The 71,798-nt window shown below is 33.9% G+C and overlaps 5 protein-coding genes across 7 annotated transcripts; 3 read left to right on the plus strand and 2 right to left on the minus strand.

Moving 5' to 3' along the window:
- Positions 1 to 8,219: 8,219 nt before the first annotated feature.
- On the minus strand, positions 8,220 to 10,267 carry LOC112019872 (uncharacterized). Its single transcript, XM_024052448.1, has 3 exons — positions 9,669 to 10,267; positions 8,665 to 8,702; positions 8,220 to 8,302 (listed from the first exon to the last, which is right to left on the minus strand). Exons 1-3 carry the CDS (start codon positions 10,265 to 10,267, stop codon positions 8,220 to 8,222), a joined length of 720 nt encoding a protein of 239 aa, XP_023908216.1.
- A 5,508-nt stretch (positions 10,268 to 15,775) lies between these two features.
- On the plus strand, positions 15,776 to 44,182 carry LOC112016335 (uncharacterized). Of its 2 annotated transcripts, XM_065759941.1 has the most exons (25): positions 15,776 to 16,279; positions 21,974 to 22,144; positions 23,782 to 23,856; positions 24,187 to 24,265; positions 26,889 to 26,953; positions 27,093 to 27,182; positions 27,699 to 27,788; positions 27,906 to 27,992; positions 28,259 to 28,342; positions 30,049 to 30,168; positions 30,676 to 30,704; positions 30,839 to 30,971; positions 31,157 to 31,732; positions 33,998 to 34,545; positions 34,664 to 34,727; positions 34,855 to 34,957; positions 35,149 to 35,321; positions 36,863 to 36,988; positions 37,826 to 37,896; positions 40,748 to 40,810; positions 42,266 to 42,338; positions 43,047 to 43,166; positions 43,284 to 43,361; positions 43,536 to 43,586; positions 43,711 to 44,182. In XM_065759941.1, exons 1-25 carry the CDS (start codon positions 16,055 to 16,057, stop codon positions 43,810 to 43,812), a joined length of 3,396 nt encoding a protein of 1,131 aa, XP_065616013.1. In that variant the 5' UTR covers positions 15,776 to 16,054; the 3' UTR covers positions 43,813 to 44,182. The 2 variants fall into 2 exon arrangements, with proteins under 2 accessions (XP_065616013.1, XP_065616014.1); XM_065759942.1 differs by lacking the exons at positions 15,776 to 16,279; positions 21,974 to 22,144; positions 23,782 to 23,856 and having other exon boundaries at positions 26,894 to 26,953.
- Positions 44,183 to 45,080: 898 nt separating this feature from the next.
- On the minus strand, positions 45,081 to 50,753 carry LOC112016336 (serine carboxypeptidase-like 51). Its single transcript, XM_024048881.2, has 13 exons — positions 50,393 to 50,753; positions 50,170 to 50,264; positions 49,913 to 50,020; positions 49,578 to 49,818; positions 49,335 to 49,378; positions 49,151 to 49,218; positions 48,951 to 49,056; positions 48,651 to 48,847; positions 48,497 to 48,566; positions 47,762 to 47,812; positions 47,438 to 47,490; positions 47,104 to 47,239; positions 45,081 to 45,619 (listed from the first exon to the last, which is right to left on the minus strand). Exons 1-13 carry the CDS (start codon positions 50,517 to 50,519, stop codon positions 45,545 to 45,547), a joined length of 1,371 nt encoding a protein of 456 aa, XP_023904649.2. The 5' UTR covers positions 50,520 to 50,753; the 3' UTR covers positions 45,081 to 45,544.
- Positions 50,754 to 67,554: 16,801 nt separating this feature from the next.
- On the plus strand, positions 67,555 to 68,765 carry LOC136061746 (protein RGF1 INDUCIBLE TRANSCRIPTION FACTOR 1). 2 transcript variants are annotated; one of them, XM_065759949.1, is made up of 3 exons: positions 67,555 to 67,986; positions 68,093 to 68,272; positions 68,365 to 68,765. In XM_065759949.1, exons 1-3 carry the CDS (start codon positions 67,984 to 67,986, stop codon positions 68,596 to 68,598), a joined length of 417 nt encoding a protein of 138 aa, XP_065616021.1. In that variant the 5' UTR covers positions 67,555 to 67,983; the 3' UTR covers positions 68,599 to 68,765. The 2 variants fall into 2 exon arrangements, with proteins under 2 accessions (XP_065616021.1, XP_065616020.1); XM_065759948.1 differs by having other exon boundaries at positions 67,555 to 67,898.
- Positions 68,766 to 69,170: 405 nt separating this feature from the next.
- Positions 69,171 to 70,996, plus strand: LOC112016303 (protein RGF1 INDUCIBLE TRANSCRIPTION FACTOR 1). Its single transcript, XM_024048832.2, has 4 exons — positions 69,171 to 69,264; positions 69,371 to 69,550; positions 69,643 to 69,861; positions 70,523 to 70,996. The coding sequence occupies exons 1-4, from the start codon at positions 69,262 to 69,264 to the stop codon at positions 70,736 to 70,738; spliced, it is 618 nt and encodes a 205-aa protein (XP_023904600.1). The 5' UTR covers positions 69,171 to 69,261; the 3' UTR covers positions 70,739 to 70,996.
- Positions 70,997 to 71,798: the final 802 nt, after the last annotated feature.

Here is a 71,798-nt window from a genome sequence, read left to right on the forward strand (position 1 = left end):
TTAATTTAAGAATCTCCTTAAATATTCATCAAAAACAAATTTCCTTAAATAAGTATAAAATAAAATAAAATAAAACTTAGGATACCTTTGAGCTTTGGTTTCAATTTATATTCGGTAATTTATTTACATAATGTTAATATATTTTCTCCTAAAAAAAATAATGTTTATTAAAATATATAATTCTTTGTAACTTTTATATTAAATGTGTAATAAAAAATTATAAATTTATTTCCAAAAATACTAAAAGTAGTTATTTGTAAAAAAAATTAACAGTTAGACAATAAATGTAGTGTTCGTTTGGCATGATTAATTTTGCCAATTTATTTTACTATTTAGCTTATTTTTGCTACTATTTATGGGTCCCACTGCACTTTTTGATACTATTCATGGGTCTCACTATACTATTTCAGTTAACTTTTACCTTTATCCACAGTACTTTCAGCAAAAAGTTTTCAGTTTAAGCAAAATAAGCGGATTCCAAATAGTCCTGTAGAATCTTCAATCAAACTTGTTACAATAGATTTTCTTTCTTAATTTGTAATATATATATATATATATATTAATAGGTAAAATTCAGAGAAAGTTTAATCAAAATTTGAAATTAGAATCCAATTGTGCGCCATGTGTCTAAATTTATGTGAGGACCACACCATAATTACCCACTTAAATTTGTGCCATGTGTCCACTTAAGTTTTAAAATCTTTGTTCCAACTAAATTAATGAGTGCAAAATACTAAAAATCTAATATTAATAAACTATAAATTTTATTTTTTAAAAATCACATATACTCAATAAAAATCACCACATAACAAAGATCACCACACATTTTATCTTATTCAAAATTAGAAAGAAAATGATCATAAGTAATATTTAATTTAGGTAAGAATTTTAATACGTGAATAATTACGTTCACATTTAAAAAAAAATTAATTTAACTAATTAATTTATATTTTATGATAAGAATTATGTTTAATTGTAAATGTATCTATACGTATGCATGTGCAAGAGCATCCGCATCAATGGTTGCAAAATTTATGTCCATTTTGCAAAAAAAAAAAAATATATATATATATATTTTACACACCCACTTTTACAAAACACTCATATTAGTTTGTCTATTCTACACATTTATTCAATCAAATATTCATTCTTGAACCATCTCACTCAATACCTCTCTCTCTCTCACAGACCCAACACTACCCAAAATAACCAACACCTAGCCACCATCAATGATCAATCCACACCTACCATCAACCCACCTAGCCACCATCAATGAGATCAACCACCATTATCAAGCCAGCCTCCATCATCAACCCACCCATCAAAATCCCAAAACCACTAATCAAAATTATCAAAACCCACTTATCAAAATCATCAAAAACCATTGATCAAAACCCATTGATCAAAATCCCAAAACCATCAAACAAAGAAAAAAGAGAGTAGCGGTGATTAATGAAAGCATCGACGAGTGAGACGATTGGCAGTGGCATGGCTATGGCGAGAGAGCAGCGGAGATCAATGGCACGACTAGAGTGAAGTGAGAGTGAGAGGTACCAGAGAGAAAACAAATAGAGTGAGGTGAGAGTGAGAAGGACCAGAGAGAAAAAGAGAGAGTGAGGTGAAGGAGAGAGAAAAAAAATAGTAAAATATTAAATGCAAAGCTACAATAATTGTGCATATATGCACGGTTATTGTAGCACTTTTGCATATATACAAACTTATGCAAGCACTGATATGGGTGTTTTTTTGGTTAAAATGTGTAAAAGTAACCCATTTTTCTATTTTGCAAGCACTGGTGCAGTTGCTCTTACATGCTATTCTTTTTTGTAACCCCATGTATATGTATAGATATACTTAAAAGATATAGAGTAAAATGCACAATATAATTCTTACATATATAATTTAAATATTACTGATAGTTTTTTTTTTTAACTCTTTAAAAAGTTTGTAAGAATATTATTAAGTAGAAAATGTAAATTGTCCATTTAAAAAAAAAAGTTTATGTTCATTAATTATAGACTTTACGATTTTTGTATGCAATAACTCACTTGAATGGATATTTATGATGTGGTTTCACATTTTACTCCAAAATTAATAAATAAAACTCTCTCTAAAAATAAATAATTTGGGACACATGGCACAAAATTGGACTTCAATTGTAGAATCTAATCGGAAGTTTTGTCTATATATATATATATACACACTAGTATGTAGCCCCGTGCTACCGCACGGGAATGGATATATTATTAATCATGAGTTTATTCATGTTTAAAAGACTCAATTAAGTCTAAATTCATATTATTAATTAGAAAATTTCATTAACAAAACTTAGCAGTATATATATTTTACACAAAAAAGATGAACCTTGGTGACAATATTTATCCAAAAGATCTATTCACACTTTTGAATCTTCAATCTCTATTGGTGATTGAAATTTTCGTAGCTTAAAAAATTTAAAAAATTAAAAAAAAAAAAAAAAACCTTAGAGTTGTACTCATTTTGTAGTTTTACGATGGGTTATTTTGAAACATGATAGACATTTGTGTGAAGAAAAAACCTCTGAAGTTCCATGGCTGATAAAAGAAATGCTCTCTAATATCTTTTTATAGAGAGATGGGTTTGTGCGTGTTTTTATACATCCTTCATAGTTGTATTATCACGAAGCAGGTCCAATGAATTTAGATTGGTACTACCGATTCCCAAAGCATGAGTGTTTAATGTGTTATTAATTTCATTTCATTGGCTTCTACACATGACAACAAAATTAAAATAATTAGATTGTACACGTGTATAGGAAAATTAGACTCCAATTTCAGATTCTAATTAAACAATTGGAATGATAATATATAATAGTAACAACAATAGAAAAATTCAAATAAAATTTCGGATTAAATTGTAACAATCTGAATAAAAAATTACAGTAGAAAGACAGGAAAGTAACTTAACACCAACATTTAAAAATCAAATTGGACACATAGCACAAAATTAAACTACAATTAGAAATTAATTTGATTCGATTTGAATTCTAAAATTGAACTTCAACTTAGTATAATATATATGATTATATTTTTGTCACTTTTAACAAATTAACAAAATCTTAATCCAGACACACTAAAATCTATTAAAAAATAAGAACTAATCATTGAGCTTGAAATCTTCTTGGAGGCGCCAATGAAGCGCTAATGTATGAGTGTGAAGCTAAGAAGAGTGGGATTGAACATTGTATTTGAACCCAGCCTTGCTCTAAGAAATCCGTAAGGAGAAGGAGAGGACAGTGTGTGGATCTAGTTGGTAGAGGTTGAGAGAGGAGGAGACATGGGATGACGATATGGAATTAGGAGGAGATGATGTTTTACTTTATAGTTTTTCTTGTTGNTATTTTGAAACATGATAGACATTTGTGTGAAGAAAAAACCTCTGAAGTTCCATGGCTGATAAAAGAAATGCTCTCTAATATCTTTTTATAGAGAGATGGGTTTGTGCGTGTTTTTATACATCCTTCATAGTTGTATTATCACGAAGCAGGTCCAATGAATTTAGATTGGTACTACCGATTCCCAAAGCATGAGTGTTTAATGTGTTATTAATTTCATTTCATTGGCTTCTACACATGACAACAAAATTAAAATAATTAGATTGTACACGTGTATAGGAAAATTAGACTCCAATTTCAGATTCTAATTAAACAATTGGAATGATAATATATAATAGTAACAACAATAGAAAAATTCAAATAAAATTTCGGATTAAATTGTAACAATCTGAATAAAAAATTACAGTAGAAAGACAGGAAAGTAACTTAACACCAACATTTAAAAATCAAATTGGACACATAGCACAAAATTAAACTACAATTAGAAATTAATTTGATTCGATTTGAATTCTAAAATTGAACTTCAACTTAGTATAATATATATGATTATATTTTTGTCACTTTTAACAAATTAACAAAATCTTAATCCAGACACACTAAAATCTATTAAAAAATAAGAACTAATCATTGAGCTTGAAATCTTCTTGGAGGCGCCAATGAAGCGCTAATGTATGAGTGTGAAGCTAAGAAGAGTGGGATTGAACATTGTATTTGAACCCAGCCTTGCTCTAAGAAATCCGTAAGGAGAAGGAGAGGACAGTGTGTGGATCTAGTTGGTAGAGGTTGAGAGAGGAGGAGACATGGGATGACGATATGGAATTAGGAGGAGATGATGTTTTACTTTTATAGTTTTTCTTGTAGGACTCCTTGGTTCTGGTTGTAGGATTAGAAGATCTCCAGACTCTATTGAGATCACCTATAAAGTGTGCAGGTGAGATGTTCTTGCTTAGGCCAATGAGTATTATTATTGTGATTTTCTTGGCTTCCGTGTTAAATGTTAATGCATCATTTATTTGGGCACAAAAATTAGAAAATATAGATAAGATACATGTCACAAAATTGGAGTCCAATTTATAATCTCCATAAAAGTGTGCAGGTAAGATGTTCTTGCTTAGGCCAATGAGCATTATAATGTGGTTTTCTTGGCTTCCGTGTTAAATATTAATGCATCATTTATTTGAGCACAAAAATTAGAAAATTTAAATAAGATACATGACATAAAATTGAAGTCAAATTTATAATCTAATTAAATTTTTTTTTTTTTTGAGTTTTGGTTAGGACAAGTGGCGCAAAATTGAGAATCCAATTGAAATGTAATTGGATTTCTCTCTGCTCTATTTAAGTTTTATATATATATATATAGAGATTTAGATGAATATTTATGATGTGGTCTCATATTTGTCTCAAAAATTAAGAATTAGAATTCTCTCTAAAAATAAATAATTTAGAACATGACACAAAATTGGATTTCAATTGTAGAATTTAATTAGATTTTCTTTAAATTTTGCCTATTAATATATACACACACGAGCGCGCGCGCGCGCGCGCGCGCACACACACACACACACACATATATATATATATATATTTCACTAATTATTTATATTTTTATAATATAAATTATGTTCAATTTTAAATGGATCCATGTGTTCGCATGGGTTACATGTTAGTAAAAAAATATAATAAAATAAAAAGTTATGTTGCATACTTGTTGCATGCATTTGGTAAAAAAATTAGATAGTTATTACAATATAGGTAGAATCTTCAAACAACTTTGTTAAAGTAAGTATTCTTTCTTAATTTGTATTGGAAAAAAAAAGTTACATTGCATACTTGTTGACAGTTTTTTTTTTTTTTTTTTGATGCAAAGCTTTGAAACATATTCATCAAACAAAATGAAAGTGGCATACAGCAGAGAAGACAGAAACTACAAGCAAGAAAACTACCCTATACAGTCAGCTTGAATCAACTCAAACAACGCAGGAGGAGGAACCCCCACCCACACCTGATTAGTTTCACTACCTTTAGCTATATGGGCTAACTCATGGGCAACTCTGTTGTACTCCCTTTTCGCATGTTTGATCCTCCAACTAGAGAAAGAACTCAGCAAAGCAGTAATTCCTTGGTACAAATGGCCAAGAAAACCATCCACAAACTTGTCATTAATATCACTAACAATGGATGCAGCATCTGACTCAATAATAACTTGAGATATCTTCATGTCACGAGCTAGTAAGATTCCACATTCCACAGCAAGAGCTTCCACTTCAGCAACTGAAAAATGGCCTTGGAAATACTTGCAGCAAGCAGTAATGACAGTACCACAAGAATCCCGGATGACAACCCTGGCACTAGAGTTTCTCCCATCCATCGCAGTCACCCCATCAACATTCACCTTAAACACTCCAGGCGGCGGAGGAGACCACCCACCATTTTCAACACCCTGGCTTTTATCCACTTCCACCCTTGCCGCCTTGTACTCATGAAGATATCTAATAGCAAATCTCCAAATATGGCTCGATAGTCTACATGTTAACTCAAAAACAACTAAATTCCTATTAAACCAAATTGACCAAGCAACAATAAAAAACACTTCTAGATCACAGGCTATTCTCTTATCAAGGATTTGTAAAGCAATATCCGGCACATCATACAGCTCCTGTCCATCCTCAACAAAACAGACATCCCAACAGTCCCACACCCTCTTCGCCATTTCATAGCGAATTATAGAGTGAGAAATTGCTTCCAACTCACTTCCACAATAAAGGCAAAAACCATTCTCTCCAATACCTTTTTTCTTCAAATTCACCATAGTTGGAAGGGCGTCTATACAAGCTCTCCAGGCAAAAATTTTGATCTTTGATGGAATGTTGAGATTCCAAATTTTCTTCCACAACCTCTCCCAAGGATCCCCAAAGGAGCTTTCTCCCTCATCTGAACATTCCACCAAATTAAGAGCAATATAGTAAGCACTTTTGACAGTAAAAACACCCTTCCTATTTCCAACCCAAATGAGTTTGTCCTCCAGAAGATTATAACTTATTGGGATGTTGAGAATCGAATCAGCTTCAAAGGGCAGGAAAATGGACTTAACAAGATCAGCCCTCCAACTTCTAAGATTATGATCAATAAGAGCCGAGACCATGGGGTAATCATCAAAATCACAAGGTGAAGATACCACCTTGTATGTTGTGGGTGTAGGTATTTATCATTCCATATATGGATCAACCTTCCATTACCCACTCTCCATCACGTACCTCTTCTAACAACCTCAAGTCCCTACTTTATGCTCCTCCAAGCATAGGATGGTCTGGAACCTAAGCTAGCATTAAGAACATCTCCATGGGCATAGTATTTAGCTCTATAAACTCGGGCTACCAACGAGTTTGGATTCATGAGAAGCCTCCAACCTTGCTTTGCTAACATGGCAAGGTTGAAGGCTTGAAGGTTTCTAAAGCTCATCCCACCTCGAAGCTTTGATTTGCACAAGCACTTCTAACTCACCCAAGCAATTCTTGGCTCTTGACCATGCTGCCCCCACCAAAATCTCTTCATCATATCCTCTATATCATCACACAATTCTTTTGGTAATTGAAAACAACTTATAGCATACGTAGGGATAGCTTGGGCCACCGCCTTAATTAAGGTCTCTCTACCCCCTATAGACAAAAGTTTCTCTTTCCATCCGGCTAACTTCCTTCCCACCTTTTCTTTAATTTTCGCAAAAACTTCGTTCTTTGATTTACCAATAATAGATGGGAGGCCCAGATACTTACCATGCCAAGAGTCTTGCATAGGCCCAAGAATCTCCAAAATCTCATTTTTCTTTTCCTCCATCGTGTTGGCACTAAAGAAAACTGAGGACTTATCAGCATTAATTTTCTGACCAGAGGCAGCCTCATACAGACAGAGAATTTCAATTAATTGTTGACATTCATGGCTATTAGCTTTACAAAAGAGTAAGCTCTCGTCCGCAAAGAAGAGATGTGTAATTTTAGGGCAGCCTCTACAGATGGATAAGCCACTCAACATCTGATTTCTAACAGCTTTGCTAATAAGGGAGGAAAAGCTATCATCTGGGCCAGGAGACTTGGACGGATGCATCTGCTTCAGGGCTGCCTCAACCTTATCTCCTGTGAATTGCTTGATCAAACTTTGGTTCATTTCAGCTGAAAGTTTAGGATCAATTGCTTTAACAACCTCCAAAATCTTATCAGGATTGGAAGTCATATATAACTTCTCAAAATAAGAAACAGCCACCTTCGCAATCTCCAAGGCAGACTCTCTCCAAATCCCCCTTTCATCCATAATTTTAGAGATTGTTTTTTTTTTCTTTTTCTGGCCTTTTTGTGAAAATATCTTGTATTACGATTCCCAAGACCCATCCATTGAACCTTAGACCTTTGTTGCCACATCATCTCTTCACATTCCAACAAGTCATTAATCTCTTTCCTGATCTTATTAATTTCACCACCATTTCTTCCATCATGATCCCTTAACACTAATTCATTAAGGACTCTCCTCTTATTTTGAATTGGCCTAAGGACCCGGCCAAAGACCTCCCTATTCCACCTCGATAAATTGTCAGCACACTGCTTAAGTCCTGCCACCATGCCATTCGAACTATAAAGATTTACACTATCATTCCACGCTGTCCTGATGATATCCCTGCATTCATCTCTTCTCGTCCATATTGCTTCAAACTGAAACCTTCTTTTCTAAGGACTTTGCAAAACAATGGAATTAGTGATCAAAAACGCACAATGGTCACGCACCAATTCCACAAGATGATGAACTTTCACATCCTTATAGTGATCAGCCCAATCCTGCGTAACTAGAGCCCGATCTAGCCGAAGATACATCCTATGCCGACCTTCTTGCATATTGCACCAAGTGAACTCCAGACCACAAAACCCAAGATCCATAAACCTACAGCAATCAATTGTTTCCCTAAAATCATCCATTTGCCTCTGAGATCTTCGGGCTCCTCCCATTTTCTCCGAAGTCGACACAGTTTCATTAAAATCCTCAACACATAACCAAGGAAGTTGAAACTTTCTGCTAAGAACTTTTAAGAGATCCCAAGACTCCTTCCTTTTATGGACCTCAGGATTTCCATAAAAACCAGTTATTCACCATTGAAACCCCCTGTCTTCAGTAACTATGGCATCAATATGTCTATTTGAGAAGCTTTGAACATCAACATTAATTTCCTTTCTCCACAGCAGAGCCAAATCTCCACTTCTTCCATGGCTTGGAATAACTAAACCATTAGTAAAACCAATACTCACCTTCTTCTTTACCATACTCCGCTTTCTCAGCTTTGTTTCTGAAAGAAACACAAAATCGGGATCCCATTGTTGCACAATATTGTGCAACACACGAACTAACCGAGGTTCCCAAGCTCTCGGCAATTCCATCCTAAGGCCCTCATTTTTCTCACCGGTGCTGCCTAGCAGTCACCGTCGTTTCATTAATAGAATTGGAGCCATTGTTGCAACTTTCCCCTCCATGGGCCTTTTTCTGACTTCTACCTTCAGCTACTAATAAATCCTCAATACATCCCACTCTTTTATTTCCTATATCCGGACCTTTAAGCCTTATATCCACTTCCTGGGCCTTACCCTTTTCTCTAGCAATTTTTTTTCACTTGCCTCTACTAATGGATTCTATTTCAGCTTCTAAACTAGGGCTCAAACCATTTAGAATAGGTTCTTTAGTGACCTCCTTGTTAACTTTGACTGGGCTGGACACTTCGGGCTCAATATTACAAGGCCCACCCTTTTTAAAAATATCATTTGACATGGCCTCCTCACCCAACTTAAGTTGCTCTCCAACTAAACTCAAACAAATTTCATTCTCTTCTAACTGAGTCTCCTGACCAACCTATAACCCACGTGCTGCCCCATCAACCTTGTCCCATTTGTTCAGACAGTCACCCACACTCAAGATCGGATTCAAATTTGTCAGGTTCTCGAAGTCCACAACTTTCCTCTTCATAAACCCACTGTTACTATTCTAGCCACAAACCTCAAAATCCTTAGACAAAGCTGAAGGACTAGTATTTGCCACCGAACACCCTGGCCGAAAGCTAGTCCGATCACCTTCCACCCCTGCCGAGTTTCCACCATTCACACCCTTTCCTTTCTCATTACCATTTATGACGACTCCTCCAGCTCTTAACCAATCTCCATACTACCTTTCTATCATTCCTTCCATGGGACTCACATGGCAGTGCTTATCATCATGCCCAAGAATACCACAAATATAACAAAAGGTAGGGAGACGTTCATACCTGAAAATGATTGAGCAATTTTTTCCCTCCATATTGGTGATGTTGCCTCCTCTTCTAAAAGGCTTGTCAATGGGTATCTCCACCCAGATCCTCATAAACTTCGCTTGCTCTGCTTGTAACGACCTTTTATCCACTTCAAGAACCTTACCAAGTCTACTTCCTATGTCTTTCCCAGCATCTTCAGACATGTACTCAAATGGTAATCCCCAGCCTTGAACCCAAAACGGAGCATGAGTAAACGAGATGTTTGGTGCCGTTAAACCCTTCCTCCATCGACACAAAAGAAGAAGGTTATTATCAAAATTCCATGGGCCACTTCTCTCAACCCATTCCAATTGACACACTGAACCAAATTTCAATTGGAATACATTATTCCCCACCTCCACAATCCTCAAATCCGAACCCATTTTCCATGCTATCTTCAGAGTATTCTTGAAGGCTCTTTGATTTTGTTGATGGTCTGTGAGGCGGTGCCTAAAGAGACTTAATGAACATTCTTCAAGAAGCTCTGCTCTAGCAACACTTGTTATGACTATATCATCTGCCTCCTCTTTTGTCAACTGTAGCTTTTGAAAGTTATTCAAAACCTCTTGCTCCATAGACTTGCGATGCACAGGTCACAACCCAAACCAGTTTGGATGAGTGGACCAAGAAAAGACCCCTTGCGAAAGAACCAAGGGAGAGACTGACTCTATCTAGAGAGAGAAAACGCTCCTACCAAGGGAGAGAGATTAATTTAAAATGAGTTTGGTGATGAACAATATCAAACTAAGTGTGGCAAGGTGATATTCATTGCTAACTTCTTTTCGGGTAGTTTATTGGGCCTAATGTGGGGTGTTTTTTACTTGCTTATGAAAATTTTTGGCTAAACATAGCCTTTATTCAGGTTGGTGCGAGGGTTTTTAGTCTTGAAAATTATAATATTTTGTCTTTCTTTTTGTGACCATGTGATTGCCTCTTCTCATTCTACATATTTTAGAAACATGCTATGCTATTAGGCCAAAACCCTAAAGATAAGATGCCCACATCATGAATGAAACGGATTATACTTGAGTATTTTGTTGTAAATATAATTTTGTTGTCATTTAACATTTTGACACTTTTCACTGTTTCAAACTTCATAATATTGTTATAAACTTAAAAAGTTAAATAACTAGAAGAATATAGGCATACAAATCTGTAGGAATTTTATTATACTTTTAACAATGAATTAACAAAGGTTTTTAAGTAAATTACAATTTACAATGTATTACACTATGTGTGGCGAGTGACCTGTGAAATAGATAAATAAAGCTGGTTTTAATCGTGTTACTGTTCGCTCACACAATTAATTTATAAAGGTGGAATGCAAAGTCAACTTTTAAGTGTGAGTTTTGCAAATGATTCAGCGTTGTGTTTGCGCTTTTGTTTTTGGTCGGGTCCCACGGCACTATTTACGACCCAACCAAAAACATAAAAATGCGCATACCCATACATTTCTAGATCTCATGGCACTATTCACACATTTAAAAATTATTTTGTTCTAGTGTTTTTAGCAATAAGTTTTCAATTTTTAGCAAATAAGTTGTATTCACACAGATCCTAAGTACCCATTATGTGACAAAGGATGAAAGTTGGATCAAAACTATATGTGTAGTGATTAATGTTCAATTGGAAATAGCCTTGAAATGGCTAAGTGTCTGTCCTTGGGTTTGGTCTGAGGATGAGGTTATAGTTGGATAATTTCTTTCTCTTTTCTCCTAAAAACTAGACCCCCTCTGATCTAGGTGCTTCTTGACTTTATATAGCTTAACAAAGATGCATCTAGATCTTACATTTGGAGGGTTATGATCAAACTTTCCTAATACTTGTCCCATTAAGACCTTGTTATAAGGTTTTTACACTAGGGTATAAGGTGTGGAGACACTATTCATGGTCATTTCCCCATTAATGTGGCCAGCTAAGTAGTTGTAGTGCATTTAATGCGGAAGGGATGGCTACTTTATCCTTCATTTTTCTTCTCTTCCTTGTTCAATGTCAAGTTACCTTTATCTCCCTTCGAGATGCGTTGTGCTCCCTTCAATTCTGACCCTTAACCTTTCAAGGTTGGGCAGATGTCCTCCGCACCCCCACCAGTCATAGTTGTTCAGCTTATGTACGAGTTAAGTATATAATTTTCGAGGACAACCCACCAATGTTTCCTGAGGTTTTCCTCCTCGTGGGCTTCATCAGTTATTTGGATCCTTGTCCCCCCACACCATGCATGGCAATTACATTTTTATTCAATTAGTTTATTTATTTATTTATATTAATGCTGATAATATTTGTGGGATTAATTTTGCTTCCAATCTCGTTCTCCTAAATCGAAATTATGATTATGCTTAACTAAAAGTGATATTATTTAAATCACAACAATCATTGTTATGATGTTGTGTCCCTAAATTTATTTATTTATTTATTATGCTTCTAGCCAACTCAAATGGTAAAATGAGAGAAAACAATTGGAGTAACGGTAAGACACAACATTTGTTTACAACAAATTTAGGTGGCAACTTGTTAGAGGTAAATAAAAAAGTGATATGATTGGTGTATTTATATAAAAACCAGTAACATATTGCATGTAGCACCTTTTGACAATTTGCCACTCATGGATCCACATTTTTTTCTTACTCGCAATAGAATATTTCAGCAATTATGAAATTTACTTAGTTTTAAAAATTGAACCGGATCAACTAGTTCCACCAATTCAATTAAGAACCGGACCCTAATATGGTCCAATAAAACAACTAAAACTAGGAATTAGGAGCTTTTTTGGTTTTTTGATTGTATATATATTTATGAGAGAAGATTATACTTTAATATAATCTAAGGCTTTGCTTGGAAGGAGGGAATGGAATGGAATAGAAAGGAATAAAAAAAATAATTTTAAAATATTCTTCCCTTCTCTTGTTTGGAAGTTTTAATGGAGGGAATGGAAAATTCATTCCCTTGTTTGGGAGTTTAAGTGAAAGAGAACGGAATGGGTAGGAGGAAACACTCATTCCTTTCTATTCCCTTAAAACTTCAAATTTTCATTTCCCCCGAAATTGGGAGAAATGGGAGGGAATGAAATTAGATTTAATAATTTTTTTACTAAAACTTCCAAAATACCCCTATATATTCAACCTTTTATTTTAAAATAGGGGTCTAATAGTAATATTATCATAAAATAATTCCATTCCATTATTTCCATGTTGTTCCCAAATAGGATTACTTACATTCCATTCATTTTCATTCATTTCCATTCCTTTATTTTAAAACATCCAATCAAGTTTACTTAATTCTATTCCATTCATTCCCCTTACTTAAATACATTCTATTCCATTCCATTCATTTCCATTCCCTTATGAACTCCTAAGCGGAGCCTAAATGTATGTCGAGGGGGAAATTGATGCCTCTATCTAAGATGTTGGGAAGCCAAACCGAAACTCGACTATGGGCTCTTGAGATGGTACCCAAAGGCTTTCGGTGTGATGACAAAGCCTATCCAAGCAAGAAACAAAGGTTGCACATGACAAAACAGCAACAAAAGCCCAATGAAAAACACGTTACAATACTTAATTAGTACATTAATGGTTTTGGTCTGATAGTTCAAATCAGTCTTCTAGTATTACGGTATTATCTCCAGTGGTAAGGTAATTTCAGGTTAGTAAGTGTGTTTACATGGTAAAAATCACATTTTTCCCTTATTATTATTAAGTCAATATAATGGAAAACTTTCATAGTTTCCAAAACATTATGACTTTCATCATAATAATACTAAAAAAGGATTAAAAGCTTCATAGTTACAAATAAAAGATGAAAAATAAGATGGAATGAAGGGAGAGAGAGCACGTCCAGCCGTGTGCATAGGTTGGTTAAGTTTGTCCCCTTTCATCATGCACTTAAATGACTTTCCCCATGTAATGCTCTCTTAGTTTTTAGTCAAGCATGAGTGATATTATCTTTCATAAGAATTGCTTTAAATATTAGAAATGTATATCTGTAATGAGAATGATTTTTAATATGAAGTCTTTGTGCCTTTTAAGAGAAATGCCTTAATACTGATGTTTATATGCCTTCCATGAGAAAGGGCTTTTGTAATGTGTTCTTGGAAGAGTATTTGATATGTTTTTAAGATGTGTGGAGATGGTAAGAAACATATATGTGTATATATATATATATATGTATGTATATTGTGAGATATGGTATTTGTAATATGTATAGGAATTATATGTAGATACCTTGTTGGACATGTATTTTGAAGATTTATGGGAAGTATGTATGGGTATTTTGTGAGGAATGTGTTTCGGGCAGTAAAAATGATGAAGTTTTAGAATAATGGAGTGTGGGAAAGATGAGTAATGGATAATGGTATGTTGTAATATGTGTGTTGTGTTGTTATCTATGAAGAGGGACTTTGTAAGAGAGATAGGGAAGTAGGAAAGTGTGTATATGGCAGCAAAAATGAGTGAAGTTTCAGAACTAGGGGGTGAGAGAGAGGGATGGATGGTGTGTTTAGTGTGTAGCTTGGTCCTCTTTATATAAAGCCAAGCATGTAACTAGATTAGAATTAGTTGAAGGGAAAATTAGCAAATAAGGAAAAATCTTTGACAAAGTAAGTGGTTTTTTGTTTTTTAACCAAAAGAAGAAAGTTTGAGACTTTAATGTTGGTGACACAGCTGAATGATGTCATGAGGATGACATCCTTTGCTTGGAGGAAAAATATTTAGCATTAAATTCATGGTTTGGCCAAAAAAAGGTAAGATTAGCTTTATCCTATTTTTGGTACCACAACTTAAGCCACTGCAGGAAGTTCTGGAGCTGTTACAGCTTCTGTAGAAGTTGTTTCTGCAGAAACTGTTTCTGCAGAAGCTTCCGCTGGAGTTGTTTGCAGTTTTTGCTGGAGCTGTTTACAGCTTCCGTTGGAGCTGTTGTTGGTATTTTTGGCTAAGTTTCTTCTTTTGAAAAATTATATGGTTAGACCATATATAATTTTGGTAAGTAATAGACTAGTTGGTTGATTTTTGATGAAGTTTTAGAGATGAATTTATGGTCTTTTTGTATTTTAACCAAATCTTAGAGAGTAAAGAGAGCATTTAGTGCTAGATATGAGATACTAATATATATTTAGCCATGTGCTTGGATTTGATTTATATGAAAATTATAATATAATTAATATGGAATGATATAATTATATTTTAAAACTTATATTATATGATGGACATTAATTTTTATGTAATGTGCATGAGGAGTTTTATCATTTTAAGTGTTATGTGATATGGGAGACTTACCAAATGTTACCTATTGCACACTGACCCGTCAGAGTTCAGGGAATTGGGGAAGACATGCTAAGCAACATGCTTTCCCTTATCAACTTTGAACCACTGGAGTTTTACTAAACATACTTCTTGGCCTTCAAAACCACGACTCCCTAAATTCCCCTGATGAGACTCATGAGCTTGGACCATGAGTCAAAAATGAGACGATGTGCTATGAGCTTGAACCATAGGCTTTGACGCATTTTTGTGTAAATATGGGCTCTTTTGGGGTTTAAGAGGGGTTTTCTCAAAATCCATGATAACGTTGACGTGGTATGAGTCCCCAATGAAATGAAGCCATGTGTTTGTAAAAAAATTTGTCCTCAACAATATATATGTGTATGAAACTTCACCTTAGAGACTTGAACTCCAACTCTTACATTTACACTCTACAAGCACTTATACGATTATACTTTTTTTTTTTGAGAAGGTATACAGTTATACTTAAAGGTGATATCATATTCGATTTTTAAAACCATGGAAATTTATTGATAAAGAAATTGAGTCAGTAATTTTCATATGATTATAGGGCCTGTTTTTTAAATTTGTTTAAATAACAGTTTTTAATATTTAAACAACATTACACATATTTTTTCTTATACATATTTTCAAAAAATACAAACAAAGTTATTAGAAACTTTTTACCAAACGCCCAATATATCCGTAGCCACATACATATGATCAACTCAGCATTCTACAACTCCACAACGACATGTAGCGGTGAGGTCACACACTGAAAGCACCAAAGTCTACAAAGCAGTAACTATAAGTCTATTTATTTACTATTCATATTCTACGCACGAAAATTCCACCAAAACACAACGCGTGCGCAATTTACATAACACCTCTCATTATTATTCATCAAACAGCACATCACAGCACACCTGCCTAAAGCCAAATCTCACTCCCAAAATCTCTCTCTCTCGCTCCAAAAACCACTTCAATAAATTAGATCTCAAACCAAAAAAAAAAAAAAGAAGCGGTTTCTGTTATCCTTTCATGAAATGGGCTTTGAACTTGAAGAAGGGTTCGATCTTGATCTCGATCTTCTTTGGGATTTGAATTGAAATGCAGCCGAATCTGTTCCCGTTCGGTACTGTTTTGGGAAATCCGTACTTGTTCAATGGCGATTTGAGCGAAGGGCTCGATAGCTCTAGGATTTTCTTCTTGGTCCCGTTTTTGTTGTTCCAAGGAGGCGGAATGGATTTGTCCAAGGTCGGCGAGAAGATTCTCAGTTCCGTTAGGTCCGCCAGATCGCTTGGACTTCTTCCTTCTACTTCTGATCGCCCCGAGGTAAAATGTCCCTTCACTCAATGTAGCTTTTCTTTTTGTGAAGTTCGAATTCCAGATTTCAATGCTATTGTTTTGAATCGAACTTGCTAAAATTCTGTTTGGTTGCTGAGAAAATGCGGCAAAGTAATGCTTTCTCTATGTGTGTCACTTAGGCGAAGTAGTAGCCTCTTTTAATTGTTGGCTTTTGCTTCAGTAGTTAGTATTAGGCGTCAAAGTTTTCGCATTAGTTCCGTTGTGATAGCACAGGAAAGAGGGTTCTAAGCGCATTAGCAAGAAACGGAACGCGTATGATAGTTTACAGTAGCTGATAATTGGATAGGCCGATGCTAGAATCTCAATGCTACTCCCTTGTTTTGAGTTATTCAAGAAGACAATGTCACCTGAGGTTGTTTGGTCTTGATATCTAGAATGTAGTCTAAGGACTAAATTGCGAGTCACTATGTTACTAGATATATTGATCCAATCAAAAGAAGCATGTACAGAGTCCGCTAGTCAATGATTAATTCAGTGATGTAAAAGCATGTGATGGAATCTTCTACTCGTTCGCCCATACTGTAATCATCGAAGAGCCACCGTTCATGTTCAGATTCTTCATTCCAGGGTACACTGCTTTTGTGAGGTTGTAGGGAACACAAACAACTCAGCGATACTAGCATTGCCTTAATTTCTTTTTTTCCATCATAACATTGGCCTAACCTGTTGGCTTACAGTAAAAAAAGACCCCTGAATTAATTTCCTAATCCAATTTTGGTTGAGCCTCCCTCAAAAAATAGTTTATATTGCCTAAAGGGAGGCTAATAAATGGAATTAATCTTTTTTCTATTGTTAGAGTAGGAAGAAGTTACTCTTATAGTCTATTAGAAATTTAGAAGGATTGGTTGCACCCTGTTTATGTTTTGGGAGATCAATTACAATTTTTAATTTTGTACAATTGTTCTAGTAACCATTATTATTATTTTTTGATAAGTAACTTGAAACTTATATAAATAGAACCACCCAAGTACACTGGAAATGTACAACAAGGGCAGAGCATCAAGAGCCCAAATTACAAACATAAAATAAGACCGGAAGAGAAATACAGGAAAAAGCAGGTAAAACTAGACTCCATTCAAGGAGAGTATGAAAGAAAAGAGACTTGATCTCGGAAATTGACTGTTCACAATCCTCAAAGCATTTAGCATTCCTTTCCCGCCAGAGACACCAATATAAGCAATGAGGCACAAGCCTCCACAGAGCTACATTTTGGTGTCGATCAAACTTACTTGGCCAAGATGCAAACAACTCAATAATCCTCTGTAGCATAACCCAATTAATACCAAACAAACCAAAGACCATGGACCACATCTCATATGCTATGGGATAATGAAGAAGTAAATAATTTGGTAATGGTCTATTCCAGCATATTGTTTTGGGATTTTCCAGTATATGTATAGTATATATGTGTATATATGTATGTATTCAAATACAAAATAGATTATCTATCTCCATTACATATGGTTTTATACCTTATCAATTTAAAATCAAATAAGAAAAATTATTAACATCATCACATAGAAAATCCCAAAACACCAAATGGAGGAAAACAAAATATTTTTTTGATAATTCAATAGTTGGGGGTGGGGAGAATTGAACCCTGGATGTCTTTGTTCAAAACATCAGGAGGTGCTAGTTGAGCTACATGGCTCTTAGCTCAAATGAAAAAAAAATAGAAATGCTCAAAAATATATATCATTCATCATCAATATAAAAATAAGGATCCAATTCATAGAAGAAGAGAAGAAGAACGTTGTGTTTCAGGAACTTTTTTTGTGTAGCCTGTTCAAAAGAGACCTATGTGGCAGAGTATTTGCACTGGAATAGGAGCGCTATTCATTGGGATATTACATTTATTAGTGCTGTTCATGATTGGGAGATGGAGATTCTAATGTCTTTTGTTGATCTTATTTATTCTATCAAGATCAAAATGAAGGGAGAAGGTTGAATGTGCTAGATACCAACAATGAGCAGTGTGTTTGAGGTAAAATCTTTTTAAAAGGTTCTTTCCTGTGGAAATTTTCAACAATTTCCATGGAAAAGTATTTGGAGGTTTAAGGTTCCTACAAAAGTAGCATTTTTTTACTTGGATAACCACTAGAGGGAAAATCCTTACCATGGATAGTATTTGAAAGAAGAATATTTGTTTAGTGGTGTTGTATGTGCAAGTGGAACGAGGAGTCCATAGATCACTTGCTCCTTCATTGTGGTTTTGCATACAATTTATTTTTTTGACAAGTAACTGAATTTAATTATTGATAAAAAATGAAATACCTGTGTATGGTTTTGCATAAAATCTATGGTTGTTGGTTTTTTCTTTGTTTGGAATTCAATGGGTTATGCTAAAGAGAGTTTTGGATTTATTAGCTTGTTGGAAAGGAGTTTTTGGTTGATATTGGAGTGTAGATATTTGGAACTGCACATTTGGGGATAGAACAATTGCCTTTGGAATTAAAACCTTTTTTTTTATTCTCTATGTATGAGTAGATCGTTACCCAGAAGAGAAAATATTAGAAAGAAAGAGAAAGGGAAAAAAAGTGGTGGTGAGTTTAGTGGTGGTGTGTGAACTCGTACTGGCCAGAATTTAAATACAATTTGAACTGACTGGAACAAAACATTTCGACTTTTCCAGCCGGAATGGAGTGAAATTGACAAAATTGAGACCGATGTTGAAGAGTAGTAAGAAAAGGTCACTAGGATATCCCTTTCTCCTCCTCTTGGGGTCAAAACTGATAAAAAGATCTCAAGAACATGGCACTTACTTTAATAAGCAATGCATTTCATGACCAAGAACGCACTACTCTTAGTCAATAAAAGGGTTTCCTTTACTGATGAGTCTGCTTTATTCACATGTTGCATCCAGCAAAGGTTTATGGTGCTGAAAATTGTCAAATTTGTATGATTTTTATTGCAGAGTCAAAAGTTCAAGGCTAACTCCTATCATAGGGTTTCCTCATAATAGCATTTGATGTGATGCAATTCCCTCAAAGGTGGCCTTTTCTTGTCCCCCTCTATAGGATAGTTCTATTAGGAAAGATGCAAATAATGTATATCTCATTAGTAAGGGGTTCAGATATGAGATTGTTATTCTAGGGGAGGTTGTATGTGCTTTATGCTATTTTTGGAAGTTTTCCAAAAGAGGAAAGGAGAGGATAAAGGCGAAGAAGTAGAGGAGAGGACTAAATATAAGTTTGCTTTCTACATATTAAAAATGTTCTCGCCAATGAGCTATAGCTCAGTTAGTGTTTCCTCCTCCCATAATAATGGTATGGAGGGTGATGTCATGGGTTCAAGACTTATTGGGTTTGTGTAACTTCCCAATCAAACAAAAAAAATAAAACAAAAATGTTCTTGTTCTTTGTTTGAATGTTAAGAAAAAGGGATGGAGAGGAAGTAGATATTTCTACTTTTTTTGGTTTCAAAATGGAAAAAAGATGAAAGGATAAGGTCTCGTAAATTGTCAATAGGGAGAGATGAATAATAAGACTTTGGTTGTAGATTATAATAAATTATTAAAGGTTAAAAGGGAAGTGCTATCATTGAATTTACTATTGTCTCCCTTCATATTCCCTTAAGTTAGGGGAATTGCTAAAAAGGAGTCTTGAGGGGGTATAATGCCTCTCTAGATCCTCTTCCCCTCCCTTTAAAATTACATCTAAACCGGATGTGAGGCCGTACCCCTTCCTGTCTCCTCTTCCTCCATACAAAGATACTTAAGCTTGAAGTCTAGTGAGGCTCACATGAGGTGCCTTAATATATATATATATATATATATTTTGATAGGTAAGTAGTGCAATTTTGTTAATCAAATAAATAAAACTTTGAGTTTGCGATGACGAACACAAAGGAACAGAAGAAAATACAAAAAATTATAAAGTAGGTCTAAGTGGGCTAGGGACTCAAAAACAAATGAACAATTAGAAAAACCCCAACACCGTGCCCAATCAAAAGAGTGTGTTGAAACACATATTTTAATTGGTCCAATGAAATTATGTTGTCCTAAAAAAGGCAACAATTCCACTCCTTCCACACAATCCACATCAAACAACCCGGTACCATATTCCATATTACAGAGCCATGCTTCCCAAACCAATTCCTCCAACAAAATAAGGAAGTCAACAGTCTCCGGCATAACCCAATGACGTAGGACAAGGGGGAACAAGGTAATCTGATTTAGAACTGTTGGGGCAGATCTGGTATTACCTCTGTTTTGAGGGCTTAACTTTAGGTTTTGGTGGGGAATAGGCTAGAAAATAAGAGGGATAATAGGATTTCCAAAGGTGACAAGGATTAGTAGGGTTTGGGGATGAAACAAAGGAAAACAATCAAGGTTTGGGTGGCTGTTCCTGTGCTGTGAACACTAATCCGTGAACAGTAAATGTGAATAGTAAAATTAAAGAAAATAGATAAATTCTAGGAACCACACCTAGAGTTCCTAAGCATCACACCTAGGGTTCCTTGGCATCACACCTCGTAGAAGGTTGCATCACACAAACCGTAAAAGAAAGCTTCATAGCTCTTAAATTCTGAAAACATTCATTAATAATCAACTCAATAGAAAGTACTACAACTCTTTAAATAGAAGACTAATACCTAATCCTAGTTGAACTAGGATTTCTTAAAACCCTAATAAGACATGGACTTGGACTCCTTGGGCTTTACTACTAAATAACCAAACTTAAAATAAAGCCCAAAAGAAGATCTAATGGACTGTTAGCATAGCCCATTCCTATAATATTATGAAATTAGAAAATTGCCCTTGATACATAAAATCAAATAAAATATAATAAATATGTCTTCTCATTGCCTCCTGCATCACCCAATGAATCCGAAAGTACTATTAATGAGGTGCGGCTTAAGCAAAAAAGAGTGACTCTTTGATGAAGCTTAAATTACAAAGAAGGGGCATGCTTGTTCTGAGTTTTGTATTTAATTGATATTTTATAAGCTTTTACTATTTGTAATTATTATTTTGATGGAAATTGTTGCAGTGGACCCTATTGAACTGGTATGCCTTACATGTCAACTTTATTTTATTTCATTTGTCATGGTTTTGACTTTTTATTGACAACTGTTGCAGGTTGGTGGCTTTAAGTGATTTTTTTTTTTTTTTTTCAATACATGTACTTCTGATCTTCTAGTTATATTTATGACTTTTGACAATTTTTTGTGCATTTTGATTTTGAAAATTTTTGACACAGTCATGCGCTTTAGTTGTTGAATCTGAAGATAGAATGCTAGATTTCGACATATTGAAGCTAGGTCGTTTTTGTGGGGGACTATTTTGGGAACCATGCTTCCTATGCTTTCTAATCTTGTTGTTCGCTTAAATGAATAATAACGTGAAGAAAATAAATTGTGCTCGATGCCTCTGAGCTAACTTGCATGGTATGACGTGGATGGTTCTCAAGTATTTTCAACTGTAGTTTCTGGGTGTAACTTTATTGATGGTTGTAGAAATTGAACGATCCCTTTGGTGAATCAAATGAAATGTGCATGCACATCACCAGAAAAATTTGACACAGTTTGAAAGTGCATTATCACTAACATCTTTATTTTCAGCTGCATTTGTGCTTTTTCATGAATTTTTATTCTAAAATATTGAAAATGAGTCATTAAGTGTGGGAGTTCAATTCACATGCTGTCTATCACCTTATGCAGGTTCCTCCTCGAGCTGCAGCAGCAGCAGCTGTTGCTCATGCTCTTGCAGGGCTGCCTCCACATCAGAGGTTTAATTTGTCATCAAGTTCTGAAGAGCTGAGATCAATATATGGAATTGGAATCAGATCTCAAGGTCAAGTTGTAGAGTTAGAGGAAGACTTCTATGAAGAGGTGCTACTTGCTCATATCACTATAGTCCCAATTTGGGAGTGCTTGTGTTTGTACAGTGTTTTGATTTTACAATATTTTAGGCATTTTATCTGGCGTTGACGTTTCACTGACATTGTTCAAGTTGTGGAAAGGTTTCCAATGCCTATATACATGGATCCTATCTTTTTATAATTAAAATATTTAATGATAGTCATTAAGAGGTGCCAATGAGCTCTTGCTCAAATGACATTTCCTCCCCTTGTTAAGAGTAAGATGAGTGTAATTACCAATTGAAAAAATCATTAATAGGAAACTGTGAATAATCTGCTTGTAAAAGTTTATGAGTTTACAAGAGTGCCATCAATATTTACATTTTGGAGGCATGAGATTCTGCCCTCCTGAATTCTATATTGCTTGGAAATTCAATGTCTTAATGCTCCGTAGTTAAGTTTATCAGGATTAGATATGTAAAAGTGGCCTGCAAAGCTGTTTAAAGCTTTTTTTTTTTTTTTTTTTTCCTTTTTTCTTTTTTCAGAGGTAGCCCAAAAATGCTTTAGGATATTGATTGTGTGTATATGTGTGTGTTTTAATCTTTGGTCTTCTCTTTTATGAAAGAAAGATATATTGATAATTCAGCATATCTGGTGTTAGGTGTTCTCATTATTTGGCGACACTTGCTAAATCTAAAAGTTGCCTCAGAATGTGATAGGACTGATGGTTGATCTTTCCTTTTGAGAAATTGAAGAAGCTCTTACATAGTTTTACGTTAAAGGAATACATATTTCTTGCATTTGCCAAAATACTGGTATCTCAATTAAAAATGTACAAATGGTGAATTTGAATAGCTCTCCATTGGCTTTGCTATTGGGAGGGTATCTTCCCTCTTTGCTAGCATATATAGGATGTTGCTGGCCAGGTTGTCTGGTACACATGATATAAGCAGTTGAAAGAAATTTCTATGTTGTGAACTCAAGTACAATATTAATGAATTCAATAACTTGCTTTGCAAGTATTGTTGCCTAGGCTATTAGGTGAGGTGCTTCCTTGGTGTCTTATGGCACATGTTCTGGCTCTCCAGTATTAAGCATTTCGAATAATTCTTTTATGCACCGTGTTAGGTGACACTAAATATTCAACAAGTTTATTCCAATATGATGAATGATCATTGTTACTCAGCAGCCTCCTCTAAAGACCAGCCTGTAATTTGTTGATGGGTTTTCAAGCAATAAGTTTATTCTTTGTATTGCCTAGAATACTTTTGTTATAGTTAACACTTAAGCTTATGTATGGGTTTAATTTTACCAGAGAGCGTAATTAGGTTGGCTGGAAATTTATTTGGGTAACTTGGCAGCCTCCTTTATAATCCTTGTATAGAGACTTTTTTTATTTATTAAAAATTTCTTGTTCTTTATCACCGTTTCTGTGTCTGCCAACCCTGGAAATCATTTATTAAATTTGTGCAACAAAATCATGAAATGGTTTTCAATCTGCATGCTAGTTTTTAGAAACCTTTTCTACTTCTCTGCAGTTTAGTGAATATCAGATATTATAATAGCTTCTTTGCTGACTATGAGCAATCTTGCTGTTGTTAATGCCAATGAGAGGACTAAAATTTTGAGATGTTTTCCTCAAGAGTTGTTATAAATGCCTATCTGCAGGACTTCGATCCAGTTAGGCATATTTTAGAACATATTCCATCCGATGAAAATGACCTGACATTTTTTGAGAAACAGGTATTATTCTAGTTCTTTATATTTTTCTTCAGTGAATATATTTTATATTCTGTATCTTGTTCTTCATGTAGATGTGTTCAAAATTAATTGTAAAGATTCCATTACTTCATTTGTGGGCTCCTGGATCATGTGCAAGTGATAGTTTTATGGTTTAAAGCCTGTTAACTGATTACTTCAAAGATGGGGTAAAGGAAGGAACTTATTGTGCTCTATAAGTAACTGTATTGATTAGGTGTTTGCAATTTGTCATTTAACAGTACTGTTTTATATCTAAAAGGTTCTTTGAGTTTCTTAACTGCAAGTCAATGAGAGTTCTCTTCTCTTTCATAGGCAGCTCTTAGATTAGCACAACTGGATAAAGTAGCAGAACGTTTATCCCACCATGTTATGGAGCATCATGAAGTAATGGGTAAGTTTTTCATTTAGATTGTTGCCAACCTATTTTGTAATTGAATTGAAATTATATTTCTGTATTTATATCCTTGTTTAATTATACATATCCTATCAATGACTGTAGTGTTAAATCTTACATTCTACATACCATATAATTTACTTCTGTTTCAATTGTGATATGTGTTCCAAATTATGTAAGTGTGACGCTGATGTATATCTGATATGGCACTATGATATTGGCTATGGCTTATTTGTTAGATTTGTAATTTGTATAAAGTTGGTTTCTTTGTTACTAATTCATTTATTTTTGATAAGTTATATGTATATTTCATTTTATAAGGTTTCCTTTACAAACTATGACATGGTCTATATAACTTGAGATACTTAAAATAGGAATTGCATTCTTTAATGTGGGGATGATATCTTTTGGAATGCTATGTGATTATTTCACTTATGCTATGGGGATAATATTTTACCATGTTTGTTTTGCAGTAAAATAATTGGTCAAATGTAAAATATTTTCATTCAAAGGAAAAATCGAAGGCAAAAAGTGTAAAATGTTTTACACTTGAAAAATTGGTAAAACATTTTACACTTTCTTCTCCCCTCTCACTCTTGACAATTTCTTAGTTTCTTTTCTCCCCCTCTCATGTTCTCAGTTCCTCTCTCCCATAACCCAGGTGAGTGCTCTCTCCCACAATCCAATTAGTCACTCACCCATTGCTTATCACTCTCCCTCTCTTGGTTCTTCTCTCCTTCTCCATCTCTCAACTTTTGTCACTCACAAGGCCACAACCCTCTCATCTACCTCACCCATCCCCCATCTGGCACAACCCATCTTGCACCAATGCCCAACCCACACCGACGCCACCTACCAACACCAACCATCATCATCGGCACTACCAACCTTCATCATGTCTCTTCCTTGCACAAACTCATCTTCCCATCTCTCTTGCACCATCCCTTGGGTTCAATTGATGAGTGGTAGCAGTCTTGGGTTTTTGGTGGCTACCCTCATCTCACCTCTGCTGGGTTGTTATATTTTAAAATTAGGTTCTTTGTTTGTGGGTTTTTTTTGGGTTTTCCAATCTGGGTTCGTGGAGGTTTTTTTTGGCTCTTTGATTTGGATTTTTGGTTGTTGTTGGTTTTTTTTTGGGTGGTTTGGTGGTTGGTGGCAATTTTGGTGACTGTTTTTGAATGGTTGGTGGCATTTTGGTGGCGTTTTGGTGGCTGTGTCTCCTTCCGATGTGGAGTTTTGGGTTGTGGTGGTTTGTATAACTGTGCTTGCATTTGGTGGGTTTGAGAACTATGAAAATATATTCATTTTACAGTGAAATAAACATTGAAAAAAATGGTTTCATTGTATTTTCAAGTTGACAATCAAGCACGGTAAAATGAAAATGTTTTACTGAAAACATTTTACATGTAAAATATTTTACATCTACAAATATTTTACTTTGAAACAAACAGAGCGTTAACGTTGTCAATCTTGAAATCTATGAGCACCTCAGATTAAACACATCTCCCTTATGTTTCATTTTCATCTTCTCACTAACATCAGTTTATGCCTGCAGTTTTCTGTATATTTGGATTGATAAAAATTTATTTTCCTAGCCCTGGCATCCTGCTCAGGTTGAATTCTCCATTCTGTTGATTGGTTACTGCTTGAGAGCTCTAAAATTACCATAAAGCCACCAACAGTGTCACTGCAGTCTCAACAGCCCCCCTCCCTTCCACCCCCCTTCCAAAAATAAAAAGAAAGAAAAGAAGAAAGAACCCAACAATACAAATCTCAAGAGTTGTTTGACTAACCACTGAAGAATAAAAGTACTCTCTGCAGCTTTAAGAAGTAGGATTTCTGGGTTTGGTGTGGGTGAATTGTTAGAAAGGATGATTACCATGCATGGAGAGTGGCTCCTTTGTGCTTGATCTTTCTTCTTTCATACTTTTCTCTGGTGGAGTTTAGCTTTAAATCTTGTTCTTATTTTTTATGTCTTTCTATCTCTGATCTGTTGGATCATTGTTACTTGGAATCTTGATTATATTGTTCCCAAAGTGGACATATTCTTTTGAGGGGTGGAATGATCTGTGCTGGATAGTAAAGTTACACTTTTATATATTTTATTTTTGATCTGATGATTCTCACCCTATATTCCTTCATTTCTAGATTTTATAATTCTGTGTTTTTCATTTCCACTGTCAATTGTGGCTTTCCTTTTCATGCTTTTTGAGTACTTGTGTTGTGCCCATTGGTATCAAGGAATTTCTCCACCCCATTGACATCAAATGGCATTTCCACCTTCTATAAGAATGGTTGGAGGGTAAGGTCATGGGTTCAAAACTCATTGGGTGTATGTGTTAATTACCAATCAAAAAAAGAAAAGAAAAAAAAAACTTGGAATAATAAAGATATACTTCCTATTTCATACAGCTTAGGCATGGATGCTGTAAATTGCTTGAATCACCATAAAGTTCTATTTCTTTCTTAGTAGTGTGTGTATTCTAAATCTATTGTATCATAATCAAACCTGGTTCTAGTTGCAATTTCTAGGTAAGTCATAGTTTACTGGGAAGTTTAAATTGCAAATTGTGTCAGACCATTAGTTGTAAATGAGATATTGATACTTACTTTTGGCCAGTGAAGGGGATGAATCTAGTCAGGGAATTGGAGAAAGACTTAAAGATTGCAAATGTCATCTGCATGGTAAGCATTTATATGGCTTGTTCTCTGCATGTAATGAATATTACCTTATGTGTGTGCTCTCTGTGATTATTTGAATATATTATTATTACATCCTTGATGGATATGGCTTTTATTATAGTTGTTCTTATGGTATTTACAGAATGGAAGAAGGCACCTGAACTCATCAGTGAATGAGGTTTCAAGGGATCTCATTGTAAATTCTAATTCCAAAAAGAAACAAGCTCTTCTGGTATTCCTCTCTCTCTACACCTTGGCAACACTGATCTTAATATTTGACTTTATCTTTCTGGTTTTGTTTTGGAAGATTACTGTGAACCTGTCATATTATTTAGGAACATTGTAGTGACTTGTTTCATAACATCTTTCATCTTTCTTTCCATAATCATATTTTCTCAGGCTCAGTATCCCTTCCACTTGCTTTTAAAATGGAGGGGGTTCATTTGAAGGTGAAGATTTAGCATTTCATGAATCTAAACGTGAATATAGTGCCATGTCATTTAAAATCAGTTATCATTCCTTATTGGTGACATCGGTTTTAAAATGGCATGGTATCATGTACACCTTTAGATATATGAAAGACTGAATCTTCACATTGAAATGGACCCTTTTCATTTCAAAGCAAATGGAGAGGATCCTTTTCCATTTTCTTAGGGAATATATTGGAAAACTTTTTGACAGAATGGGCTGCATATTCTTTATGCAGCTAACTTGTTAAATATACATATATGATTGCTTCTAATTGCAGGACGTGCTTCCAATTTTAAATGAGCTTTGTCATGCACTAAACATGCAAGCAGCACTTGAATCACTTGTTGAGGAAGGAGATTATTGCAAGGTGGGTTTATACATATGTTTGGTATATGGTGTACAGTTCTGCAGTTTCTTTTTCTAGTTTGACTTTATATTCTTGTTACTTACATGTTCTTATTTGCTTAATGGTCTTCATTGTAAGGCATTCCAAGTTCTATCTGAGTATTTGCAGCTCTTAGATAGTTTTTCAGAGCTGTCGGCAATACAAGAGATGAGCCATGGCGTAGAGGTATATGCTAAAATTACGATTAGGAAGCAGTTATATTAACCATATTGAGTACTATTGTTGTTTCTATTTTTTTTAATTACATTCTAAAAATTTGATCAAATTTTGTTTTCAATTAACCTCTGATGAAGTTTTTTCTGGTGCCTGATTATTTCACCATGCAAGAAATATGTTTTTGGTTTTATGCTTACTCATTGCTTATATGGGTGACTGGTGGAAGCTACAATTTTGATTTTGATTTTTTATTTGTTTTTTTCATAATGATACAGGTTTGGCTTGAAAAAACGCTTCAAAAGTTGGATTCCCTTTTACTAGGAGTTTGCCAGGAGTTCAAACAGGAGGGCTATATAACTGTGAGTGTCTTAATCTTTTGAAATGTTTGAACCATTATTTTCCTGCAAACAATGTATGCATGAAGTTGTTAACAAGTGGGAAAAAAATCAATTTCACTACTGACAACTTCCCTCCATAGTACATGCATTTATTTCTCTCCAAATTCTCTACATTAAATATAAAGGTTACCTTCTAAATTTTAATATCACTTGAGAAGGTGTCTTCAAGTTATTATTTGGATCAGGATAGAAGTTTTAGAGGGTTTGATACCTATTTGAAGTAAGATTTTTAGACATTCAGTGCTAAATCCACGCTAAATTAGGTCTCTTGATAAGTTCTTGAAGGATTCTTGAATAGGGTTTGATGCTTAAAGATTTTGAAATGGTTAGGTAATAAAAAGAATTTTAACTGAATCTTGAAGAAATTTGACGATTGTGTGTTGTTGAACCAAAGAAAGATAAATTGGAGGGAATCATACCTTGTTTCCCTAAGCAACACACTTGGGAAGGCAAAGGCAATCTCACCCTTGAAGCTTAACAAGGTGCTGAAATTTAATTGATTTTCATTGGTAAGGCAAAGGCAATCTCACCCTTGAAGCTTAACAAGCTGCTGAAATTTAATTAATTTTCATCTCTCTCTCTCTCTCTCTCTCTCTCTCTCTCCCCTATATATATATATATATATTATTGGTAAGTTGCACATGTACCTAATGGGAGAGGTGCCAAATGAGCAAGAGCTCATTGGCGATTACATGAAAGTCTTTTTACAGGCCTTTACAATCATCTTCCTAGAAAGATTGCTCAAGACTACTCTTAAATGATAGATGAATAATTAAAGAGCTACTAAAAATTGGGAAAAAAAGGACTCAAAACATAAATAAGACTCATGATCCTCTGGTAGTGCCTGTTATAATTCATTCCTGAAAATTTTGAAAATTTCAAACTTAATTAAAACTAAACCATCAACTTTTGGACCGAAATATACATAATAATAAGACTTAATAATAATTCTCATAAAAAAAAAAAGACTTAATAATAATTAAAGTAAGCCATTGTACTTTAAAAAAAAAAAAAAAACCCTAAGGTAAGCTATGAAAGGTGCCAAGAAGGCCCTACATTAAAACTAGAGCACAATTCTTGAGTCTTTTGGATTTTGATCTTGTTTCTCCATAAACTCTTTGCAAGCTGTATCACTGAAAGCCGTTAATTGTGAATTTCCAAGAGAGCCTCTTAGTTACACTGACATTGAACTTTAGTTCCATTCATGCTTTGGGATCTCCTTTGATGTGAAACCTTGGGTGGATTCTGTTTTAAAAACAATTGATACAGCAAGGAAATGCTGTGTCTGGCTATTTCTTTTGATATATGGAACAGTTGATAGAGGCAGAACCCAAAATAATCCCAAAAATAAGATAAGATTTCTGTAAACCTGGCCTATTCTCTAGACTTTTCATTCAGATTTTTGTAGAGTTTAGTTTCTCATCCATGCTCTTTCATCCTCTACCCTGATTTATAATCAGAACCTTAGCAATTCCTTATCTAAGACAGTTGTCAAAACTACATCTTTCATCTGATGTTGGGGTTGCCTGCATCATGTATAATGCACTTGGTGATCAGCATTATCATTCTCATTGTATTCAAGGAACAGTGGAAGGACTAGATAATATTATGTTTAAGCTCTGTGCAAATTTAATGCTAGGTTGACAGGTTATTACATCTTTTTGCAGGTAGTCGATGCTTATGCATTAATTGGGGATGTCTCTGGTCTTGCTGAAAAGATACAAAGCTTCTTTATGCAGGAGGTTCTTTCAGAAACACAGACTGTGTTGAAGAATATAGTGCAAGAGGTACGCTGACATAATTAAGAAATAGCAGTGCATGGGCTTTGTTGCTCCAAATAACCTAGAAAGAAAAGGAATGTTAGATACCTTTGCATCATTGTTAATTTATGCCTCCATGATTCCCAGTTTCTCTTCTTCCACCCTTTTCCTTTCCCCTCTTCTATTGGTACATGTTACACTCAGAAATTCAGGATGATATCTGGGTAACTAGTTACAAACACTTATATCTTGATGCTCTCTGTTGATAATCCTTTTAGACACAAAATCTTTACATAAACATATGGGAAGAACTGCAGCTTAAGGTTTTGTTACTCCTGTTTTTGTTATATGGATACACGTATGAATTAACTGAAAGAATCGTTCTCTTTGAATAAGCTCTTTGAGGCTTATGAATTTGGATATACCAAAATATCCAAACAAAACCTTAACTTTGTGCCTTTTTCTTTTTTTACTCTGGCATTTTCCCCTCACCTTAAAAAAAAAAAAATCTTGATGATTTTTTATTTTTTGCAGGATCAGGAAGTACTATTGCAAAATACTAGGTATGTTTGTACTTATTTAGAGCCCTTTTATTTAACTTCATCTTGCACTTTTTGTATGCTTCCTAATTTTTGCAGCAAAAAAGGAAATAAAAGAAAGAAAGTATGCGTCCTAATTTATTTCATATGAATTCCAGACTTACCTACAGTGATCTATGCCTTCGGATACCTGAATCTATGTTTAGGCAGTGTTTGTTAACAACACTAGCTGTCCTATTTGGGTTGATGTGTTCTTATTATGAAATTATGGGCTTTCAGCTGGACAATAAGGTAAACTCCATTTCCTATAACTTATTCAATCTATAAGTGTGTGTATGCCATTGTAATTTATGGCAGAAATTTTTGACATATGTTGTTCTACTTAGATCCTCCTTTATAAAGAAAAAGAAAAACTTTTATTGGGCTTATTGCCTTTGATTTTGTTTATGGGTGAAACTTTTACATCTTTATTTCAGGATTCAGCAGACCAAACTTCAAGTGTGAAACAGAAGGAAAAAGATATCCTTTGGAGTTCTGGAGAGGTTCAACAAACTGATTCAGATACTAAAAATTCTTCCAACTGCCAAGGAGTCAACGGCTCTCTCTCTGAATCTGTAGACAGAAAGCCTGGTTCATCTGTGGTGGAATCTACAACCAATGGCTGTTTGGTTGAGACTAATAGAACTACTCAATTGTCTAGTTTGGATTCCCAAGATATAGTTGATGAGACTAGAAGGGATGACAGTACAGCATCTAGTAGTGGATCCCCACAGTATCAACTGCGGAAAGATGCTACAGAATTTGTTTCACAAATGCTTCAAAGGGGTCGGAAGAATCTTTGGCAACTCACAACTAGTCGTGTATCTGTCTTGCTTTCTTCTACTGCTGTTTGTTCAACAAGCATCCACCAATTTTTGAAAAATTATGAAGATCTGAATGTCTTCATCTTGGCTGGGGAAGCCTTCTGTGGTGTTGAAGCAGTTGAGTTCAGGCAGAAGTTAAAGGGCGTTTGTGAAAATTATTTTGCAGCATTTCATCGGCAAAATATTTATGTAAGTTTGTTCTACCAGCTCTTGTTCTCTACGTTGTTTAGTATCATTCTGCTAGATGTATTGTTCGGTACTGCATGCCATGCACCTTAAATGTTAAGCCTTGTGAATTATATACATAGAATGCACACAGCACTCCCAAAAAAAAAAAAAAAAAGCACACTGTTCATTTGATCCCTTAAGTTTGACTCTTTTGAAATTGCATTATTAATCATCAAAGTCAATTTCACTTAATAGTTAAAGCATTAAATTAATATTCTTTTAGAATTTTGGGATTTCAAGAATGACATGAGAGATGTTCTCCACGTGACTGCCTTTTTGAAGAATGCACCTCTTAATGGTTTTGAAACAGTTTTTTGAAACCAGATATTTGGACATTGGTCACATCCCAGTATCTTATGGTGAACAATGATTTTGAATCTGTCTGAATAATGAAGCAATTTTGTACGTATAGAACTAATATGCATGCATTTCACACAGTACATTTGATCCCTGTAGTTGAAACAATTCTTTATTAATCATCAAAGTCAATTAACTTAGTGCCTGTCTGCTTACCTTATGAGTTGGGCAGGTTGGGGATCAGGAAGTTGGTGTCTTTTAATCAAGCATTATTAGGTAAATGGTTATGGAGGTTTGGCAGTGAAGTTACTCGTCTGTGGTAGAGGGTTATTGCCACTAAATATGGAGAGGGCAAAGGGGGGTGGGGTACTATAGTATGCAGGAGGGTACATGGTTGTGGTCTATGGTGAAGTATTAATGAAAGGTGGGAGATTTTTTCCAAGCATATGGCTTTCGTGGTGGGTGATGGTACTTGAACTCATTTTGGCATGATAGGTGGGTTGGAGATAGTCCACTCATTATCCTCTATCCTGAGTTATACGAGTGTTCTGATAATAAGGAAGCTTGTATTTCTGAGCTTTTTGGGGTCATCAAACAGATGGGACTTTTGGAACTTGAGATTTTATAAGGATTTTCATGATTAGGAGTTAGAGGATGTTTTCTCTTTTCTTAATTTTATCCAATCTCTAACTCCAAAAATTCGAGATGTTCCTGCATCCTTATTTCCTTGGAAGGGCATTTGGAAAGCAAAGTTGGAAAGTAAAGATTCCTAAAAGGTTGGCTTTCTTTATGTGGATAGCAGCTCATTCGTGGTTGCAATGAGGAAGCTGTGAATCATCTCCTTCTTCTTTGTTTTACAACTCATGCTTTGTGGGTGCATATGCTTTAAATTTTTGGGATTCATTGGGACATGCCAGGTTTAGTAGCTAGTTTATTATTTTGTTGGTGGCAATGAATTGGGAAACATAATTCAGATATTTGGAATTTGGTCCCAGGATGTTTGATGTGGACCATTTGGATGGAACGGAGTCGTTGCTCTTTTGAAAATATTGAGAAAGTGTTGGTTTAGTTGCAAGATTTGTGCCAGAGGACTCTTTTTGATTGGTCTAGGTGTTGGGGCCTCTTGGATTGTTCCTCTATCATGGAGTTTACTTCTTCCCTTAGAATAGATTCTTGATTTCTATGTTTCTTTGCTTTTTGTTGTCTTTTGTTGTTCACCATCGTGAACACCCTGTATTTTTCGCCCTTTTTCTTTTTAATAATAGTACTCTTATTACCTATAAAAACTTAGTGCCCATTTGAAATGCACTTTTAAGCTAGCTTATTGCTTATTTTTTATACTATTTGCAGGTTCTACGTGATTCACCTACTTATTTTATTTAGTTTTTATCTTTTATCTACAATACTTTTAGCAAAAAGCTAGATAAGTTGTTCTCAAAAGTATATTAGTGTCTGTTTGTAATTAACTTATTAAGTTTTTTGCTGAAAACTTTTTTTACTGAAAGTGTGCTAAAGTACATTTGTACTTTGAAAAAATGAGAAAAAGTTAGAAAAAGTGAGATTTCAAAAAAATGAACATAAAAGTTAAAAAGCAAAAAGCTGGTGCCAAACACACACTTAATGGTTAAAGTATTAAATTAATACCCTTAGATTTTTGGGATGAGAAGTTTCCTCTGTGACTTCCTTTTTAAGAATGCACTGGTTAGTGGATGTGAACAGTTAGATAATGCTTCAATGAAGAATACATTCTAAAATTCAAACTATATGTAATTATTTTTGGGGCAAGGTTGTCCCACTTACAATGACACCAGCTCTCGCTAAATTTTGTTCATTTATTATTTAGTTTTGTTTCTGCCCAAGATTTATCCATAGTACTCTGCAGGACAAAACCCATTTCTTAATATATTAATTTGTTTTGGTTTTTTCCAGGCACTGAAAATGGTTTTGGAAAAGGAGAACTGGCTGAAATTGCCACCAGATACAGTCCAAGTGATTAGTTTTGCGGGGCTTGTAGGTGATGGAGCACCCCTAATTGTTCCATCTGTTGGAAAATCAAGTAATGCCAGGGTGCGTTCTTCTGATAAATCAGCCAGCTTAGTTGATGCCAATGCAAAGAAGAGCGGATTTTTACATTGGCTTAAAAGTGGAAACCCCTTTTTGCTAAAAGTAACACACGATTCCAAAGAAGGTCGCAATTCTTCCCTACTTAATGGGGTTGTCTGCAGTGATTTTGATGGGAATAATAGTGAAAATTCTCATGATGATAAGTTCTCTCCACGAAAGAGCGATGTAAATCATACTAATGGCTCTAATTCTATATCTGAAGATGAAAATGAAGATCTTCTTGCAGACTTTATTGATGAGGACAGTCAACTTCCTAGTCGAGTTTCCAAACCCAATGTTTCAAGAAGTGACCCTGCCCATTGGAAAGATGTAGAGGTTACAGCTCAAACTGGATCCTCTGTTTGTCTTCTAAGGTGAAATACTATTAAATGCTGAGATAAAGAATACTCTCTCTGCTAGCATTATAAGTTATAACTTTAATAATGTTTTTTTATATGATTTTATTAAGTTGTATGTGCTTTTACATATTAGGTCAATGGATAAATATGCAAGGCTTATGCAGAAATTAGAAATAGTCGATATCGAGTTTTTCAAGGTATAATCCTCTCCATGACATTTTCCTTTTTGCTTCATTGCCTTTATTTGTCAATCTCATTGATGGAAAGCTTGATGCTTTCAATTTTTCTCTAAATTTGTTTTCCTCATTTAGTATATTGTTGCAGGGGATATGCCAGTTGTTTGGCATTTTTTTCTATTTTTTATTTGAAACATTTGTTCAGCAAAACTCCAGTTCAAGTGGAAAGAGCTTCACTGAGTCTCTTAATTGTAAGAAATTGTTTCTTTTTCTATCATCCTATTTTATGTTGTTTTATCTGCCATTCATTCTTTAACTCGTCTTTATTTTCTGTTTTTTTCTATTTTTTTTTTGGTGATCAAATATGAATATCTAGATGAGATCTACTTACAGTTTGAACTGATACATATTTAAAGATCATATATCATCTTGTGATACTCAGATCGGCTAAAGACGGCCTTGTCAAGAATAACACAAGATTGTGACCAGTGGATAAAACCCACATCCTCTTCACCCACATCGTTGAGCACATCATTTATGCATGCAGATATTACACCTACCAGTCCTCCCAGTACAAAATTTGGTCACCTCCCAGGAACAAGTTTTGGTCTCAAGGTATTCATTCAAATATCTAATAATTAAGGGTACTAATGTGAATACAATGACTATACTTTAGACATATTTAATGTTCTCATAATTACCTCCATGCAATCTAGAAATTCCAAAAACATATTTGGATTCTGCTATCTTGGAGTTACTCCCTTTAGGGGAATGCTCATTTTTCTGCTCCAAGTTAACATTGGGAGAAATGTATGTCTTTTCAAAAAGATCCTAGTAGAAATTTGGTCATTTTTAGTGGTGTTGATTTTCTGCAGATGCACATGGTTATAAGAGGTAATTGAGTAAATGCACAATTTTAAGTTCTAGAATTCTTAGGTAGATAGAACATTGTTTTTTTGGTTTAGCCTTTATTTATTTATTTTTTTATTTTTTTATCCTCATCCTAAAAGAGAATTTATAGCTTATTTTTATTTTATTTTATTTTATTTTTTATAAGTAATTAAGATTTATTAATATCAAAGAAAGAGACACCTGAGTACACAAGGGTATATAGGGGTATACAATCAAATACATAAATTACATAAATCAAGTAAATCAAGATAGAAAAGAAAGAACGATTTATGAATGCTGACAACCAGTCCATTAAGGTTCTAAAAAAGAATAACTTGAGATCTGGCATAGTTCTCTCATTATTTTCAAAACACTTGCTATTTTTTTTTTCCCTCCAAAGACACTGCATCAATGGGGAACAACTATCTATATGTGACCAATTCAATAATGACCAAACCGACCTTGCCAACAAGCTAGAAGCTCAACAACAAACTTTGGCGTAACCCAACTTACCCCAAATAAACTCAAAACCATAGGACCACAGATCCGTAGCAGCTAGGCAATGAAGTAAGAGATGGTCAACTGATTCACCATTACTCTTGCACATAAAACACCAATCCATAATCCATACCCTTTTTTTCCTTAAATTGTTAGTTGTCAAACTTTTCCCCAAGGCAGCAATCCATACAAACAAAGCCACTCACAAAGGGACCTAGAATTTATAGCTTTTTAAAGCCCTGCTTTTTCTAGGCACAATCGTACTCTTGCCTGGCATATTTTTTAAGCAAAATTAACTAATGAAAATAAGCTATACCAAATGAACACACAAGTAAGCTTCTGTTCAAGTGTTTTGCAAGTTTCTTGCTCATCTCTAGTTTGTGCGTGGCTGTAAAAGTATCACAGTAATATGTTTTAGTCAAACATACAACCTCCAGTATATGTGAGATTTACTGCTGCTTTCATAGTTGACATAGGTGACTGAAGAGGCGTTACAAGAAATGGTCATGATGGAGAAATGCCCCTTTTATAATTATGAACCTTGTGGTTATGAAGGAAATAGAGAAGAAACATTTTGTAATATATGTAGTCAAGCTCAGCTTTCTATCAAATTCAAAAGGTTTTTTTTTTTTTTCCCCCCCCAAGTGGTTAAACTGCTTAAAATGTTTCCTCATCCATGTCTTGTACATGTATTGGTTACTTAAATTACTTTCAAAGCCATTTGTAATATATTTGTGCCTACAAATAATATGACCGTTATCTTACAGGAAAGATGTGCAGGTGCTGATACTTTGTTTCTTGTTGCCCGAATACTGCATAAATCTAAAGCTCATCTCCAAGTGATGCTTCTGCAAAATAATGCAACTATAGTTGAAGATTTTTATGTGCATGTGGTATGTCTCTCCCTTACAAGTCTGTTGGCATGGTCAGTATTTGTTATGGTGACTTGGGATCTCACAAAACTTGATGTGGCTTTCAGTTTTAGTTATACCATACATGATTAAAGGCTCTATACAATTTGGCAAAGGCCATTGGAAGATCTATAGAGAAAAATCATAGAACTCTCTGCCTCAATCTCATAACTTATTAAATAATATCAGTTTTTTTATTTTTTTTAATGAAATAAATAATATCCGTTAGATGTATTTATATATAATTGAAGTCACCCATATGTGTACAAACGAGCATGTGCACAAACAAAACATACACTAAAGCATACATCTTATTCTGTTTACGTGTGCTTTTCATATGGAGGTTCATTTAAACTTAGCTCAAAAAAGCTTTTTAGGTAATACTGATGCTTTAGAGTATTGAGTTTTGAGAATGATGACAATAGTCTTAACCAATCCACGTGTAGCTGGAATTTTTCTTGGCATATGCGTATGATAATAGTCTTAACCAATCCTTGTGTAGCTGGAATTTCTCTTGACATACACTTGTTTATGAAAAAATATGCTCTACCCCCCACTCTTTTCCCTTATTCTATTTTTCTGCTGGTTGTGTTTTCTTTTTGCTGATTCCCTTCCTGTTTTCTCTTTAATGAGTAAAGTTGCTGAGGGTGGCCAAGTATGAACTTATGGTTGTGTTTTTCTATTAGTAATTCATGTCTTTTCCTTTTATGGTTCTCATTTAATTGAGTGAGATGTTTGGACATCTCATTACTTTTTCTTTATTTGAGTTAAAACCTCCTTTATTTAGAAGAGCATAATCTTAACTATATATGTTATCAGGTGGATGCTGTGCCGGATCTTGTAGACCAAATTCATAGGACAACTGTGAAACTTCTTCTTCACATTAATGGGTAAGTAGAAAACATATTGCTGTTCCTGGCTGCATATGAGTTGAAGAATTTTATGTCCAGCCCTTTATAATTGCCATCTACATTGGCATTTTGCATCTAATATTATTGATCAATTAATGGTTTCTATATTGTTTATTGTGATTTTAAGTTTTGGGATATTTTCAAACATAGTGGGAGTGCTAATATTTTTGAACATTTCAAACTGTTTATTGTCTACCTTGAATGGTAGATTTGTGATGCCCCAAATTGATTGGATATTGATTAAGTGTGTGTTGTGTGGGTGTGTGATGAGTCCCACATTGGGCATATACTGGGTTGATTTCGGGTTTATAAAAAACTATAAGTAGCCTCATTTGTTATTAGACTAGTTGTTTTGGGGTATAGAGCAGATGTGGCTAGCTGTTTTCCTTGGGTTGTTACAAGATTGGTCCCTTTACTCAACAAAGCTTTAAATCAATGCTGGAATATACATTGATGTGATTTTTTTAGGATTGGGAGTTGGAATCAGTCAATTCTTTCTTTATTTACTCTAGTTCTCCTTGGGTGGACTGGAATTGGGGATGGGATATGCTGGTGGCCTTCTAGGGACAAGAGTTATGAGGTTAGTTCCTTCTTTGAGGCACTTTGAGGGGCTATAACTGAAAGTTTTTCTTGGGAGACCATTTGGTGTGTGAAGTTCCACGTAAAGAAGCTTCTTTTTCCCTCTTTCTTTTGGGTGGACAGCAGCTTTGAGTAAGTTCTTGTCAATGACAACCTCTCTACAAGGGGGAATTATAGTCTATTGGTGCCGTATATATAAGAATGATGGTGAGACAGTTCACCATCTCCTACTACATTGGACATTGGCAAGCAAGTTGTGGTCTTTAGTTTTATCCTCATTTGGATTGCATTAGGTTATGCCTAGGACAGTTTTGGAGGTTTCAGCTTGTTGGAAGGAGAGGTTTGGTTGTTATGAGAGTGGTTTGATTTGGGGTGTGGTTCTGCTTTGTGTTATGTGGCTACTTTGGCATGATTGGAATAATCAAGTGTAACAGCATGGGGCTTCATGGGAACTTGTTTAAAGCTACGTTTCTTAGATCTTTAGTGGATGGATGCTTTAGGAAATATTCATGGGAACTTATTTTAGATTTTCTCTCTTCTGAAGTTTTGATGGTAATTGGTAACTGCTTTTGAGGATATAAATGATGTACATCCCCATTATTTATTGCATTAGTTTTTCTGAAAATATTTTTTTACCTTTTTAATTATCAAGAAAAAAAAAATGTTTGTTAATTTTCTTCCCCCAGAAGGTTTCCAACACAAAATTCTCAAACTAGGAAAAAAATAAAAAACCCTTTTGAAATTTCAATGGAACTAGGGAAATGAGGCACCTGAGAGGAAATTCAAACCAACTCTAGTTGATGAATTATAATCAAATAGCCCAAAGTAACTGGGAATTTGCAGGATGCACAAGGTTGAGTCTTTTGGAAAGGGTACTGCAAATAATGTTATGCAGAATCATCTGACAGGACATGCTATTGCTGAATTTGGTGATCATAGATGGTTGGATGTTGCAACTTGCAACTAATCAGAGCTCTAAGATGCACCCAGCTTCTGGGTACTGGCCAATAACTTTCATTCCATTAAGTTTTTTTGTAAAGCTCCAAACTGACTGACCTAATTCTATAGGCAAATCCTCTGATGAAAATGGGAAAAGGGAACTTTCAGTCAAAAGTAATAGGCTATGAGGGACGATGATTAATCTTTGCTGCATAATACCAGTAGGACAAACATAAACAATTATCTCTTTCTCATCTTAACCCCTCTACTTTGCCCCTTGCCATTAGTGGTGGTTGTGATTTCTTAGATTTTTTTTGATAAATAATAAAGATATATATTGAAGAACACTACCTTATGCAGAAAAACATAAGGCAGAGAGAAAAAATACAAAGGGAAAAGAAAGAGAAAAAAGAAAAAAGAAAGGAAAAGATACTAAATACACAGGAGAGAGCTAAGGAATGTAGGGAAAGAATCACTAGAGGTGAGTCCCCAGGCCCTAGACCAGTCAAATAGAGAGCCATTAAAAGAAGCCGAGAGCTGGTCATCCGAATTTTCCATGTCCTCAAAAGTCCTCCTATTTAGCTCCCTCCAAAGACACCACATCAAGCATAAAGGAGCTAAATTCCAAATGCTAAACAAATGCTTCCCAGGCCAATTCCACCAACCAAATAGAGTATCTGCAACCAATCTTGACAAGACCTAAGAAAACCCAAAAGATCTAAACTCCAAACTCTACAACCGATAAGCCTTACCACAATGTAGTAACAAATGATCCGCCGTCTCCCCATTACTATGGCACATGATACACCAATCGACAAAATCCATCCCTCTACTCCTCAAATTATCGCCTGTAAGGATCCTATCCCATATAGCAGTCCACACAAAGAAGGAAACAGGCCGCGGAGCCTTAACCTTCCAAACACCTTTCCAAGGAAAAATGATGGGCAAGGGGCTTCTCAACTTATTGTAAAACGATCGGACATCAAAATCCCCATTTTTTGTCAACTTCCATTGCATACGATCTCCGTTCTCAGTGGGAGGTAGATTTGAGCCCAAGGCACGGAGAAAAACATCCACACCACCCATTTCCCAATCATTCGGTCTCTGAGTAAAATGAACATCCCAGCTTTTCCGTTTCTCTATCCCCAACCGTTCAAGAGAAGAGCCCACCGATGCCTCTTTATTGGATGCAATCCCATACAAACTCGGAAAAGTCAATTTAAGTGGAGAATCCTCACACCATTGATCTGTCCAAACTAGCACTTTTCTTTTCAATCTAACTGATTCTTAAATGGGTAACTACTTGTTGCAGGTATGTTGATCGGGTTGCCAATGCTAAATGGGAAGTGAAAGAGCTTGGACTAGAGCATAATGGGTTCGTTTACTTATTCTTATCCTTTAATGTATATCGATTTTAATGCTTATGAACTTGTGATTTTCATTAAACAATGATGTTAATGTTTATAACATCAGGCTGTGTGCGTGTGTATATATGTGTGTGTGTGTGTATGCTTATTATGTATGCAATGCTCTATTTGGTTACTCAGTATTACTTAAACAATATTAATAATGGACATATAATTAGATCTATCATAGACAAACTTGGGATTGCGAGTGTAGGTAAGTTTGGTTAATTATAATGGGACCCATTTCATTATAGTTTGATTTACATAAGAGTCAATGGTGACTCTACAGTGGTAGAGATGCTTTTTTCTTGCTTTATAGGGGTAACTTAGGCTGCATGTTGGTAAATTTGATGTAAAGGTTATGTCAAGCCCAGGGGGATTATTTAACTTTACCCTTCACTATATATCCTCAGTTTCAACTTTCCATAGTGAACATAATTCAGATTAATAGTTTGAGGTCTAAGTGCATGGGTTCTTTTTGTCAGGTCTATTTAGGATCATTTTATGTTAAATAGTAATTCCTAAAGATTTAGCTGGTTAACTTAACCTTGTTAGTCTTGTCCTTTTGAGGCCTTCTACTTGAACCATTTTACTTTATGATTTTTGTTTTGCTGTTGCTTCTTCTTGCTAATGACTGATAATCTCTACTAAATTAAATTTAATGTTTCAGTCAGCCTAGAAAGTATGGATATTTCAGAGTAGCAGTTGTATCTGTACTTAAAAAAAAAAATCCCTAATATATAGTGTTTGTTTGTTGCCTGTTGCCTTTTAGCTTACATTGTTATTTTTCTCAAAAACTTTTTATATACAACTAAAATTAGCTACTTAAAAATTATAAATTTATTAATTAATTAAAGTATTCATTATTGTACAATATCATAAATTTTCAAGAATTGAAGTATCATTGTGTCCCTATTATATCTGATCTATATCCTGTATCCATATTGGTGCTTCCTAGAAGTCAGCTTTTGGTGTTTGAAACCTGTGGACTATGTAAACATATTCTCTAAGCAATTGCTTATGACACCTGAGAACAGTGAGCTTATCTGTTCTTCTGTGATTCCTTCTATACAATGTTATTGAAATGCAAATATTATAATGCATATCTGCTTATGGAAAAAAAGGAAGAAAAGAAAGAATGCATCTCTACAAGGCCATTGCTAAAATTTCGAAACATACGGTATAATAGGCTGTTATCGTTTAAAGGATTTTGAAGATAATGAGTGCGAGAATAACGATTAAGTGATTAAATTCATTATTTCTTATCAGCTTTAGTTTTTGTTCAAGTCTTATTATTTTTTATGTTCAACTCCCCAATACTCGTTCTCTCGTTTATTTGAAAACCACTATTATTTGACTAGCACTCTGAAGTGTGTTTTATCAACAAGTTTGTTGATTTAATATTATTATTTTGTTGGTATTAGGTACGTTGATTTATTGTTGGGAGAATTTAAGCACTTTAAAACAAGGCTTGCTCACGGGGGACTACGCAAAGAGGTAATACTCGACTGCAATTCTGTGAGGCACCCCCTTAAACTTTAAAGAAAGCAGAATTTGTGCCTCAAAATGTAAATTACTTTACTTTTTACCCTTAAGCTGACTTGACTTGTTGATAGTGATTGCTAATTTTAGTTTAAGGTCATTAAATTCGTGCATTGATGGTTTCTATCATGTCAGGATTTGGTGAAGTTATTGGTATCTTGATCTTTTTACCATATTGGACTTCCATTTTGTTTGGGCAAAAGCTTTGATTAGGTGATGTGTTTATAGCCTCCAGCAGGTGCGCGCGCACAGGGGGTGGGGAGGTGTGGGGGCTTAGGCCACGTTTGGTTCACTTAATAAAGATTGCGTTAGAAATAGTAATTTAATATTATTGGAAATAAAAGATGTTAGATGTTGTAATGGAATAACTATACCTATTCATAAAGTTTGGTTCTTATTAAAAGTTTGTGTTTTTTGGAAATATATTAAATTTAAAATTGTAAAATGAATTAAGGAATAGTTATTACAGTCATTTTAGAAATGAATAAGAATAACTATTCCCTATAATAAAAATGAAACCAAATCACCAAATAGTTATTACATACAAATAACCATTCCATTACAAGATTTTTTATAGCCTTCCAAACTTGGCCTCAGTTGATGAATTGAATAAAACCCGATTGACCAATTGACCAACTTGAATATTATATCTTGTATGTTTAGGTTCAAGACCTCCTCTTAGAATACGGACTTGAAATTGTTGCGGAAACTCTTATTGAAGGTCTATCACGAGTGAAAAGGTGTACTGATGAGGGACGAGCTCTGATGTCACTGGATCTTCAGGTTCCTTTTTTAGTGTGTCAACTGACAAGAATCTGCACATTGCAACATTTCCTTTGTATTTTGCTCCCTTTTTTGCCCCTTAGTATATTTAAAGAGTGTTGTCTTTATTCCTTTCAGGTTTTAATTAATGGCTTGCATCATTTTGTCCCTATAGATGTAAAGCCTAAATTACAGTTGGTCGAAACCTTTATTAAGGTAAGCATAATCATGGTTTCTTCTTTGAAAGTGAGTTGCAAATAATGGTGAAATATTTTTGGATTGATGTAAATTTGAGGATTATTGCTGCTTTACCTATATGACACAGATGGTGTACACAACTCTCAAAAATTACTAACTGCCATTCTCTCTCTCTCTCTCTCTCCCATACAGGCATACTACCTACCTGAAACTGAATATGTATACTGGGCACGGACTCACCCTGTAAGTTCTATCCCTACTGAAAATGAGAAATTTCTCTGATACGCTTTTTTTTAAAGGCAAATTTCTCTGATATGCTATGTAATTGTTTTACATTACATATATGAAAATACTTTTTTCCATGCAGGAATACACTAAAAGTCAAATTGTTGGGCTAGTCAACCTTGTTGCGACGATGAAAGGTTGGAAGAGAAAAAACAGGTTGGATGTACTGGAAAAGATAGAGTGAGCTGGCATGCAACTTCAGTTACTCCGTATTTTTTGTGGTTCTTTATACTAATGATGTATATTGGATGGTATTCTGATCTTCATTATGTAGAGTGTATCTTGAGGTTGTATATCTTCAGATTTCCTAATACATATCTGAGCTTGTAACATATGATCATCCCTTCTTCAAGGGAAAATCAAATGTAATTTTAGATCACATAATAGTTGAAATAATGAGTTTACATTGATATAGTCAAGTTTCGATTCCATGTTCTCTTGCAAAAGAAGCAGAGGTACCTTTCTGTATTTGTATTGAATGGTACACAAAATTTTGTGCATCACTTTATTGCTGTTCTAAATATATATATACACAAATTGTTGATCCTCCTGCACGCCTGATTGTCATGTTGCTGATCCCTATGATCTGATCTTTTTTTTTTTTTTTTTTTTTTTTTTTTTTTTTTTTTAAACTTTTTTTTATTTTAAAATTTATAGTATTAATCATCCGGAAACATTTTATGGGGAATTGAAAAAGTTATAAAAAAAAGTAGGTAACTTTTCAATTTCTATAAAAATATCTTAAAATTATTTATTAATATATTTCGTAAGAGCACACGAGTAAATTTTTTTAATTTTTTTTTATAGCATCTTGATCCCCATGATTCTGTTTATTCTTTTTCTCCTTCGGGTTATGATATACTGTTAGGAATTTTCAAAAATATTAAATGGCTGAGTATTTAATTATTAGTTTAGTTCTAATTAGACAACACCATGATTTTTATTTTTTATTTTTTTGAAGATCTTATATGTTTCAAGTATGTGTTTTATGGAAAATTATTAGTTGTTCTTGTAATATGATAAATTTGGGCTCGTTCTTCTCACATTTATAATTGATCCTACTATAAATTTAATTAGTACGATTCATAATGAATGTGAGAAGAGGAACACCACGTCATGTGTTTCGAAAACACCTAAAAACACCTAATAATATAATTTAACCGTGTTTTATTCTTACATTGTGCTCATAAATTCTTGGTTTCTTTTCAGTGCTGGCGTTAGCTTATCACATGTCTCATTTGCATGGAAGGGATCAATAAAGTGCTTTATTTCAGTGAAGGTGTTTTCATTATTCATTTGCATGTTGGAGCTCGATGTTTGAGCTCCCTGTGTATAAGAAAGTTACTGTTGTTTGCACTTGAAGGCATGAAAGTTCAGAAGGCAATCTATCCATGATTCTTATCAAGGCTGTATGCTTCCATGTATGCAAGTCTCAACCAAAAGAGAAGGAAAGAAAAAAAAAGACTAGACCCCGTTTGGTTTGTCATTTCAAACAACATTTTTTTAGTTTTTAAACAGCATTTCACGCATTTCAACACACTTTTTTACCCACACGTATTTCAAAAAACTATAAACTACAATTTTCAAACTACTCTACCAAACACCTCCTAGATCCGGAGAAAAACAACTAAAAAAAGATCGGGAGAAATTCAGTTTTTTTTTTTTAAAATTAAATGACAAGACATTTTTTATTTTTGCTAAAGATAATGAATGGTAAATTGATAAATAAGACAGAAATTGATTTATTTCCACCATCTGCAAGTCTCATCATATCGTCATTGTTCCTCCCACTCTCTTGTCTTTTACTTTGATTGTTTGCTTGTTCAACTCTCATGATTGCTTCCATCTGATCTGACCAACCCTCTTTTTTGGTTTGATTATTTGTAACTTTTTTGAATGGCTTTTTTATTTTCTTTCTACGTGGAAACCGCTGGTGACTGTGTGAAGGCACCTATCATGTTTAACGTAACGCAAGGCTGATCCACTGGTACCTGCAAAAAAATCATTGAAGCAAAGTGAGAATCCAATAAATTCACCTATCCCTTCAATTTGTCAGTTTTTTCTGACTCATATGTCTCCTGTGACTTTGTTTTCCACAGGACAATCTGACACTATCATTTCTAGTACTTGCACCGTGTAAAAGCTTGGACTACCTTATCATCCCTCACGTACGTAATTTCTATGTATGCATGCAATTGAGATGTCACTCTCACAATTTTACCAGCGCGTGGGATTTACTAACCCTTTTTTTTTTTTTTTTTTATAAATTTTATCTAGCACCATGTTTGTCAAGATCATTTTTTAAACCTAGCATGAATAATGATTTTTAAAATATTAACAAAGATATGAAAATTATGCTAATTCCAGCTGAAATCTTTTATGATAATCATTAACATAATTTAGAGATTTAAAATTTTTACCTTTTTGATAGGGAAGTGGCATCCACACGGACATGGGTTCGTGGGATGGATGAAAAATGCTTTATTCATTTGTGGTCCTTTTTTCTTCATTATTTTTCTATTCTAGGTACACCCACGTGTGTTTCTTTTAAAAAAAAAGAAAAAAGAAAAAAAAAGAGAAGTACATCCATATGTAACCTCACATGCTATTGCTTATTTCTCAATGGGTCAGCAATGATGCATGCAGGTACGGAGCCATTCCTTGACATGTGGACAACCACTCATAGGTGTTAAAATTTAAAACAAAATATTCAAACTTAATTAAAATTTGACTTTTTAAAAATTTTAAATAAAATTAATTTTGTAATAATTTTAAAACTCAAAGTTTTGACTCCATCTCTAATATGGGTAACTCAGTTATAAACTACTTTATAATAATGCTTTAAAATGAATGAGATGGACACACAATAAACGTTTGTGTAATGATATTTGATATTAGGTATAGTTTCGGTGATAGATGAACAAGTTATGAAGTAAATTATAAAGAAATTGTGTCCTCACCATTAATTACTCTCTGACATAAATAGGGAGGCAGTATTGCGTATACTCCGTTGCATATCAGAGTATATGCACCGGCTCTTGTAGTATCTCAATGGCTTGAATGCTTATAACAAGTACCAAGACTTGGGTTCGAGAGCTGGTGAGAGAGAGAGACCAAAGAGTATATGCAATTTTATAGAGGCTAGTGCCCAATCTAGTGGCACTCAATTTTATCATAAGGAAATTATTTTAGATTTGACCATGTGTGTCAGTGGTACTCCTTTAAAAATTGTATTCGTTAATCCGGAAAATGTGAAGGAACAATGACACATATCCACTACTGACAGAAATTATAGCAATCGTGACAATTCGACTTTTTTCATGGAAATAATGGGTTTTTGCCGAGGAAAAAAAGAAAAGAAAGAATTGTCTTTTTCCTTTATTTTTTTTGGGGGACAAGTTAGGATGAAGAGGTTAATTATGACACTAATGAGATTAGAAAAGACTTGTGAAGGTACAGTTAATAGTTGACTTACGAAGTGGCCTGCTCCAAGAATCCAATAAAAGTGAAAGTTTTTGTATGACTTCCTGAACCCTTTGGTACTTCCTCTATTACCCCCACAATAGAGAGGGGTTCTGTCGGTGCTCAAGAAATTTTGTAGCCCTTCCCACCTAATACATGGATTGCGTTAGCTAGGCTTATTTTACCATGTAATTAAGTAAAAATTTATAGGGTAAACTTTTAAAAAAACAATAATAATCTCACATGAAAGGGTAATCTAAATTACACAATATTGAGAAAAAAGAAGAAGAAAAAGAAGAAGAAGAGGATGAAATAAAGACAAGGATGAAAGAGATAGAGAGAGTTACTTGAGCTTCTCAACCCATGCTTGTGTCCCCTTCGTTGCACAGATAAGATCAATCTACAAATAATAACAAACGAGACTATGACATCAGCCCCATCATTAAGGTTAAACTAGCTAGGAAGATTAATATTACCCATTAAAGACATTACAGTCAGAAAATCAACCAAATAATTGTGTTTTTTATAAATGATTCCAATCAAGTCAACATATTATATTGGAAATTAAGAGACAAAAATCATATAATAGTGGGTGGTCCAGATGGGCTGCTAGCCCTTCTCAAATCCCATAACTTTATCGCATTGTTGAAAAGGACTTTGAGTAATCTTACCTGTCCATTGTATACAGTCACATTTACTCCTTTAGCAAGGAGCTCATCGACCTGTAAAAGAATAAGAATTGGTCACAATTTAAGATTTTTTAAGACAAAAATTGTAAACCATAATAAGGCCACATAGGTAAGGACTAAGTAAGTCTTTCGGGTCAACTTCATAGAAGAGTCAAATCTAAGAAAAGATACTAGCTTTTAATCCCAATTTGCTTTGTGAAAAAGTCAATAATAAAAAAAATGAATGAAAGAGAGTAATTTGGAATCTTCCTGCCATAAAATATCAATTTCGTTTTCAATGTATATACTATATTTCAGTTTCGATACAAGTTTTGATCATTCTATTTATTGCATCAATGCCAGGCAGCGGAGCTATCCACATATTTTATTCATTAAAAAAATGGTATAAGAAGAAAGAGAATCTTAATTTATATAGCAATCTAATAACTTGATTAATATAGAACAAAAATAAGATTACCATGTAGATGAAGAATGCATGTTAAGCCGAAGCTCAAGCAAGTTTCACCATATTTTTATCTTACTAGGCCAAAGGAGAATTTTAAGATATTAGATTCTGTTTTCTGTCCCTCACATTAATTCTTCTATCAAATAGGCTCAAATTCAACTAGTTGATGCTCAATAACTAGTTCATATGTATGAATTAAGTAAAACTATTTGAAACTTTTTAAGACAAATATGAAACATTTAAACTTCTTTCTGCCTACTTTAATTTCTTACCCCACTAATCACTGGTTTCATGAAATCCCCTGAAAGCTTTGTAAAAACAGAATCTGACTGTCCTCCCCACCTGCAAATAAAACACTTATATACTTCTTTATGAATTATGTGCTTTCAGCAAATTTTTTCCCCTTTTAGAGAGAAGGAAACTCACGTCACATTTTCTGGAATCTTGAGCTTTTTTTTAATGACACCATTCATAATATCATCCAAACCACCAGTAGCAGCAAGAGCAGACCTCAAGGAACTCAAATATCTTGAATATCTTCTTCCTGAAATCGCTTTTGATGATTCCATGGCTGTTATGGATATCGAGTCACTTCCAGAATCCTGTAGAAAATTGTAGAAGTCCTGCAAAATGCAAATCCCCCCCAAAAGAAAGCAATATTTTTAGGCTATAATTGAATTTTAGATACAAATAGTTACATGTTCATTATGGTGCAAAAGTATATACCACATTATTGCTAAATCTGCCAATCACTGACTCAAGTTCTGACCACGAATCGGTTGCCTCAACAAATTGACCTTGCTGAATTTGTTTCTTAATTTTTTGAGCTACACTGTTTAATGAAATGGGTTTGTTAGTGGACTGAAAATTTCCAATCCTCATGTGGTTTTTATTCTACATTTTAATTGAAAGTACATAACATAGACCTGTTTGATGCCTGAAGCCCATTGTTATCAATTCTCGAGACATCTTTGAGAAGAGGACCCCATGATAACTGCATTATCAAATTTAAACCTTAACTGAAATATAAGAGTTGCATTTTTTTAATTCAGAGAATTAATCATTAAGTGATAGCATATGAATTGGACATAAAAAATTAGGACTAAGTACCACATAATCTTCTGGGGAGATCCAGCTGTCCCCTAATGCCACTCCTACATGTGGAAGAAGCATATATAATCACAAAATAAGTCACTTTTTAGAAGAAGAAAAAACATCTACAAAATCAGAATTACAGATATCCTGTGCACGGTGAAAATGACCCATCTTTATTTTCTTTTTCAACTTTCCTTAAGTATATTTTCAGATTCTTGATATTGCTAATCACAGAAAAACTGCTTGAAAAAAGATTACCTCCCAGTTTAAGCTTCAATTTCCCAGCTTCTATGGCTTTCACGGCTGCCAGTGCAAGAGTGACAGCAAATTTACCACCATAAGACTCTGCTACAATGTACAGGGGACTCTCTTGTAGGTTCTCATTCTTATTGAATAACTCCTCCAACAATGTTGTTAAATCATTTCCTGCTTCCTCATCGGTTGTCACAAACAGTTTTTCATCCTCAACAAAACTATATCCGGTTCCAACTGGATTATCCTACATTACACCGAGTGATTTGGTTTATAAAACCAACAAAAAATTCATTAAAATTCAAAACCATTTACTTCATAACAGAGTTCCAATCAATTACCACAAACAGAAGATCAGCTTTTCGCAACCATGTCGAATTCCGTTGCTTCAAATCAGTGTCTAGAGGCCCAACCTCTTCAAAATTCCCTATCCCAACTCCTGAAGCACCCTATATTTTGACAGTGAATTATAAGCAAATACAAATATTCATATATGAAAGCATGAAGAAACTCAAAAAATATATGTTTCAGACAACAGCACAAGTTTCTAAGTTTTTTTCACATTCATTCATTTCTATAAATCAATACCAATACTTACAGGTCCACCCTGCAGCCAAAGAATGATAGGCCATGGCTTTGTGGAATTCTCAACTCTGTATGGACTTTTATAAAGCCACCAGAACATATGGGCTTCTGTGTAATTCAAAAACCACATAAACACACAAGCCAAGATCTATTTGTTACAATTCCATTTGAGACAATTAAAAAGAGAACACAAAAAAGAACCAAACTTTTTTATCAGTGTGACTTAAATGGCTTACTGGGTCTGACTTCAACATATCCCCATTCTTCTGATCCTTCCTTGGCTTTTGCAGCTACTGCTATTTCTCCATGAAACAGAGGAGAACAGAGAAGAAGAGAGAAAACAATAATACCCCAGTTTCCCATTTAGAAGGCAACACTAGAGTCAGACACCCACTTCTCCTATTTAACAGAAAACTGTGAAGCTACTGAGGCTTATTTTGCTGTCTTTAACAGAAAAATAGCATAGAGGCGGAGACTTCAATAGTATAGGTCGTTCTAAATGCGGAACATAAGGCCAAAGGAGTTTTAGACTACACATGTAATTTTTGTTTTTCTTTTTTTGAGGTGGGTGGGGGGTTCTGTTGAATCTGTTTAGTAAAATAAGATAGAGACTGAAATAATCTATTGATTCCCATAATAATAATAATAAAAAAAAATCTATTGGTAGAAATTTCCTTAAATAAACCTCAGCCAATTATGTGCTATTTACAGGAATATAATGACAACGCAGGATGACTATGAAAACAATGACAGTAATATTCAGCCAAAAAAAAGGGGTAAAAAAAAAAAAAAATTCTATTCTATATTTAAACTCTCTATTAGATCACAACAACAATAGAAGATTGGTTAAAGTTGACCACATATATTCTTTTCCTCCATTAGAAAATATTGTAACATCATATTTTATATATATAGATTATTTTTTTATTTTTTATTTTTTGAGAGAGAGTTTCAATCTATGACGTCCACTCCTGATGATAGTTTTTTATTATCAGACCAAGACAGAAACTTTAACAGTTGAACTAACTGGAACCCACTATATATAAATTAGTTAAAATTGACCACATATATTCTTTTCTCTTATTAAAAGAATATTGCCACACCTATTTTATATATATAGTAAAAAGGATAGTTTTATATACAAATACAATGATAATAAATACTTATAAATAACATTTATTATTATCAAATTTATATTTAAGTAAAAAAAGAAAAGAAAAAGAAAACATTGCTGGGATGGGATCATATCCTACTCTCCACCACATAAAAGAGGCATATATTCAATTCTATATTTAAAGTTTAAACCCTTTATTAGAAATTTAGAATATTGCCACATCTCTCTGAAAAAAGTTTCTGCCTCATCATATTTTATATAAACAGTAAAAAAGAGAGATAATTATATAAATAAATACAATCATAATTAAAACTTGTTAATAATTGTCAAGTTCATTTTTATTTAAGACCAAAAAAATATATTTTATTAAACTTTTTCGATACAATAAATAATTTCCGACTAGTGAAAATTTTATAATGAGTTTAGTTATAATAGAAATATTGGTTTGACATAGACATTGTCTAGTTGTGCAAGGTGTGTGTTGGATACTTGTAGTATGACTTGATATGTGGTAAAGTCAATTAAAACAAGCAATGGTCCTTTCACTGAATGCATATAGAGATTGCGTGAGAGAAGATTGTTTTTGCTTGCAGTGAACGGGACGTTAAACCCTCACAGGTAATAAGGGGGGGTGTATAGTAATAGTATATACCAATCAATCTTTAAGCGTGAATCTTTAAACATCTCATAAAATAAGGCAAGTTTAATGTTTTACTGCCCTTTCAAACAGGAGAAAAAAATGGGTAGGGACAGAGCAATGAGCATAGGTCAAATGTGTGTGGACTAGGATAGCGAGGCTAAATCGTGTGCGGCGTCTTAATTGGGATGAAAAAGCCGCACACAACGGGTGGAATAAAGACATTTTACCGTCTCTAAAGAGGAGGTGAGAATGAGATGAGGGAGAGCAATGGATACAATTTGTTTGTGTGGATACTGAGAGTAAAGAGACAAATGTTTTTAAATGATATATAATATGTATTAAAAAATTAATTGTATATACTATAAATACAAACACTCTGAGACGGTGGGCGATCTATTCTCGCCTTATCCTCTCTAAGGGTTTGTTAAAACTCGTGCCGAGTAAGATGAGACTAGCAGGTCACATAGGACAAATGTATTTCACGATAATTATGAAAGAATTAAGTTTTTCCTCTAAGTATAAATTAGATTTTGTTTGATTTGATTTTTATTTATAATATATATATACACACACTTGATGAGATGCATGGTGTGCATTAAGCAAATCCCTGACCAACCCATTGGGTTCCATTGATTCATTGAAGTATTGAACTCATGGAGCCACTATCACGATCTTCAATATTCAGCTAACTTGGCTGTTAAATTGAGAATAGTTAAAGTTTGTAAAAGTTGGTGGGTTTGGGACAATACGCTCATTCAAAGAGCTTCTATCTTTCTATCCAAAAAAAAAAAAAAAAAAAACCCAAAGAGAAATAATGGGTGGCATTTAATTCACTAGCATATGCATAAAGGAATAATTTTTAGGTGAACTTCTGAAGTTGGAAGTGCACATTTGGAATGCCCAAAAAAGCAAATGTTAGTACCAACCATATTTGTTGGGTTATGATAATTGATAATCCAGGTTCAGATATATAATACCTCATCTTTTTGTCTGTGAATGTCTTTCAATTGCTTGAGATGAACGCCATAGTTTCCAAAATTGGATTGAACAAAGAATCCAAAAATAAAGTGATTTTCAGCTAATGATTTTATCCGAGATTTGTGAGCACAGTTACTAAGTACTTCATCTTTTTGCCTGTGAATATCTTTTCAATTGCTTGAGATGAACGCCATAGTTTTGAAAATTGGATTGAATAAAGAATCGATAAATAAAGTGATTTTTAGTTTGTGATTTTATCCTAGATTTGTGAGCACAATTACTTTTAAAAGTATTTATAACTTAGAAGTTAGAAGAGATGTTTAGAATTAGACTTCTCCAAGAACGACGGAGTCAGAACTTGGAGTTAGAGGGATGGCTTGGTTTGCGGCAGCAAAGATGCTATTTCTTTTTTTTTTTTTTTTTTTGTCTTTGATGCATGCATTTGCTGCTAGGTAAGAACAAAATTATTAAGGTTGTTTGTTTTGGGTAAAATTTGTTAATTGGACTTAACATTTTTAGTTTTATTATTGATAATTTTTGTTGCTAGGCTAAATTTTTTTGGGCTTGTGTATTTTGTTTTAGATTTTAAATTGATAAATTATTTATGGTTTTTAGAAGGAGAAAAATACTAGAGTTACAAACTTATTTACAAATTATTGATGTTATGAGTAATTATTAGCAAGTAAAATAATTTTGTAAATGGTGGACTCAGTTGCAAACCAATAATAATTTGCTACCTCAATAATTTATAAAGATGTTTAAAAATTAATCATAAATTTTAATATTTTCATGGTTATTATTTTATTTTATTAACTTTCTTATTTAATTATTAAATATATGCTTGAAAATCATTAAATTTCCCTCACATATATAGATATTTTAGTCAATTTTACTAGTTTTATAAATTTAATATCTATATTTAGGCTTTAATTAATTATTAAATTAATTATGACGTCATCACGGTTTGACCTCGGTTCAACCTCGGTTCGACCTCAAAAACCTTGAACCTCTCCTTTTTACGGTTCAATGAACGGTCCGGATTTGAAAACCTTTCATGCATAGCCTCCTAGTTCACTTTGATTGAGACAACATGTCTTATTGTCTTATTAGCTGGAATTCAATGAAATATGCATAGCCTCCAAAGAATTCCAGCTAATACACTATTCAAAGAAATAAGACATTTTTTGAGGACAAAATGTTAAGAACAAGCTATTCTCACATATAAATAATTTTGAAGTCTTGCTATATTACCAAAAATGCTAAAAATATCATTATTTTGCAAATCCCCCTCTCTTTTGTTGCATGCCATTGGACATTGACTACATCTTCAAACAATTATGAAACTTGAAAGAAAATCACCTTAATTTGATAAGCAAATGAAGTTTGAAGAATTTTAAAGTTTCAAAAGAATTTGTTACAACAAGAGTTTCGTCCACACTACACAATTTTTCTTAGGTAAAAATACACTTTTGGTCCCTATATTTTGGGCCTAATTTCATTTTGGTCCCTAAATTTATTTTGCACCTACCTCAGTTCCTAAAAACAGAAAATCATTTTCATTTTAGTCCCTACCGTGAACCCACTAACAGAAAATGTATACGTGGTAGATAGAATGCCCTGCTTGCTAACGTGGCTAATAAAATATTTTATTTGGCATTTTTTTAAATGCCATTTTAGCATTTTAATTTTAATTTTTAAAAAGCCACGTCAAAAAATTAAAAAAATTAATTAAAAAAAAACCTAAAATCTAATATAATTATTTTTTTTGGTTACTTTTCATTATTTTTTTTTAAGAACATTATAACTTGTTATTCTTCATGTTCTTCCCATACCAAACCTAGTAACCAAGAACTCAAACCTATATTACAAGAACACAAATGAAAAAAAGAAGAAAAAATTAAATTAAATACTAACAGGAAGAATGAAGAACAATGAACCCAATCCAATCATCAAACCCAAATCAACCCAAATTCATCATAATCACCCAGCACCATCAACACAACCTAATCATCCAAATTCATCAAACCTTAGAGAAAATCCAAATTCAACACAAATTAATCGCCTAGTACCATCAGATCCACTGCAAACCTCAAAGAAAACCCAATCCAATTAACCCAAGCCAAAATCATCAATGGACCTAACTGACCAAAGAAAGACCAAACACAAACCAATCGACCCACACCAACAACAAACCCACCACCACCAACCACCACCATCTGGGGTTCACAACACCACAACCACGATCCATGTTTCATAACACCCACCAGCAAGACCCCAAATTGTTCCCATCGCTTTCTCCGCATCAAGATACCATGGCCTCCATGATAAAAAAATGCATTGTTTCCATCGTTTTCTCCACATCAAGAGAGAAGCTTGATCTGCTTGCATCAAGAGACCCCTTGATCCGCTCGTTGTTGGTCAAGAGAGAAGCCACTGCCACGATGGTCAGATTGGACATAGAGGTCACTACCAGGATGGTGATGGCGCGTGGTGGAGAAGAAGGCTAAGCTTGTGAGCTCCGACCATGGACTTACAGTGGAGAGAGAGAGAGATTCTATCCATGGAGGGTGAAGAGAGAGAGACAGAGAGAGAGAGAGAGAGAGAGATAGAGAGAGAATTTGAGATTAGTTTGATTAGAGAGTGTAGGGATTTTTTTAAAGTTGGTAAGGTTACGTTAAAGAAAAACAAAAAGAAAAAGAATTAAAAAGATAATGATTTTCAATTTTTTAAGAAATGATTTTAGTTTAAATTAGATTTAAGGGTTTTTAAAAAAAAATTTAATTTACTTATTTTTTTAATTTTCTAACGTGGCTTTAAAAAAAAATTAAAATACTGACGTGATATTTAAAAAATACCAAATAAAATATTTTATTAGCCACGTCAACAAATAAGGCATTCCGTCTGCCACATATGCATTTTCTGTTAATGGATTGACGATAAGGACCAAAATGTAAATGATTTTCTGTTTTTAGGGAATAAAGTAGGTGCAAAATCAATTTAAAGACCAAAATGAGATTAGGCCCAAAATATAGGGGCCAAAGTATATTTTCGCCTTTTTCTTAACAAAGTTTTTTAGATAGTTGCATTTCACTCTAGAAAAGGGTTTTAGGCAATAGTTGCATTTCACTCTGAAAAACTCATGATTTTTTTTTTCTAAATATTACCATATGCATATGCTGAATTATATGTGTGTGTGAATATAATTTGTAGTATTTGGAATTCTCACTATCAAATTATCTCTTTAAACTTTCTTTTATAATGGTTTGTAACTCACAATCTTGTTCAAACTCTTAACTTTTCAACTAATTAAAATATTAAAATAAAATAAGACTAAAATCACCTTATTCTCTTGTGACTTAATCAAAAAATTGAATAAATCCACATTTTTCGTTTACACTATACTTAGGTGATTAAGGCCGGATAGTTCATTTTTAATTTTAATTTACAGTTTACACTTTTCATTTGAACAAAGATTGGTAAATACTGTATTATTTTTCTTAATCTTAGCACATATTTATTAAATTTGATACACACTTTTTGTTATAATTTCATTAATAGTAGCAGGTTGAAAATGATTATAATTTTTTACACTATTATTTTTAATGTGGGTGTCCAAAAGTATTGATTATTCTTCCAATTGTGCGTAGTCCTCCTGGACATACTAAATAATTGCAAAAATAAATCCCTTGGGATTGCCCCAAATTTAAAATACTAGTTAAGCATTTTGAACTTGGAATATTATGGATCTCTTCAAACATTGGAACCACTATATTAAACCACCCATTTGTGATTTTTTTACACTAATATATATAATATTACATTTTAATTTGGTCTCCAAAGATAAATTGTTGGCTTTCGATATCAGAAAACAGAGTGTAACTAACACAGTGAAGCTAGAGAGAGAGATAGAGAGAAAGAAGGAGAATCAAGAATTGAAGCTCTGAAAAATATCTGAATCAATTAATCAAAAATGGTTACAGAAAAGATTATATATAGCTTAAAGATCAAAGAGAATAATCTAACCATCTCTAACCAATTCCGAATTACACAAATCAAATTCCCACCATCTGATCATTACAACATACAACTGATCATCACCTTACACGTGTCAACACAAATAAACTAACTACACTACAATAGAAAGCTACAGGTCGTATGCTTTGTAATTGAGGCAATTGTTGGCAAACTTCATCAACACATACATATGCATACTCTGCCCCAATACTCTACCTCTCTGCCTAATCTGAAACCTCATCTTGAAATACTCTCATTTACCTTTAAACTTTGACATTCCCCCTCAAGATGAGAATCTAATCTGTTGCTTGCATCTGCATCTGTTTTCTTTGCAACTAATCTATCACCATCTAAGACTGTACATTCCCCCTGAGGAAGAGAAGCTGAAACATGAATGTTCATAACATTCATTTTACTTAACAAATGTCTTAACTGTGAACTGTAAAGGGCCTTAGTGAGCAAATCTGCTAGCTGAGTGTGTGTAGGAGTGAAAAACAGCCTAACCACATTGTCTTGTACCTTATCTCTGACAACATGACAGTCAACCTCTATGTGTTTGGTTCTCTCATGAAACACAGGGTTTTCTCCAATATAAATGACTGCTTGATTGTCACAAAACAAAAGAGCAGGTTGAGGATGCCAAATCTCCAAATCCTTCAACAATGATAGCAGCCAAGTCATCTCACACACAATGACAGCCATAGCTCTGTATTCTGCCTCAGCAGAAGATCTAGAGACTATAGATTGTTTCTTAGACTTCCAAGAGATTAAGGAATCACCTAAAAATATGCAATAGCCTGTGGTTGATCTTCTGGTGTCTATACAAGATGCCCAATCAGTATCTGTATAAGCCTTCAAATGAAATTCTAAAGCTGCAAACAAGAAAATTCCTTGACCTAGACAGCCCTTTATGTACTGCAAAATCTTGTAAGCTGCATCTAAGTGAGACTTCCTTGGTTTGGACATGAATTGACTCAACTTGTGAACCGAGTAGGCTATGTCTGGTCTGGTGATGGTTAGGTATATCAATCTACCAACTAACCTTCTGTAGACTCTAGGATCAGGTAACAAAGCACCTTGTAGCTTGCTCAACTTTAAATTCTGCTCCCTTGGTACTTTACTAGGCTTACAAATGGACATACCAGCATCCTTTAGAATCTCCAAAGCATATTTTTTTTGGCATAAGCTGATCCCTTTGGTTGATCTGGCTATTTCAAGACCAAGAAAGTACTTCAAGCCTTCAAGGTCTTTAAGCTTGAAGTGTTGATCTAAGGAGACTTTGAGTGCTTCAACCTCTTGAACATTGTTGCTGGCTATGAGAATGTCATCAACATAGACCACCAATGCTATGAAAGAACTATCAAGCCTCCTTGTAAACAGTGAGTAATCAGCCTTGGATTGCTTAAAACCAAGCTGTTTGACAACAGAGCAAAATTTAGCATTCCATTGCCTTGAGGCCTGTTTAAGTCCATATAAAGACTTATTCAACTTGCAAACAACATTCCCCTTTGCTGTGAAAGCCTTGAGGGAGTTGCATATACACCTCCTCATGTAAATCCCCATTCAAGAATGCATTGTTGACATCTAACTGTACCAAGTGCCACCCTTTCATAGCAAAGATAGCAAGAAGAGTTTTAACAGTAGTTAACTTGGCAACAGGGGAAGAAGTGTCAGTAAAATCTAATCGCTCTTGTTGAGTAAAACCCTTTGCAACTAGTCTTGCTTCGTACCTTTCCACAAATCCATCTGCCTTATACTTAACCCTGTAGACCCACTTGCATCCAATTGCCCTTTTGTTGAAAGGCAAAGGAGTAAGTATCCAAGTATTGTTAGAAACCAAAGCTGCAATCTCAGCATTCATGGCATCTTTCCACTTAGGATCCTTAATAGCCTCATGATAGAATCTTGACTCAGGGATTGAGGTAATAAGGGAGCAAAAATGTGCATAGGAAGGAGAGAGTTGGGAAGAAATCAATGTAATTAGATGGATCATTTATAGGATTTTGAGCAATTAAAGGGATAGTAACAGATTTTGCAGAAGCAGAATGACTAGAATCTGATATGGCAGATTCGGGTACAACAGATTCAGGGATGATAGTATTGATATGATCTATTGCTTGATTTGAAACTTGGGTAGGATTACAAGAGGAAGAAGAAGTGGGTGAAGATGGAAGGACAAGATCAAGAAAAATGGCATCAACTGGGGTTGCCACATTAGGACAGATATGAGGAAAAGAAATAGAGGCTTGTGGTGAAGTGATAGAAGAGATGAAAGGAAAAACATGTTCATGAAAATAGACATCCCTTGAAATGAAAAGTTGTTTGGTTATCAAATTCAATAATTTGTAACCCTTGACACCAAAAGGGTATCCAAGAAAGACACAAGGAATAGATCTAGGAGAAAATTTTGATCTATTGTGAGCTAAGGTAGATGCAAAACATAGACATCCAAACACTTTTAAGTGATTATAAGAAGGAGTTTTGCAATAAAGTTTCTCAAATGGAGTTTTATGATTCAAAACAGTACTAGGCAGCCTGTTAATAATGTGCACAGCTGTCAAAACACAATCCCCCCAATAGCAAAGTGGTATATTTGACTGAAATTTTAATGCTCTAGTAATGTTCAAAATGTGTTGATGCTTTCTCTCTATAACTGAATTTTGTTGTGGAGTAGCAACACATGAGTGTTGATGTACAATCCCATGTTGAGCATAAAAATCTTGGAGAAAAAATTCTTGAGCATTGTCAGTCCTAATTACTTTGATATTAGATTGAAATTGAGTAAAGATCATGTTATAAAAAGAGATTAACAAAGGTCTAGTTTCTGTTTTGGATTTCATTAGATAAACCCAAGTGGATCTTGTAGCATCATCCACAATTGTAAGAAAGTATCGAAAACCATCATGAGTTGCTTTAGCAAATGGTCCCCATACATCACAATATATTAAATCAAAAGCATGCTCAGACATATGATTGGAATTAGGAAAGGGTAATCTTTTAAATTTGGCAATTGGACAAACAACACATTCTTTATTGGAATGAAAAGAAGGCACATCTAATACACAATAAGGAAGTTTGTCATCAGACGCATGTCCTAATCTAAGATGCCATAAGTATGACTTATTGACAGTAGAATCATTAGAAACAGAATGAACAAAAGATTTGAAAATTGACTCTAGGACAGTAGTTGCTTCTGAAGCAGTCTTGCAATTTTCTGAGGTTTGTAGCAGATAAAGATTGTTGTGAAGCTTACTCAATCCAATCACTCTCCAACAAGTAAGGTCCTGTATAAAACAGTAGTTTGAAAGAAAAACCAAACAACATGATAATGATTTGGTTAATTTGCTCACTGATATCAAATTAAATGAAAAAGCTGGGACACAAATCACATTTTCAAGGATCGATGTTGGGGTAAGTTGGACTGTGCCTATGTGTGTGACAAGAACCCTTTCACCATTAGGCAAATGTACAAAGGATGATAAGGAACTAGTTATGCTGGTGAAAAGGGATATAGAATGAATGATGTGATCAGTGGCTCCTGTGTCTAGAACCTAAGTTTCAGCATTATGAGCTATTTTATTTGAAGGATTTTCAGAAAATATTGAATTCTTCAAATTAAGGCAAATAGAATCCTGGAAAGAGGCACAAGAAGTACCTGAGAGAGCAGAATTGGCTGCATGAACAACATCTTGACTGGTAGACGAAGAAACATGAGAGCTCAGCATTGACAGTAATTGTTGGCATTGCTTAGATGTGAATGGAAAGGAGCTTGGTGTAGCCTTAGATTGACCATTTTCACCATAAAAAATCACTTGATTTGCCACATAAATTTTCCCTTTTTGCTTGTATCCTGGTGGAAATCCTACTAGTTTGTAGCATTTTTCCACGAAATGGCCAAGTTTTCCACAATGACTGTAGATAGGTCTAACCTTGCCTTTATTCTTTCCTCCTTGATGAACCCCTGAGTCTTGACTGCCAGAGCTGTTGAATCAATTGACACACCACCTCCATTGAAACCTAAAGCCCTCTGCCTCTCTTCTTGTATCACCAAAGAGAAGGCTTCGTCAATTGAAGGACTTGGCTCCATCATCAGAATTTGAGTTCTGACTTGTGAGAAAGCTTCATTCAAGCCATTGAGGAACTGCATCAATGCATCTTGATGATTGAAGAGTGTGATTTTATCATTCACTCCACAAATGCATCGGCCACATGAACAAGATAGTGAAGGCCTGAGATTGAGTAATTGATCCCATGATGCTTGAAGATTAGTGAAGTAGGTAGTCAGGGTTGTATCTCCTTGCATAATTGTTGAGATCATCTTCTGAAGTTGTGAAATGCGTGGACCATTAGCTTGAGAAAAACAGTTTCTGAGTGAATTCCAAACTTCCATTGCAGTGTTTCTGTAGATCACACTTGTAGTAATATGAGGTGAAACGGAATTCAAAATCCATGAGGAAATCATGGAGTTGTTCTTTGACTAAGCAATTTTCTCCAGAGGTGTGACAGCCATAGAAATCGTGACAGAGCCATCAATAAAACATAGCTTGCTCTTCGCATCTAGTGCCATAAGCATAGCCCTAGCTCAATTGGGGTAATTGTCCTCAGTCAAGAGTTGAGTAACAAGAATCGCACTTGGTGACTCTCCATGGTGCAAAACGAAAGGGCTTCTCGAGTCCTCCATTGGAGAAAGCTCACGATGAGCATTAGATTGAGAAGCAGTGGAAGAAGGAGCTTGATCTTGATTCACCATTAATGGAAGCAAAAGAGCCTTGATACCATATCAGAAAACAGAGTGTAACTAACACAGTGAAGCTAGAGAGAGAGATAGAGAGAAAGAAGGAGAATCAAGAATTGAAGCTCTGAAAAATATCTGAATCAATTAATCAAAAATGGTTACAGAAAAGATTATATATAGCTTAAAGATCAAAGAGAATAATCTAACCATCTCTAACCAATTCCGAATTACACGGATCAAATTCCCACCATCTGATCATTACAACATACAACTGATCATCACCTTACATGTGTCAACACAAATAAACTAACTACACTACAACAGAAAGCTACAGGTCGTATGCTTTGTAATTGAGGCAATTGTTGGCAAACTTCATCAACACATACACATGCATACTCTACCCCAATACTCTGCCTCTCTGCCTAATCTGAAATCTCATCTTGAAATACTCTCATTTACCTTCAAACTTTGACATCCGAAACCAGAGGTATTTAACATGGTGGGTACAGCCGCCACTATAATTAACATCTGAATGCTTTTTCTTTTTCTTTTCTTTTGGCGTGTCGGTTTGAGCAACCAAATGAAGTCATATTTTTCACCCTTGTATTTTGTAAAGACGATAGTTAAGCAAGATTTTTATGACTTGTTGGGGAACATCTTTTTAGGGGAATGTTACTCTCAAACTTTTTAGGCATTCTATTTGGACCTTTTGGAGACTTGGAGTTTGGACAACCAAGAAAGCAAGAAAGCAAGAAAGCAATTTTATTCCCCATGCCTTAACACATGATCAATACAAATTTCCTAAGTCCTGCAGCTTTAGGCTCCACCAACCATAAAGTGAATGTGCCCTCTATCACTCTAAAATGTGATTCATAACTAGAATCCAACAAATATTATTACTTCTATAAATTATATGAGCTACACTTTCATGAGAGAAAATTATGAGAACGAGGGGTAGGTCCAATTACTCATCATCAATTATTGTTTAGTGTCTAGAAGTCTGTTTCACTATATTCTTATAAAGCATCGCATTCTTAATTACAGTTCTATTTCAAAAGGAAGAAAAGTATCACAAGGTCCATAAGGCTATGATATGGTCGGAATGTTGATAAAGTTGACACAAAAAGATTTGAAAGCGTTAGAGAATTATAAGCAATTATTATCAATAATGTTTTGGATTTGAGGAATTAAATTAATCAAGGGTTATGAAGTGTAAGTTCTAATATAAATTTAACAACATAATATAATAATAATAAAATAAATTGAGTTTTAATGATTTTGTTGGATATATATATATATATATATATATTTTTTGAGAAAGTTTTGTTGGATATATAATCAATTGAAATTTTAATACTTTTGATCCAAGAAAAATACTTACATTATGATTTTGAAATGACATTTAACACCTAATTATTTTAAAATTTCGTATCTGTAAGATTTAAATCTATTAATGAATTTATTCATTAAAAAAAATTGTATGAAATTTTTTTATGGTCATTGTTATACTTTATTTACATGATATAAACTATTTCTGAAACCCAAATTGTTCTATTAAATATACTTTCATCATCGAAATGAACTAGTACAGATTAATTTAAGGATACTACAATGAGAACACTGAACACTTTCTTTCTCAACTGTACACCAGGGTGTGTTACTGTATTTGTGTTTTTTTTTTTTTTTTCCTTCCTGAATTGCATGTGAGATTGTGAGAATATAGCTAGTCTGTGACAATAAATCCAATTATCTTTACAAGAATTAAGTTCTCTAAATTGCCAAGACGTGCCGTAAACTTCATATAAATATATAATGGAGTTATGAAAGTGATATCATTTTCATTGTAGTCTTGTGCTAAACAAGAAAATCAAACAAATTAAAACTCACACTCATGCGTTACAATGCATGCAGTAGGCCTACATATTGTTAAAACCCAGCTGTGCAAAAGATTCTTGTGGTTTGGCTGATAAGTACTAAGAAGCATTTTTTGCCCACAATTAGCTGTCACTCTTTTTTTTTTTTAATTTAAAAAATGATAATTGTGGACCTAGTTGTTCACAATAATTTATGGGTCTCATAGCCTCTGATAGACAAGTAGACAACTTCATAAGTAATCACAAATAAAGGCCAACTTTGTGAATAAAAAATCATATTTTTCTACTTTATTAATATACAATAATCATATTAAATTAATAAGATGAACAAATTGATCACATGTATTGCATATACAAAATTTTAAAATTAATGAATTTATTTTTTCGTGTAAGTGGAATTGAATCTCAAATTTTTTATTTAAAAATAAAAAACTTTATTAATTGAGTTAACTGAAATTCACAAATGAATGCAAATAAACGTAGTTTTGAGCCTCACACTCCAATATTAGGAAATTACTTCTTAAACAGTTAAACCTTAAAATAAAACCATCCCAAGTAAAATATAGCCCAATAAGTTCCAAAAAGTTCAGTTCAAGGCTTCCTTATAAAATTCTGAAACCAGGCCAATTTCGAGTTTTCACTAATGGTCTCTGAAGAACAGCCATCACTGTTGGTTGTCAGAATCTCCCAATGCCTAGTGGCTAGTATGTATTTGCATCTTGTAAGCCTAACTTTCAGAATATTGGGCCGAGACTTTGGGCCTATTTGATAGAGTATTCCTTCTGGAATAACTGCATTGCAAATTTGTGCATTTGTAAAACATTGTGAGAAATTTGATTGTAAAATTTTTATTGTAAATTTGTAATAGGCAATCCGGGCTCAAATATAAATTGATAGAAATAAATAAATGGCAAATGTGATTATATTAGTCGTACAATCTCAATCAAAGAGACTAATGAACATGATATAATTGATGTAAATTTCTACTCTTAAAGTTTATACCATTCTCTATCCCTAGTTTTACACACATAAATGCTTCTTCCTCGCATAAAGGATCTATCAAACATAAGTTAAACAAGCAAAGCAAAAGCATATTAACACTTAACCATGCCATGTTAAACAAGCAAAGCAAAAGCATGTTAACACTTAACCACGCCATTAAGTTTTGTTATCTGGATCTTTTCCTTTTTCTTTCTCTTCCATCTTAAAAACTTATACTATGAAGATTTTCTTAGATTTTTTTAATATCGTTTGATTCACAAACAGTTATGTGACACCCCAAGCCTTGCATTTTTTTTAATTTATTTTTTAAAAGAAAAAAACAAGTTCTGGGAGGGTTTTTTCTAATAAAATATGTTATTCTCCTTGATAATTAATGTATAATAACAATGCTCATGGGCCTCGTGGGAATTTAAGCTATTCATTTGCAAATTACTTCTCAAACCAAGAAACTTGCGAGAGTATGTTTTTTTAAACCTTATGTGGAATGAAACAACAGGATTACAACACATTACTCTTTTTTATATACTAATAGTATTTATAAACACTCTTCAATGGAGATTATTTGGAACAACGAGCTATATAACAGGATAGACCAAATCATTGATGGGGACAAGATTATTCTAAACTTTTAAACAACCCTAAACGACAGCTCGGAAAAACTAACAAATTCCAGTAGTTTCGTAATTATCTTCACACACACTAGTGGGTCTAGTTAAGAATATATATTAAAATATATACACACACATACATAAAATAAGTAGGATTTTTATTTTTCCTTCAGAAAATGAGAATTGTTGCTTTCAACATTGTTGTAAGACTCTTATAATTCGTTATAAAAATGCTAGAGATGCCAAACTTAAGGGTAGTTTTGATTGTAAACCAAGAAGTGTCATGTAGCCAAGAGCCTTGAAACTTAATAAGTTAACATCTTTTGGTGTTTTCAACAAAAACCCGGATTCAAATTCTCATTCCCCTATTATAACTATCAAATTATCAAAAAAAAAAAAAAAGTGTCATGTAAAACCTATTGGTTTCATGAAATACTTTGACATGGTATGAAACTATTGACGTGGTATGCATTGATTAGTGATAATGTATATTATTGCTAGTAAAATGATCCTTTACATTTATTTTTGAAATGGAGACTTGCATTGAAAACTGCTTATTTTATGTTGGAGATTTACTCTCAGGAAAATTAGATTTTAAATCTCTATCATTTTTGGTTTTGGTGTAACGAATCAAACCCTTTCGTTTTGAAGGTGATAAATTAAATCAAGAAATTTCAAAAAGTAGTAAAGTGAATTGTATAATTATAAAAGTGGAAAATTAAACCTTAAGGTTTAAAAAAAAGTAGTCTTAAAAAAATGTTTTGAAAAGGTAATAAATTAAACCCTCCTCAAGCGCTTAGCCTATATTTACAAAATTTGTGTTACAAATTGTCGTTACGATTTACAAAGACTGGGAAGAATTGTCGTTGGTAACCTTCTCTTTGAGATTCAAGTATGATTGTGGAACTTCTGCAGCCTCCTATGCTCTCCGCAATATTGCTGTTGGTTATTTATACGAGTGTTTGCCTTTATCTTGGACCAGATTGATAATCAACAAAATAAACAATATCCTCTGCTTCACTTTGAAGGAGGTCATATTAAGGCTATTTATTATGTCAAAAAAAAAAAAAAAAAAAAAACAAACACAATATCATTCCATTTAAATGAGTTGATGTTTAATTTATTATTTTTAAAATTTTAGTATTTAATTTCTTACTATTTAAACTACATGTATTAATTTGTTACTTAAAAAAAAATTATTTAATTAATTTGTTATTTTTGAAAATATAAGGTTTAAAATCTAATTTTACTTTTACTTTCTCGTGAATCTAATTATATTCATGGTATTACTGTGTACTTTTGACGTGATAGTTACTTCACAAGTATAAGTACCTGTGAGGTATGAGAGGGTAAAAGCCGAAGGTTCAAGTTTTCAAGAAGGAGCTTCTACAGCTTCACACATATTCACTTAGGCTAGAGTAGCTAGAGTAGAATTCTATCTCAATTTTTTTTTTAAAAAAAATTATATTCTTGGTGCCGTGTCATTTAAAATTATTATTCTTGCTAATTTAATTGTTATAACAAGTGACTAAGGGGGGAGGGGGTTAGAGGCCTGATTTTTATCATAAAGAAGGCCAATCAATGCCACTAAACTATAACACTCTTGGCATTTAAAAATTTATTATACCAAATAAGGAATAGTAATTGATTTTTAATGCAATGATACCATATTCATTTTTTAGATATGTGAAGTGTTAAATCTCTACCATGAAATGAATTATCTCCATTTCAAATCAAATAAAAAGAATCTTGGACCTAGCATCCTCATTTCAACTATGCTAAAGAAACAAATATTACATATTGTAGAGTTGTTACAACTATAAATAATAGAAATTATTCAATGTTATGAAAGTAATGCTCTTTTCTCTCACATAAATGATGTGTCTCACTATAAATTTAATTAACATGACTTATTATTATGTGATACGAATGAATATTGCTGTCAAAATATTAAACAATTATTCATAATTTTTCCATTTATCTAAATGATAAATTTTATGAGAAAACATATAACTTACCCAAAAAAAAAAAAAATGAAATCAAATTGGATGCACCATACCTTTTATAAGGTAGTTAGTAGCTATATTTCAGTTTGTAAATCAAAACCGTCATTTTGTGAAACATATAATAAGAGTTATATCATGTGAAGCTTTCCAACATAATTATGGAGATCCATGTGATCTCAATAAGAACTTTAAGGATTTTAAATCCAATTTTATATTTTTAGTCATTACATCCCATGAATTTATAATTAGAATTATAAAAAATGCAAGAATCATGATATCTTATTCGTGAAAAAATAAACTTATATATTTTGATAGGTAGATAAAAAATGTAATGATAATGATATATAATATATTTTAATACGTGAAATGTTACTTTGAAATGTGAATTGCATAAAAGGCTGCGTGGAAGGCAAACCATTGAGAGCAGCTATTGTGATATGGGAATAGCTTTCATATGGCATACACGCCATCAAGATTTGGTTTTTACTTTTCATAAAAAGGCTTCCCCGCCCAAACGCAACCTAACCAAAACCTTGTTTTGCCGACCTTATGCCTTTCGAAGAGACACAAGGAAAGAACCAAAAAGTTAATCGTAACTCCCAAACAGCCCCCGACTCTCTCCCAATCCAACGATCCACAATCCACATAACCTACCATTTTTTTGATCTCAACCGTCAAAGCACCTAGTTTTAATACATATATTTCTTTATATGCTCTTTGTCCTTTTCTTAATCCATTGTTTTGTTGATGAATCTTATGTTACTCTTCCAGGTTCCTTAAACTCTCTCTCTCTCTCTCTCTCTCTCTCTCTCTTTCTCTCTCTCTCCCTTTGCTGTGAAAGTAATCAACCTTGATAATGGTAATGTACCAAAGAAAATTCCAATCTTTGTTTCATCTTTAACATATCTCATTTTTCTTGGCTTACTGTTTGGTGTTTATGTATGTTTTGTGGGGTTTCAAAACAGGAGGCAATGTTGGTGCCATCATGGCTTGAATCCTTGTTATCTTCAGATTTCTTCTCTGTTTGCTCCTCACACAAGGATTCCCCACGTAGCGAATGCAACATGTTTTGCCTTGATTGCCAGGATGATGCATTTTGCTTCTACTGCCGATCAACACGGCACAAAGATCACCCAGTAATTCAAGTGGGTAATATTTTTTCCTTTAATTATACAATGTGATCGAATGGAGTCATATTATGGTACTTTGTTATCTTAATCGAAGCTCTATAATGCAGATTAGGCGATCATCATATCATGATGTTGTTCGGGTCACTGAGATTGAGAAGGTTTTGGACATTAGTGGAGTTCAGACTTATGTGATAAACAGTGCTAGAGTTCTCTTCCTCAATGAGAGACCTCAGCCTAAGACTACTGGTAAGGCAAGCAGTCATTTGTGCGAAATATGTAGGAGAAGTCTTTTGGACCCATTTCGCTTTTGTTCATTGGGATGTAAGGTTAGTTTGTTATAATTTGAACCTTGATCACATTTTCATAGTCCATAAATTTAATCTTAACTATCATATCGCACAATTTGCCATACCTCACCTGTAATCATCAATGTAATGTTTCCGTTATTTGATGATACCAATGCCGTTTTGATATAAAAGGTTCATATAAGTCAAGAGCTTTAATAACTAATGGTCCGTTTGGGATCTGCTTATTTTGCTGAAACTGAAAAAGTACTGTAGATAAAAGTAAAAGTTAGCTGAAATAGTACGGTGAGACTCATAAATAGTACTAAAAAATGCAGTGAGACCTATGATAGTAGTAAAAATAAGCTAAATAGTAAAATAAGCTGGCCATGACAAAAATAATATTTGCCAAACGAACACTAAGTCACATTGTCCAATTTTCCCATTGAGCGGCATTCGTGTTCGAATCCCCTAATCACCCACTTGTTGTAACTAGGAAAACAAAAATCATTCAAAACATGTAGTTTTATGATATTTCCTTTTGGGTAGTTTTGTGATCATTATTTTTCTTAATTATTCATTCTAAAATATATATATATATATATATATATTTTTCCTTTTGGTCTTCCAGGTTCCTTAAACTCTCTCTCTCTCTCTCTCTCTCTCTCTCTCTCTCTTTCTCTCTCTCTCCCTTTGCTGTGAAAGTAATCAACCTTGATAATGGTAATGTACCAAAGAAAATTCCAATCTTTGTTTCATCTTTAACATATCTCATTTTTCTTGGCTTACTGTTTGGTGTTTATGTATGTTTTGTGGGGTTTCAAAACAGGAGGCAATGTTGGTGCCATCATGGCTTGAATCCTTGTTATCTTCAGATTTCTTCTCTGTTTGCTCCTCACACAAGGATTCCCCACGTAGCGAATGCAACATGTTTTGCCTTGATTGCCAGGATGATGCATTTTGCTTCTACTGCCGATCAACACGGCACAAAGATCACCCAGTAATTCAAGTGGGTAATATTTTTTCCTTTAATTATACAATGTGATCGAATGGAGTCATATTATGGTACTTTGTTATCTTAATCGAAGCTCTATAATGCAGATTAGGCGATCATCATATCATGATGTTGTTCGGGTCACTGAGATTGAGAAGGTTTTGGACATTAGTGGAGTTCAGACTTATGTGATAAACAGTGCTAGAGTTCTCTTCCTCAATGAGAGACCTCAGCCTAAGACTACTGGTAAGGCAAGCAGTCATTTGTGCGAAATATGTAGGAGAAGTCTTTTGGACCCATTTCGCTTTTGTTCATTGGGATGTAAGGTTAGTTTGTTATAATTTGAACCTTGATCACATTTTCATAGTCCATAAATTTAATCTTAACTATCATATCGCACAATTTGCCATACCTCACCTGTAATCATCAATGTAATGTTTCCGTTATTTGATGATACCAATGCCGTTTTGATATAAAAGGTTCATATAAGTCAAGAGCTTTAATAACTAATGGTCCGTTTGGGATCTGCTTATTTTGCTGAAACTGAAAAAGTACTGTAGATAAAAGTAAAAGTTAGCTGAAATAGTACGGTGAGACTCATAAATAGTACTAAAAAATGCAGTGAGACCTATGATAGTAGTAAAAATAAGCTAAATAGTAAAATAAGCTGGCCATGACAAAAATAATCTTTGCCAAACGAACACTAAGTCACATTGTCCAATTTTCCCATTGAGCGGCATTCGTGTTCGAATCCCCTAATCACCCACTTGTTGTAACTAGGAAAACAAAAATCATTCAAAACATGTAATTTTATGATATTTCCTTTTGGGTAGTTTTGTGATCATTATTTTTCTTAATTATTCATTCTAAAATATATATATATATATATTTTTCCTTTTGGGTAGGGAGAGATTTCATATGTCATACATTATTTATGGGATATAGTATTAATATATATATATTTTTTTTCTTTTTAATCTTAAATAGCTTGTAGGAATTAAAAGAAATGGGGATGCAAGCTTTATCTTAAGCACCAAGAATGATGAAATCACGGAAAGAATGCCAAGAAGATTGGCAGCAAAGGCAGAAGAAGAATTGCGTGAAGGAATCCAACAAGAAATGTACCAAAGCATGCCTCCTCCACCTCATTCCAATTCAAGAAGAAGAAAGGGTATCCCTCAAAGGGCACCTTTAGGGCCTTAAGAACTTGCACATACAGCTCATTCTCCACATGTCCCATGTGGGATTATTGTCCTAAAACCAAAGGGTAACCTGTCCTAATGGGGGGTTTTAATCAAAAGGTTAGGCTTAGGTTACTTTTAAGGATGGGCATGGGCTGGGTTTGGAAAAAATTTAATGTCGCATTAATATTTGAAACATGCAAAGGTGTAAATGTTATCTACACATACATGAACGGTTTTATATAAAGAAAGTAAGAAACAACAGCTTAACTTCTTTTAATCTTCTTTTATTTTTGGTGCATGAAACGTACCAACAGACAAACTAGTAGAATTTGGTGAAAATGCCATATAATATTTTAATACTCTTTTTTTTTTTCTTTTATATATTTATATGAGTTGGTATATATATATATATATATTGTTATATTGACATAATAAATTTAATAATATTTTCATAATTATTGGGGTGTCAATTTCTTATAGGTTGAAATAAAATAATAAAATATGAAACTGTGACCAATCACAACTGAAATAAATGTTTTGCAAAAATGTTGTAACACTTGTTGTTATCATAATATTTTCATAATTGTTGAGATTTTAGTTTCTTATAGATTAAATAAATAAATAAAAAAGCTAAGTTCACAACATTTTCACATTAATTTCACAATAAATCATAGGTGGTAAGCTACCATTGATGGGTAAAAAAGTTATATCAGTCGTGAGTCCATTCTAAAATTGGTAACAACTTATCATCTATAATTTGTTATAAAAATATTATGGAGATAACATTTCTATAAAATAAATAATAAAATTGTAAGGACCAAATTTGTGGCTCAATCCAGGATGAGTGGACTTAGGCTCAAAGGACCCAAAACAATGAATTTGTAGAGAGTGGGTCAAAGAACTAGGCCCGAGTGAATTGGGTAACGGCTAATTTGGAATTGGATGACAATCATGCACAAATAAGAAATATTGACAGGAACGAATTTCTTGTCCGAGGAGGCAAGTGTTCCTATCCATCCACTCCACAGAGTTTTTCCTTTTCCCTTTTATTGTTACCCTCAAGTTTTATACTCCCATCC

Source organism: Quercus suber, unplaced genomic scaffold, assembly GCF_002906115.3.
Source record: "Quercus suber isolate HL8 unplaced genomic scaffold, Cork oak 2.0 scaffold_347, whole genome shotgun sequence".
NCBI classification, from domain to species: Eukaryota; Viridiplantae; Streptophyta; class Magnoliopsida; order Fagales; family Fagaceae; genus Quercus; species Quercus suber.

Bases quoted from the DNA above. Each gene is read 5' to 3' on its own strand.
- LOC136061746 (XM_065759948.1), top strand. From the start codon at position 67,875: ATGAATCTTATGTTACTCTTCCAG. The intron at 67,899-68,092 runs GTTCCTTAAACT...GTTTCAAAACAG, and splicing joins ATCTTATGTTACTCTTCCAG to GAGGCAATGTTGGTGCCATC. The intron at 68,273-68,364 runs GTGGGTAATATT...TCTATAATGCAG, and splicing joins AAGATCACCCAGTAATTCAA to ATTAGGCGATCATCATATCA.
- LOC112019872 (XM_024052448.1), bottom strand. From the start codon at position 10,267: ATGGAGCAAGAGGTTTTGAATAACTTTCAAAAGCTACAGTTGACAAAA. The intron at 8,703-9,668 runs GTATGAACGTCT...TGTTTCTTTCAG, and splicing joins AATTGCTCAATCATTTTCAG to AAACAAAGCTGAGAAAGCGG. The intron at 8,303-8,664 runs GTGAGTATTGGT...TGATTGCTGTAG, and splicing joins GGAGTATGGTAAAGAAGAAG to GTTTATGGATCTTGGGTTTT.
- LOC112016335 (XM_065759941.1), top strand. From the start codon at position 16,055: ATGCAGCCGAATCTGTTCCCGTTCGGTACTGTTTTGGGAAATCCGTAC. The intron at 23,857-24,186 runs GTATTATTCTAG...TCTCTTTCATAG, and splicing joins TGACATTTTTTGAGAAACAG to GCAGCTCTTAGATTAGCACA. The intron at 27,789-27,905 runs GTGGGTTTATAC...CTTCATTGTAAG, and splicing joins AGGAAGGAGATTATTGCAAG to GCATTCCAAGTTCTATCTGA.
- LOC112016336 (XM_024048881.2), bottom strand. From the start codon at position 50,519: ATGGGAAACTGGGGTATTATTGTTTTCTCTCTTCTTCTCTGTTCTCCT. The intron at 50,265-50,392 runs GTAAGCCATTTA...TGAATTACACAG, and splicing joins ATATGTTGAAGTCAGACCCA to AAGCCCATATGTTCTGGTGG. The intron at 48,567-48,650 runs GTGAGTTTCCTT...TTTTATTTGCAG, and splicing joins AAGATTCCAGAAAATGTGAC to GTGGGGAGGACAGTCAGATT.
- LOC112016303 (XM_024048832.2), top strand. The intron at 69,551-69,642 runs GTGGGTAATATT...TCTATAATGCAG, and splicing joins AAGATCACCCAGTAATTCAA to ATTAGGCGATCATCATATCA. The intron at 69,862-70,522 runs GTTAGTTTGTTA...AATCTTAAATAG, and splicing joins TTTGTTCATTGGGATGTAAG to CTTGTAGGAATTAAAAGAAA.